The sequence below is a fragment of the Felis catus genome, chromosome E1 (genome assembly GCF_018350175.1).
Source record: "Felis catus isolate Fca126 chromosome E1, F.catus_Fca126_mat1.0, whole genome shotgun sequence".
In the NCBI taxonomy this organism is placed as follows: Eukaryota; Metazoa; Chordata; class Mammalia; order Carnivora; family Felidae; genus Felis; species Felis catus.
In genome coordinates, this window is record NC_058381.1 from 51,432,322 (window position 1) to 51,504,410 (window position 72,089).

The 72,089-nt window shown below is 39.6% G+C and overlaps 1 long non-coding RNA gene across 1 annotated transcript; it reads left to right on the forward strand.

Moving 5' to 3' along the window:
* Positions 1 to 16,181: 16,181 nt before the first annotated feature.
* Positions 16,182 to 47,218, forward strand: LOC111557785. Its single transcript, XR_002738087.2, has 4 exons — positions 16,182 to 16,235; positions 16,344 to 16,472; positions 44,171 to 44,303; positions 46,743 to 47,218. It is a non-coding gene; the product is annotated as an uncharacterized LOC111557785 (long non-coding RNA).
* The last annotated feature ends 24,871 nt before the right edge of the window (positions 47,219 to 72,089 follow it).

Sequence of the window (72,089 nt, forward strand, 5' to 3'; positions counted from 1 at the left end):
AAAAAAAAAGAATATTTTAGGAACAGAGAAAGCACTGAAGAATATATAGAGCTTTACCATAATACGTATTATATATATGGTGATTGATAGATAAAGATAAATACAGAGATACACACACAGAATAATTGCATTTCAGCTACATTGGCTTAATCTAGAAAAGGCTGAACATCGCTTCTAATCTGACAGTTGTTCCTATGCAGCTTTTATAATAGCGTTGAGTTAATTAAGAAGCATAGGGCATCTGAGACAATCGTAATTATTGCTAGCATCTCTCTTTAGAAGATGAAGGAACAAACTACTGTGATTTTCCAGGAGTCCTCTAAGAAGCCCTAAAGAGAGTTTTAGGTGTGAAAGATGTCTTGACTTTGTTCCCTACTTTTAGGGTCTGATCTTGGGGAGACAAAATTAAACGTATTAACTCAAGAAAGTTTGGCACTTAATTGCAATAGGCTTATCGGGGCCTGAGAAAAAAAATAATTGGTTATTTATTTACAATAAAATTACATTAAGCTATTCTAAAAATAATATGGCAAAGAAACATGATTATAAAGAACTTTATCACAAGGAAGGATGTTATAAAAGATAATTAAAGGAAAGATGAAGTGGAGACAAATCACATAATTATTATAAGATATGGAATCTCTGCTATCTGGGCAGATTACACAGACAATAAAAAAATTATCAAAATACGAACTCGAATTGAATTAAAGACTTAAATGTAAGACCTGCCAACATAAAACTCCTAGACGAAAACATAGGTACAAACTTATGTGGTGATGTAGGTCAATTATATCTGAATAAAACTAGAAAAGTAAAGCCAACTTATAACACCTGCTTGTTAAGAGCTCTAAGAACAATTTATCATTTAAACTGAGTAAAACAGTTTGAATATTGCTTTAATATAATTGTTTGACAATAAAGAGTTCACCAGTTTTTTTTCCCTCCTCTTAAATAAACCCATTAACCAGAACCAATTTTGGAAAGTTCTAACACATTTTTAGTATTTCTTTTCAGACTCAGTATTTGCAGGTCTTATAAACCAAAGCAAATAAAAATGCCCTTTCTGCAAACTTTTTCCGGCTTCTTATATCCATTTGTGCTTTGTCCCTCACTATCATTTCTCATGTTCTGGAACAACCAGGCACTTAAAGGGAAAACTTACTCTTTTTACCTTGATGAACTTACACTCATTCAATGACCTAGCTTATGTATTCACACTTCTGTGCTACCACTGGCCCAGTGTAATTTCATGTTCTGAAATATATTAGTTGTAACTTTAAACCAAGCAAATAACTTCTATTTCACAGAGAAAGCTGAGAGGTAGATAATTACTAGTCTATGGGGGTGTTTGATGGTATGCGATAATGAAATATTTCCAGCAACAGGAACACTACAAATGATGTGCCTGAGGTAGGAACGTGTTTGATGTCTTTAGGGAATGCCAAGAAACATGTTGTACATAATGCATCATACAGGCATGAGGGATATTTGAAAGCAGGCATAAAATTCAGGGGAGAAGGATCACTGATGCCAGGAAGCTCTTTCACAAACCTGCTAGAAATCTATAGACTCAAGGGGAAGAACATGGGTTCTATTCTACTTCTAGAAGTTCTGTATATCTGCATCCAATAGGCAGGGGGGTCCCACTAAAGTCGTTTTTGCTTGTTTTGTTTTTGTTTTTTTTAAAGAAAAGAACTGATGGGAGTGTCTGAGTGGCTCAGTCCTTTGAGCATCTGACTTCTGCTCAGCTCATGATCTCAGGATTAGTGAGTTTGAGCCCCACGTCCGGCTCTGTGCTGACAGCTCAGAGCCTGGAGACTGCTTCAGATTCTGTCTCCTTCTCTTTCTGCCCCTCCCCCCCCCCCCCCCCCCCAACCATGCTCTGTCTCTCTCTGTCTCTCTCAAAAACAAATAAATGTTAAAAAAAAAATAAAAAAAAAAGAAAAGAACTGAAATGTTTTATTGTATCTTAGGAAGATAAACATGGCAAAAGTCTGCTGGTTGGATCAGAGTGGATAAAATGAAGAACCAGAGATGTTAGTTATGTGGAAAGAGAATCAGATGGGGAACGCAGAGACACAAATTTAAACCTCAAACACGCAATTTGCTAGCTGTGTGATCTTAAGCAAACACTTGATCTAAAGTTTTTCATACTGTGGAATGCAACCTATCAATTTAGTTGGTTGTGATCAGCATTTTAAAAGTGGAATAGAATGGCATAATATGGAATAGATATAAAATAGGAGAGTGCTTTGTAAGGGAAAGTACTGTCTCATGAAATTTTATTTCAGATATACTATACAATATATAGCTATATATGTGCTTAGCATCTTACAAAGCAACATGTATTTCTTACCCTGGGTTGTCTTTTTACAAGTTGCCTTTCATTGTGTATATTTTCATTAGTAAAAGAGAAGGTAAAAGGTCTGCTTTTATTGTTCCGCCATGTGGTGTTGGAAAGAAAAGGATAACTAAAATGGATATGCACAAAAACATCATATAAATAGCATGATACAAATGAACAACGGGTGATTGATATTATTATGATTTCTTCTACTACTGTTACTATTTCTACTACTGCTGTTATTTCACCTAGGATGAAATGAACTTTGAAATTTCCATGCTCATGCTTCGGTGGGGGGGGGGGGAAGAAAAAGGAATGCATGAATGTGAGACCTTAATTTCTTGCTGTTTGTTTTCTTATCTTCTCCCTAAATCCCAAACAAGATTCTATTATAATCTAGTGCAGAATATTTAAAAAAGTAAAGATGATTCTAGGGGTGCCTGGGCAGCTCAGTCAGTTGAGTGTCCAACTCTTGATCTTGTCTCCGGTCTTGATCTTAAGGTTTGTGGGTTCAAGCCCTGCATCAGGCTCCATACTCATAGCACAGAGCCTGCTTGGGATTCTCTCTCTCTCTCTCTCTCTCTCTCTCTGCGCCTTCCCCACCCATGCTCTCTCTCTCTCTGTCTTTCTCTCTCTCAAAAAATAAATAAATAAGCTTAAAAAAAAAAGAGGATTCTTGTGTTAGGGATATGGGTGACACACACACAAATCATTGAAGAAGGGATTTATTTTAGAGGTAATTATTTACATGCTTTAAAATGTCTTTATTCTAAATTGTAATTGTATGATCACACCTCTGCTTTGCCCCCTCAACTGTGAACCTCTTAATTCATCTTTGCATTCCAAGAAGCTAAGACAATGTCTCACATAGAGTAGATACTCAATTCATACAGTATTTACAGTGAGCTTTTAAATATTTGATCGTTTCCATCCTTGCCTGAAAATACTGCAAATGTTCTCCAATGGGAATCAGAATAAAACCTTGAATTACAAGGTCCCACCATTGTGACCTAGTGCCTGCCTACTCTCTGACCCCATGTTTTGTGAATTTTCACATTGGCCACCATGATCAGCCACACTGGCCTTCTCTCTTGCTCTCAAACTTAACACACCTGTTCCCTTCTTGAGCCATTGCAGTACTTGCTCCATTGCTATGGATTGCCCTTTTGCTCAACAACTCCCACAACTCAACAACTGTCTCTCTGCTCCTCCCCCATTCATTCTCTCTCTCTCTCTCTCTCCCTCTCTCCCTCTCTCTCAAAAATAAATAAATGTTAAAAAAATTAACAGTCTTATTTTCTTATTTTCTGCTCTGGCACCTAGAATATTTAACAGATGTGATCGCTTCAACGGCTTTACTCACTATTCACTCATTAGCAAAAGAATAAATTATATGTAGAAATTGCCTGTGGTTGAGTCATTTATAAACTGTCACATGCTTTACAGCCTTCTTCTGCAAAATCACCTTAAATAAACCAAAGGGAATGTTTGCAAGAAGATATTTTACAACTTTTACATGTGATTTGTTTTTGCTTCCTACTTTCTCTTAGACTTGGTCTTATGCCTATAATCTTATTCCTTATCTGTACTTTTATCTATAATATTCTGACCTAATGCTTGTCTTGGGATAACCTTGCACAGTAATTCCTCTTCATCTTGGATAGCCAGAATAATAGAATGGTAAGGTGCTTTGGAATCCTAGAACTTGTGAATTTCTGGTAGTCACAGACATTGACATGCCCAATAATTTCAGCAGTTTGCTGTTAGAAATCCATGCATAAACCCAGTGGAAATCCATCAGTCAAACACCACAAAATTTTGGTTAATTCCAACAGCTTGGGTATATGAAGGAATAGAATGAATCCCATGGAAACAAAGACTATGCCCAAAGGCAGACAACAAAGGTATCTGATTCCTAAATCTTCAGAGTCTCCATCACACAAAGCTACTTTGTAACCAGGTTGCCATTGGTCTAGAATCAAATCTGGTATTCCTTTGTGCCAAATGAGAATTCCATTATGGATACATCTATGAGAAATAGTTTATTAATCAGTATATTGCTATATTGACGTATACCAGGATATATATCAGGGTATCAATATATCAGGATTAATTCCTGATACATTGTTTCTGATAAGAGCAGAATTATTTTATATTTTAATTATCTATAAAATCTCCAGTGTCACTGAAGCTTCTTAAGATCTGTAAACTATTTCCCCATGTTCCTTGAAGACTACCCACTTATTTTACCTGAGCTATTTATGATATTGTAACCAAAAATCATTTGAATTTATGCAGAAATTTTCCTTTAAAAAGCCTATTCAAGTTGGTCATAGTTTGGATGTTTTGGCAATCAGGCTTCCTACGAAAAAGTTTTGAGTAAACGTGGCTTGGGAGGTGTTGCTAGCAAACTCTAGTAGGGGAAAGAGTAAGGCAGGAAAAGAAAAACCAATCAAGGGTACATGATTAAGCTTGTTCTCACTATAAGCAGGTGAGTCCAGTCCTGCTGATGAACTCTAGGAGACTGGTTTAGAATACCTCTGAACTGGCCACCCAATAACTTCTGTCATTGTTTGAAGTCTCATTCTGGGGACCTTCATTTCTCTGACACTTCTAGCTTGCCTTGTGCCCAAGCTAAATATAACCTTTGAGTAGAAAATCTCAGGTGTTTATAGTGTCAAGAAAAGCTGAGATTATACAGCTATGCTACTGACAATGCCTGCTCTATCTTATGTCTGATAACCAAGTGATATATGTCGTGATCACCAATATTTATGTGACCTGTACAAACAAAGCTGCTCCGTTGCACAGATTTCATACAACAATACATCAGTCACCTCCAAACACAAGATAATTAGAAATCCATTTAAATCTCTACTAAGTTTCTGGTTCCCGGTAAGATGGAGTAAGTACACAACACTCTGTTTCTTTTTGTTTGTTTGTTTGTCTCTTATATTTACTATAGATGCAAACCTTGAACAGATCATATGCAGCAGCTATCTGAAAACTACGCAAAGTCAGTAGAAGGTAAATTGGGGTGGTGTGGAGAACAAGAGTTCAATATACCATTGAACTTATTGTGAATTTACAAACAGTCTTCTTACAGTCCTCCAACCTGAATGAAATTGGGCATAGACACCAGAGTGGGCTTTGGCACAGACAGAAAAGCTAGAGAAGATGCCCTCCAGGTTTGCCTCCAGGAAAGAGAACTGACCGTGAGAAAGTACAGAAATCGCTCTCTGGTTTTATTTCACCTTTTCTTCATACTTGTACATTTCAGCCCTGAAACAATTCAGTATCTTCAGTAATGGTGAGGCCAGCAAGAACCAAAATTCTAGGAGAAGGGAATTTTCTCTTTGATTAGTACACTGTGATCCCAAGAGGGTGGAGGCAATCAAGAAAGTACATGAAGGGATAGAGATATTAAAGCTCCAGCTTTTCTGGTTGGAGGAATAAAAAGGTGAGCCTCAGAGGAAAGCAAAAACAAAACAAACAAAGAAACAAAAAACAAAAACAAAGTAGAAAGGATGAGAGTAGAGACGGTGGATAGGTTAAAGTTCAGGAAAGTGACTCCATTAAACTGTGAACTGTTTGGGATAACCATGGCTTGTTTTCGTAGATCTTATGCTAGTCCTAGGGCACTCTGGGAACTGAACCAACAGCAAGCCATGGCACACATGGGACAGGTCCAAATGGCACTTTAAAGACTTTGAAAAACAAATTCACTTTGGAACCACAGCCTATAGAAGGTGGGTTAGAATTTTCAGCTTGTCGGGCACCTGGGTGGCTCATTCAGTTAAGCATCCAACTCTTCATTTTGTCTCAGGTCATGATCCCACAGTTCATGGGATTGAGCCCTGTGTCAGGCTCTGTGCTGACAGCGTGGAGCCTGCCTGGTATTCTCTCTCTCCCTTTCTCTCTGTCCTTCCCTCTCTTGCACTCCCTTTCTCTAAATCAATCAATCAATCAATCAATCATTTAAAAAAAGAATTTCTAGCTTGAAGCTAACAAGGTTAATTTCTTACAAAAACAAAAATATCTACATTTTCCGTAGAATTAGAAAAAGACACAGAATCTCATTATATACTATTCAAAATCTATAGCACATAATTCAAAATAACTCAGCATATTCCAATTAGGAAAATCTCAACTCACAATAGGAACAGATAACTGACAGGTGCAGATAATTAACATAGCACTGATACTGGAATTATGTGAAAGATATTTTAAGCCAATTGTACAATGCTCTAATAAGCAATTGTAAACACTCTGAAACAAATAAGTCAGGCTAAAACTTTCCCAATTTGGCAAAAATAAGCCCACAGTTTCCAGAAGGTGATTTGACTCTCCAAAGGATGAGTGTAAAGAAAGAAACTCAGGCCCACATCCATCATAATTAAGCTACTTAAAACTAAAGCAAAAACAAAATCTTGAAAGAATTCAGAGCAAAAGTGTACATTATCTATGAGGAACAATGATTCTATTCCTGCAGATTTCTCATCAGACACCATAAAGACCAGAAAGAAAGAGCAAAATGTTTTTTTTAAATGATGACAGAAAAAAAATAATTTTCAACCCTGAATCTTTATTCAGCAAAGATGTCCTTAATAATGAAGGTGAAATAAAGGCATTCTCAGATGAAGGAAAACTAAGAGATGTGTTGTCTATTCTAAAATAATTGCTAAATTAAGTTATTTAGACTACAGGGAACTGATACCAGAGGGAACTTTGGAACATCAAGAATATGAAGGAACAGCAACAGAAATGGTAAATGTCTGGGTAAAAATAATAAGAATTTTTCTCTTTGATTAGTACACTGTGATCCCAAGGGAGTGGAGGCAATCAAGAAAGTACATGATCTTCTTGAGTTCTTTAAAATAGGTTTAAAAGTTGAAAACAAAATCATAACAATGTCCAATGGGGTTTTTGAAGTATGTGCAGGTAACATATAACAACTATATCAAAAAACCTTTTGGATAATAAGGTTTCCATGTTCAACTTAAAGTAGTAGAATTTTGATTATAAGTACACGGACACAAGTCAAGTCTGTAACTGTAATCCCTAGAATTATCGTTAAAATAACCATACAAAAGGTATAATCAAAATCTCAGCAGATACATTAAAATGGAATACAAAAAATGGGGAGGATTCAAATAACCTAATAGAAAGTAAGAAAGGGAAAGCAGGGAGAGAGGAGAAAAGAGGGCAGAAACAGAAAAATGTAAAACTAACGTTAGACTTACTCGAATATCAACAACTGTGTATCTACAATTGCATTAAATGTAAATGTCTAAATATAGCACTTAAAAGACAGAAACTGTTAGAATGGATTTGCAAATATGACACAATTTTGTGCTGTCTATAAGAAACTTTCCTCAAATGCCAATAAAATGTTATTATGATCACACTCCTATCAAAACTAAATTACACAAGGCCTCATAATGAATTCTCCTTATCTCTTCCTTCCATACATATTTCTCACGGCTCCACATTCAACTTCCTGAAATATTATTTTTGTTACACAGTTTTCTGTTGCATATCTTGGGGCCAGGAACATAATAAGTTCTCAGTACATTCCCATTAAATGGAAAAATTAATCTTAAACTTCATTGACTTCAAAATGCCTGCACAGCATTTGCTAATTTTCTTAAGTCAAAGAGGCTTAATTCAGGTAGAACTCTAGGTCAGAATAGGTTCCAAACATCTCATACTTTTCCAAAATGGTCTATCCTGTTATGAAAATTTTAAAATGAAATTTATAATAACTAATAAATATAATAAAATACAAATTATATATATATATACATATATCACTATACTATTTAATAAAATAGAGTACTGCATTTTCAATAATTCTCATCAAGAATGCCTAACAAAGGAAATATTAGATTTAAGATTCCTCATTAAGTGGTAAATGAACTAAAACTGACCAATCATTTACACATATCTTGCTTCCTAATTGAGGTTTGGGCTACCATGTCAATATTAATCTCATGTAACATTGCTGACTTTTTCGATGTGACAGATACATGATATATGCTTTTCACTCATTTCCTCATTGAATGTACTAAATCTACAGGGTTCAGTGTGGAGGAATAGAAAATGGATACACTTCCAGATCAGAATTCCTGAATTTGGTGTTTAAGTACTTTATTTGCAAATCTCTTAAGTTCTTTGAGTCTTTGTCTCGTTAGCTGAAAAATGGCAGTGGCTAAGACCAGCCCCACTTATGACTCAAGGTGAATTCCAAAGATCAGACTACACTCACGTGTAGCACTTTGTGACCTTCATAAGTTTGAAGCCATTTCACATGTATTGCCTGCTTCCAGTTTAATGCTTTTTCTACTGTATTAAATAGTCCTCTTCACTGAAGAGAAAGGGCTTTTAAGTAATGCGATTTAAGCCTATCAACGTAGGCAGTAAAACAATGGTTCTTTTACGTCCAAATTGTTCTTATTTTCATCAATATAATCTCCTCAAAGAAAATTGTCCTCTAGACCTCCTGTGATGTTTTCTTATACCCATAGAGGAGTCAGTACACAGTCCTGGTGCCGGGATAAATACAGAGAGTCAAGGGAAACCATGTGAGTTAACATATCAAATCACTTGCACAAATAAACCATGCCATAGAAAAGAAAAGCCACGTGCCACATCAGCTGATATCTAACTTGAATTCCACCCAGAAAGAGTAATTTTGCCTGAAGAGGGTGACTTCACTAGAAGAGAAACTCCCTGTATTAGTTTGCTGGTGTTTCCGTAACAAATTATTACAGACTGGGTGACTTAAAGAACAGAAATTCATTTTCCCACAGTTCTGGGGACTGGAAGTCCAAGATCAAGGTGTTGGAGAATTGGTTTCCTCCAAGACCTGTCTCATTGGCTTGTAGATGGCCATCTTCTCTCTGTGTCCTCACATGGTCATCCCTTGGTCTGTGTTTTCTGTGTCCTAATCTCTTCTTCTTATAAGTACAGGAGTCATGTTGGATTAGGGCTCACTTCAGTGATCTCATTTAACCTTAATTACTTCTTTAAAGACCCTGTATCCAAATACAGTCACATTCAGACATACTGAAGGTAGGCCTCAACATATGAATTTGGGGTAGGGGGGTACATAATTCAGCCCATAGCAGCCATCCCTGAGGGGCTTTACCCATTTTCATGATTCAATAACTTAAAATTCCTTCCTGCTCAACAGTATGAGGAGGTTCCTGACTCACTCAAACATGTGCTATTGAACATGAGATGATACTTTGGATGATAAATCCAGCTCGAGTTGTGCAGATGCAAAGCAAAGACATATGTAGCTGAACAGTCATCTCAGGAAACCAAAGTGAACAGCACAGGCTCCTTTCAGGATTTATCAGTTTGAAAACAAGTGGAAATTATGTTTGATGAGAACTTGGAGCAAACTCATTCTGTGCTGAACTGAAGCCCATTCTTGGCGATGCCCAGAGAGAAGGAGAGGCTGGATGTATTACGGGGCCGTTCACCCAACAAACATTCATGTCAATTACACTCAATGGGATTGAAACCACATCTGAAGCATCTCCACAGAGGGTAAACCACAGTGTGGTGGCCAGGCATGGTGACCCTGGTCACTGCGTTTTCCACTTAAAAGCAACAGTGCCTCTCGACACCTTCCTCTGCCATTTACGGTCACCAAGAGGAGCATATTCACTTTCACAGATTATCCTGTTGGGTTCTCTTTTCTGCCTCACTGATGTTTTATTGGGGGGAAAAACAAATCAAGCTTCCAGAGTTTCTTCTCTAAGGCCATCCAAAGCAACAATTTCTATCATTTTCCGAACAGCAGCAGAGCAGAGAATCTTTTCTCTATACCCTGAGGAACAGAACATGTTTCACTGTGTCTGACTGAATTTTTTCTTTTTCTTTTCTCTCTCTCTCTCTCTCTCTCTCTCTCTCTCTCTCTCTCTTTCCTTTTATTTTGAAGAAATAATGGAGGCAAAGAGAAGATCAGCCTTTAGGCCACGCAAAAACCGTTTAGCATAGTAAATAAATCAGACTGAATCCTAATAAACCTCTTTTTGGCTACAACTAAACAAGTTTGCAAACTGATGGTTGTGTCCCTGCATTTGCTGAGAAATTGCATAACACATCAGGTAGGCCAAAAAAGCACCAATAAATCAATCTTTACTAAACAGAAATGAGACTTGGCAAAGTTGAAGAAGAAAAGGAAGAAGCTGAAACGTGTGCACGAAATTTCCACATTAAAAACTCATCGCTCTTGCCTGGGTCCTGATGCAATTTGAAAGGAAACAGACAATTCTATAATTTTAGCAAAAATATTTATGGTACGGTATACAAGTTCACCAAAACATTCCTCCCAAGTTCTTTAAAAAAAAAAAAAAAAAACAGCATTCCTTATCCCAGCAAAGGGGCTGCCTAAATAAATTTATTTTTAGGACATTTCAGAACATTCTGGATTCTGACTAAAAAAAAAAAAAATAAATAAAAAGTAAAAAAAAGTATGTCCACCCTTCCCACCCTCCACCTCCATCAAAGAACTCTCTGGCCTGATGCCCTGTGGCCCTGCATGCTGCTTCATACCACACTTTAGGGGAGCACATGTGCTTTGGCATACATTGTCCTTAGAATCAAGGTCAGTTGGTCAACATTTCAAAGACAAGGTCAAGAATCATGTTGCAGCTCTAAGAGGAAAAATGAGGAATTTAAATTAAAAACACTGGTTTTAAATTCTGGCCTTGAGAAACCTATGGATGCTCTATGTTTTAAGTATGCAATGTTTGGGGAAAAAGACATATCAATTTACATGAAGAATATATGAAATAAATATATGAAGAAATTACTATTTGTATCATACCAGGTTATTGTAAGAGTTGAATCAAAGGGGAAAAGTCATGTGAAGTTTGAATCATTGATTCGTTCATGCATTTACACACTCAGGAAGCCCTTACTGAGAGTCTATTTTGTACCACGTAGCACTGCAGTGATCAAGCAGAAGTCTCTGACCTTAAGGGAGTCCGACTATGGTGAGAGAGCCTGAAGGGCTGCTGTTTGTCAGTCAGCATTAGTATGGGAGAGAGGGATGCCCAGTGGTGGGCAGAGAAAACTAAGGAGGTCAAATTCAGGTCAGCCAGGCAAGCTTCAACAATATAAGAGAAGGGTTTTTTTTGTTTGGTTGGTTTTTGGTTTTTGTTTTTTTTTAATCATTAAACATTGAAAAAAAAAGTTACCAAAGTGAACACGAAGATGCATAGATCTCTTTGGGCCCTTTCTCTCATAAGTCTCCCATGTGCATACCTCTCTTTGAAGACATTCCTGGTCAGTCTGTAGAAACAAGACTATAATGGTTTTTCATGGACCATGGCTGAGATGGCCCCCAGTTGCTCCAGTTCCCAGTATCTATACCCTGTGTACCCCTCTCCCTTGAAATATGGGCAAAAGCTGTCACTGCATGAACTAACAGAACGTGGGAAGGATGATGAAATGTCACTCCCATAATTACATTACAGGAGAAAACATGTCTAGTTGGAAGACCCTCCCCACCGCTAGCTTGAGAAAGCAGATTGCTGTGTTGTCAGCTTCTGTACAGAAAGGACCACATAACCAGGAAGTGATTGTAGTTTCTCTAAGAAATGGATCACGTAACCAGGAAGTGATTGTAGCTTCTCTAAGAAATGGACCACATAACCAGGAAGTGATTGTAGCTTCTCTAAGAAATGGACCACGTAACAAGGAAGTGATTGTAACTTCTGGCCAGTAGTCTATAAGAAATTGAGGCCCCCAGGCTAATGGGTCCCAAGGAATTTAATTTGGCCAACAATCACATGTGCAAAGAAGCCAATCCTTCCCCACCCAAACCTTGAGATAAGACTGCAGCCCCGGCCAGCGCTTTGATGTTGGCTTCTGAGACCCTGAAGCAGATGACCCAACTAAGCTCTGCAGGAACCCCCGATCCACAGAAACGGTGACATAATAAATGTGTGTTGTTTCAAGTTGCTAAGTTTATGATGATCTGTAAAGCAACATGAAATAACTAATACTGTATATAATATGAAAAAAAATAGAGAGAAACCAAATACATCAATTGTTCCTTGTGTGGAAGTGATTCAACTCACTGTTAATGATTTTAAGTACAAGTTTTTCAGGGGAATGCATATACTGTAAGGGGACATATGTGTGTTCGTACCTTTAGGGCCTTCAACTGAGGAAGACTTCACTCAGATTTTTCAGAGCAAACACATTCTGACTACAGAATATTCATATTATTGATTTTCTATTGGATTCCTTGTCATCTAAAGGTGGTAATATATGTTCTTAAAATTAAAAAACAATTAAGTTTATTTATTTATTTTGATAGAGAGAGAGAGAGAGAGCAGGGGAGGAGCAGACAGAGAGAGAGAGAGAGAGAGAGAGAGAGAGAGAGAAAGAATCCCAAGCAGGCTCCACACCAGCAGCACAGAGCCCAATGCAGGGCTGGAACCCATGAAGCACAAGATTATGACCTGAGCTGAAGCCAAGAGTTGAATGCTCAAACGACTGAGCCATCAAGGTGTCCCTATGTTCTTAAGTCCTATATCTCCTTTGGCACAATACATTTCTTTTTAAAACTTTTTTTTAAACATTTATTCACTTTTTGAGAGACAAAGCACAAGTAGGGGAGAGGAATGAAGAGAGGGAGACACAGATTCCAAAGCAGGCTCCAGGCTGTGAGCTGTCAGCACAGAGCCCAATGCGGGGCTCGAACTCACAAACTGCAAGATCATGCCTGAGTCAAAGTCAGAGGCTTAACTGACTGAGCCACCCAGGAGCCCCAAAATACATTTCTGAAGGCAAAACTCCACTTTTCTCTAGAGGTATCTGAAAAATATAAAAAAAATCTTGCAGTTGAAGCAAGTTATGATGTTAAATTCTATGAATCCTACAGTTCTTGGACTCCCTTGATTTTGAGAGATATTAATGATAGATGGTTAAATAAAGGTGAAACTCTAGACCAGTCGCTGGCACACCTGTTCTGTAAAAGGCAAGACAGTAAACATTTCAGACATCATGGGCCATTTGGTCCCCATTGCTGCTACTCAAATCTACTGTTGCAGCAGATAAGCAGCCTCAGAAAATCCATAAACAAACGAACAGACACTGCGCTGATAAACAATGTATTTATACACGTTGGTATTCGAAGTTCACATAATTTTTGCAGATTAAGAAATAGTCTCATTCTTTTGATTAAAAAAATTATTTTAAAAAGTTAAAACATTCTGGGGCGCCTGGATGGCTCAGTTGGTTAAGCGTCCGATGTCGGCTCAGGTCATGATCTTGGGGTTTGTGGGTTCGAGCCCCACATCGGGCTCTGTGCTGACAGCTCAGAGCCTGGAGCCTGCTTTAGATTCTGTGTCTCCCTCTCTCTCTGGACCTTCCCTTCTCGAGCTCTGTCTCTCTCTCTCTCTCAAAAATAAAATAAACATTAAAAATTTTTTTTAAAAAGTTAAAACATTCTTCATTCATGAGACATATAACAACAGCAGATGGACCGGAGTTGGTCCGTGAGTTGTAGTTTCTGAACTTGCTCAAAATCATTAACTCCCATGTGTGGTGTGTGGCGATCCCAGTGACTTCTATGCTTAATATTTTCAAAATTCAATGAATTTAATTCACATTTATTAAAAAATCTACGTGTAAGAAGTAAGAGGTGCTGCGAGATTCAGAGAGATGATAAGGGAATTCAGAAGGGAGGGACCAAAGAGTCCACGGCATCCTGTAACAGGCACTCATGGGAACTCCTGCTCTAAAAAAAATGCATAGACCTACTTACCACTTTACTTTGTCATTCTTGAACCTGAACGGAAACAGATTTCATGTCAAATCTGTGTCATTATGGTAAGGTTGCCAGGGTGGGGACTGACTGACTTCCATTTACTGTATTTGTTCCCAGAAGTACAGAGCAGTTCTCCCAGTTCCCTTAAGGATTAAGGTGGGGTTTGGGAATTAAGTGATAGACACACCTATGAGCAAGTCCCAGGGACTAACTATTCTCCTTGTGCTCCACAATTCAGGCTCTCAGTCATACTTTACTCCCACCCAGTGTGTTCCACTCTGTTGGCCAGTTAATCAGACAAAGCAGGAGACAAGTATGGGCTGGTATGAGATGTCACAGCCTTGAAAGGGCAGTGCCATTCTAATACTCAAAAGCTGCAGCCTTTTAGAAACATGAAACTTGTTCTAATATGTGTGAAAAGACCTGTTAACCTTGGGAAAATATCACCAGCCACTCAGCAAACATTGTCTTTATAGAGCATATGCTTTCATGTCTCTTTCCAAGTCTCTTAACTCATCTTTAGCTTTAAGTTTTTTTTTTTTTTCATTTTTTTTTTCAACGTTTATTTATTTTTGGGACAGAGAGAGACAGAGCATGAACGGGGGAGGGGCAGAGAGAGAGGGAGACACAGAATCGGAAACAGGCTCCAGGCTCTGAGCCATCAGCCCAGAGCCCGACGTGGGGCTCGAACTCACAGACCGCGAGATCGTGACCTGGCTGAAGTCAGACGCTTAACCGACTGCGCCACCCAGGCGCCCTTAGCTTTAAGTTTTATAAGCAAAAGGAAGCGGGAGGGCTGCTAAAGAAGGGGACAGCCCTGGGGCGCCTGGGTGGCTCATTTGGTTAAGCAACCGACCTTGGCTCAGGTCATGATCTCGCAGTTCATGGGCTCGAGTCCTGCACCAGGCTCTGTGCTGACAGCTCAGAGCCTGAAGCCTGTTTCATATTCTGTGTGTCTCTCTCTGTCCCTCTCCAGCTCACACTCTGTCTCTCTCTTTCTCAAAAATGAATAAAAATTTAAAAAAAATTAGGGGTGCCTGGGTGGCTCAGTCGGTTAAATGTCCGACTTCGGCTCAGGTCATGATCTTATGTTCATGAGTTCAAGCCCCGCGTTGGGCTCTGTGCTGACAGCTCAGAGCCTGGAGCCTGTTTTGGATTCTGTGTCTCCCTCTGTTTCTCTGACCCTCCCCCGTTCATGCTCTGTCTCTCTCTGTCTCAAAAATAAATAAACGTTAAAAAAAAATTAAAAAAAAAAAGAAGGGGACAGCCCTTAATCAATGACCTTGGATAAAGGAATCATCTTGTTTCACGTGTCCTTCCAACTCCCATTTTTAACCCTCGTAAGGCTCACTCGATGCTTTCCGAACGTTCATCAATAGGTATATTCCTCAATCTTTTGTGAAGAATAATCTATATGGTCCTTTACTTTGGGCGCCCACCCAGTAAGAAGCAGATCTCGAACTCCCTCCTCCCCCGACCATGAGTGAAATATTTAAAATAGCTGTCAAACAAACTTAGATGCCTCCATCCCAGAGCACACCATACATTCGCAGAGTCTTCCTTTAGAGCAATTATATTTAAGTGAAAATAAAGCAATGTTTTTATTTTAATGGAAAGGGGAAAAAAATAAAGAAGAAATAGTAGAGGAACATGAGTTACAGAGATGGAAGAAGTCTCTGGAAGCCATCACTTCCTTTATTTGGTTATGTGCAGACTTAGGCTCAAGCCATATCTGAAAAGACAGTGAACACATCTCAAGGAGCCCAGACCCTCACCCAGAAGTATGCAGGGAGCCACCCACAAGGTTTGTCTTAAATCCCTCGCACCGTAATTTTTGACAGTGAATATTTATTGAGACATCAGCAAGTGACACTTAACCTCAAATAGGAAGATCCCTTGTCTTTCCTGAGATGAGGGCTGCACGTGGCATGTTCTCTACAAAAATTATTTTTGTCCTTACCCATGAGCTAAAGTCCTGGCTTAGAAGCAGGATACTGGGATACAATTACAGATTCTTAAATAGACCTGGAAGGAACTTAAGAGAGCTTAACGGGAGGATCACTCATCTTGGAAACAACAATCTAGAATGTCCTGGTGAGTTGAGTTTGCTTAGCTGGTCAGTGGATGTGCTAATTGGATCAAAGACAAATGGCTTTTTTTGTTTGTTTGTTTTTTGATTTTTTAAAAAAAATTTTTTTTCAGGTTCTGAAAGTGGATCAGTTAGGTTTCTTTCATGCTACATGAATGGGCTTTTATGCAGAGACAACAGATTTCCAGTACACAAGACAGGATTCATGCTGCTTCCTTTTTTCCACTGTCCCAGGAAAAGAGGTGAGTCCTGAGTGGGGAGGGAGTGGGGCTTCTTAGCTTGGACTCTTTTCTTTTCAAGTTTGTTTATTTTGAGAGAGAGAGAGAGAGGGAGAGAGAGAGAGAGAGAGAGAGAGAATGAGTGGGGGAAGGGCAGAAAGAGAAGGAGAGAGAGAATCCTAAGCAGGCTCTGCACTGTCAGCATAGACGCTGAGCTGGATCTCAATATGGCCATAACCAAGATGAGCCAAAACCAAGAGTCAGATGCTTAACCAACTGAACCACCCAGGCATCTCTTGCCTGGACTCTAAGCCAGATAGGCATATGATGGTAGTGGGGAGGGAAGGCAGACATTGTTCTGCAAGCCCCAGGGTCTCCTACAAACTGGATCTTGACTTGTCCTTTTAAGAGGGGAATAGTGATTCCAAGGGCAGGTCTCTTCACGTGCCACACCACTGGCAAGAAAGAGAATGGGTCCTGTCATCTTAGGCTGCTCCAGGGAGAGGGTCAGATGGTAAGGCTATAGTCCTAGCCTCCACAGAGGGAAGCAGGCCATTGGATCTGGGCTGCTGAGGTCCCAATGGACCACACATATTTAAAAAAAAACATAGTCAAATATAACTCCTCTTCAAACACAGCATTTTCCCCCAAATTTAACTGTTTCATTATAATGTATTGGCAAGGACCAGTTTTATACTTTTGTTCCATAGGTTAGGACCAATTTGAAAGGCAGTTTGTTGAACGAAGGAAGGGATTCTCTGAACAACTAGGCAGTTGGAAGGAGAAAACACTGGAAATGGGAAACCCCTAACTTTAAATTAGGGAAGATGTGAGGCACCTAGGTGCTCAGTTGGTTAAGTATTTGACTTCAGCTCAGGTCATAATCTCGTGGTTCATGAGTTTGAGCCCCCCATCGGTCTCTGCACTGACAGTGGGAAGCCTGCTTAGGATTCTTTCTCTCTCTCTTTCTCTCTCTCTCTCTCTCTCTCTCTCTCTCTCTCTCTCTGCCCCTCCCCTACTTCTCTGTCTCTCAAAATAGATAAATCAACTCAACAAAATAGGGTAGCCAAGACAGGCAGTGCTGTCTATGACTCCCAATTTAGAGGTCTCTCCAGGACACCAAGAGTGAAGTGCCTTCTGACCAAACTGTCTTAGGAAGTTTACAAAACTATGCATAATAAAAAAGAAAAACAACTTCTAGGGCAAATCAGGTGAAAAAGTCAAGTATGATGCTCAGGCCAAGGGTAACATTAACTCAGATGAGAATGGACACCAAAAGGTTTTATAATTCTAGACATGACCATAGATTTGGTTCAAGTTTTTTAGTAGCTCTTGGATAATCAACACATAATGGCTATGTGAATGTGTATCATTGTGTGTGAGTGTGTGTGTGAGTATGCATGAATATAAGTGAGTATGTGTGTGAGTATGCATGAGGGTGTGTACACATGTGTGTGCATGTGTGTGGGATTTGTGTGAGTGGGTGTGAGTGTGTGTTCCAAAGAAATGACTTTCCTTGCTACTGTTGCGAAGGCATATGGTAACTGGTAGTCTTTGAATGAGTTCAGCAAAGATTTGAGACTCTGATATTGGCCTATATAGATTTCTCAGTGACATGAAAGCTTGTCCGTGAAATACAAAACAGTAAATACATTAATAGTTAAAATTTTGCTTTAAAATAATTTAAATTTTGAATAACTAAAATTTGTCTTATTTTTTTTTGCCATCAGATCTTGCCTTTCCTTATTGAAATATGACTTATTCTAGGTAAAATTAACATGAGCTTTAGGAATGAACATGATTTCTTTGAGCTCATACCAGCCAGGACTTCGTGGCTTTGAGAAATATGATATAGACATTTCATAAACAGCCAAGCATAGCTATTCATAATGTAGCATTTCATGCAGATCGCTCAGTGGTGTTTAGAATACAGTGGGTCATTTTGGCTGCATGAGAGTTGAAAGATTAAAGACATCAAGATCACTATTTATTTTTTCTACAGCCTCAATTTGCTCATCCCCAAAATGGAAGAGTTGGTATCTACCTTACTTTGTAACTTGACCTCTGAATTCTTTGTCTCTTTTTTTACTGAGAAGTTATGTTGGCAATGGGATATCAACCTGTATTGTTGTATTTGTTGTTTTTAGCACAATAACACTAGTACCAGACACGGTTATTGAGTATGACCATGAACCCTGCATTGTGCTAGATAGACTCTATGCCAAGAATAATTTCAATTAATCCTCACGTTAACTTGAAAAAAATAGCTAGATCATGCTGTTGCAAATGAAGAAATAGATTCTACAACTTGACAAGATCACCCAGTTCGTGTATAATTTAAATTCAAGGTTAAAATCAAGAACTATAAGGGGGGGCCTGGGTGGCTTAGTCAGTTAAGCGTCCGACTCTTGATTTTGGCTCAGGTTATGATTTCACAGTTCGTGGTATCGAGCCCCGTGTTGGGCTCAGCACTAATGGCATGGAGTGTACTGAGGATTCTCTCTCTCTCTCTCTCTCTCTCTGCCCTTCCCCTGCTCATGTTCTCTCTCTCTCTCTCTCTCAAAATAAATAAATAGACACTTTTTAAAAATCAAGAACTATAACAACTGGGAGTTTTTAAACCCTGTATTCATCTGAGACAATTTTGGACCACATATTGTCAGCAGAAGGTAGCACTATGTCAAAGATGGCTCAGCCTGCATGAGACTGAGGCTGTTGGGGGGATATGGGTTAGCTCTCCTCTCCTAGAAAGGACCATGAAACAGCTTATGAAAGCAGAAGACATGAGTCACTTCCAAACGATAGTTTCCACCACACTGGGCAGAGATACAGAGAATGAAAAGTTGGATATGTGACATTCTGCGCTGTGTAAGAGAAGGCAAAGTGTACAATGTGCTGGGGACACCAGAGCATCCATTCAGATTTCTATTTTATGTACTTCTGTTTTCGCTTCGATTAAATAATTCAATTCTTTATGTCCACTCTTGCAAAGGGGAGAGGGGTAGAGATGGGAGCTGAACAAGAGGTAATATAAGTGACCCGTTATAAATGGTACCATAAAAGCAAGCTAAAATTTACGGCTGAAAATTATTGTAAGTAAATAGTGATGTGGGCACAGGAATGCATTGGAAATTTGGAAGTGCTGTTTTCCCCTGTGTGAGAAAGATAGCAAGTTTGCCTAAAGCCTCAGTTCGTATGCGTTTATTTCCACTGGCTTTTCTTAACCTCAACAAGCACTGTGTATCCCAACTCTGTGCTGTGTGTTTGCATCAACATACAAACACATAGCAATAGACTTTCTGGAGTCTCCAGAAGTCCTAGCTGCAAGATGGTTAAAATGTTTGCTCCACTGTGCCAACTTGCTGTTCTTGTCCACAATCTCTCTGGGAATATTTATCTTTTATGAGTTTCAAAAAAGATTCCTGGCCTTAGAGGAAAGACAGATGAACAAATTAACCCCTATGGGATTGCACTGGCTGCTTCTGGTCATGCCACCTACTTAGACTAATCTTTTCTTCCTCATATCCCCATATATGGGGTGTAGTTTAATGAGGAAAATCATCATTAGTGGAATATTTATTGAGGAATCCAGAGGTCAATGCCACCCACCCTTTCCCCTTATTACTGGATTACAATAAAGATTGGGAAGCCTAATTATGTGGTGTTTGGTACTTTTTACTGTGTGTGTTAAAATGCTCATCTGTGTTTGTTGGCATTGTTTCTATTTATTGTCTTTATGTATCAGTTTGAGGGTTTTTTTTATACATTTCAAATTACAATTGTAATATTTTAAGCTTTACAGAGTGAATTCTTACAGGCTACATAGATGGCAGTGATATATGACACTATTATGGTGAAGTTTAGGATTCCTAAGATTAGGATCCATATAATGACTATTCTTTTAGGCCTGCTGATAATGAAAAGGAGAATGAAATGAGGATATAAAAACCCACTTTTTAAAAAACAACCTCTCTGGCTTTAATTCAGCACCTGATGGAAATTCAAACTTATAAATACCTTACTGAGCGCATAAAATAATGTTTACAGACGTGAAAGGGACCTGGAGAGAGAACATGATACAGGTGTCTGCCTGACCATCTGAGGTTGGATGGTTATATATGGGACTTGTATTCCAATGACAACAGTTGGTTTGGCATGGGGGCCAACTGACCAGAATGGGCAGCCATTGCTCTGAAGAAGGATTCTGGAGGGCCAATGTTGTTCTCCATCCTACGACCATGTTTTGCTGGGTAATGGGGAGGGAGTTGGGGATAAGCCACGGCATTGTGAGCTAGTTGGGGGGCCTGGACAGTAGCTATGCAGGAAACAATTTGGACTTGGACATAGGTCAATATTTTAACAAGGAATATGAGTCTACTAGATAAAACCACACACATATTAGCCCTACATATGCTTTCTTAGAATGAGCCTTCTTCTCTTTATAGAGCATTTTTCATCTAATACAAAGATTCTCAGTACATTCATCTGCAATCTCCCCAGTTGAACCATCCATGCTATGGACCTCTTATAAGAACTCTTCATTTATTTGAAAAAAGTCATTATTTTCCAGTTTTCTTCTCTTTTCCAAAGGAGTGAGGGAGTGGCTAAGAAGCATTTGAGCTTTGGGGTGAGGCAGATTTGGGGTTTGAATCAAAGTTATCAGTGTTACATCATAGTACACCGTTTCATAACTCAGAGCATTTGTCTGTCTCATTAGCTATGACGATGGCCACTCACGGGAATTAAGTGAGGTGAGTCTGTGGACAGTGTTTGGCACAAGTTGGGGGGGCCATATATGTTTCATACCATTTGTTCCTTTTTGTCTGTATAACCCCTGTATCATACTATAAGTATTAGTCCCGGGTCTCATCTCCCTTATTCCATAACAGGCAGCATCTCAGAAGGAGTGTGTTTCAAAAATTTCATCTTTGGGGCACCTGGGTGGCTCAGTCGGTTAAGCATCCAACTTCAGCTCAGGTCATGATCTCACGGTTCGTGGGTTCGAGCCCTGTGTCGGGCTCTGTGCTGACCGCTCAGAGCCTGAAGCCTGCTTCCGACTCTGTGTCTCCCTCTCTCTCTGCCCCTCCCCCACTCGTGCTCTGTCTCTTTCTCAAAGAAAATAAATAAACATTTTTTTTTTGGAAATTACAAAACAAAACAAAATTTTCATCTTGATTTTCACCACTGCACAGAGGGCAGGACCATGGACCCAGCTAGTAATTACTATCTATTGAACAGTTCTCTCCAGCTTTTATTCCGAGGACTTCACTTTCTATCACTTCAGGCACTTTTTTCCTTTCTCCTGGATGCATTCTGGATCCTCAATATCCTTTGAATGTAACATTGGTAAAGTACCTTCCAGGGACACATGTGTAAAGAATAAAGCTGTGTCATTGGAGTCCGTGTGAATATTTTTAAAACTTTTATTTCCTTAGCTACTCCCTATAAATCTCCTTCATCTGGGCTGACAGAGCCTTTGTGTCCCCTTCTAATTTACAGTTCTTATACACTTCACACGTCACCACATAAATCCCACACACCCTCACCCCATCCAAAAATAACTATAGACCCTGAAATTACCCAAGAACTTTTACAAACTCCTTTAGTAATTCCTTATAGAGTCACGTTGGGAGGCCATGCGGCATAATGGTTAAAAATATAGGCTACAGGAATATATATGGGTTCAAATCTCTTCTTTCATTTGCTGGTTTTATGGCTTTTAGCAATGTAATTAATTCCTCTATGCCTCAGTCTCCCTATATGTAAAACAAGGCTAACAATAGTAGCTACATTAAAGGGTCATTTTAGAGGTCATGTAGTTAATGCATGTAAGGAACTTAAGTAGTAGCTGATAAACGGTACTTAGCAAAAGTTGGCAATAATTATTACCTGTAACCACTCTTCCCTCCCCTTCAGTTTAAACTAATAATGCATACGTTATACGGTTGTATTTGAATAGTCAGCTTATCTGGGAATTTCTGACAGAAAGAAGCATTCTAGGAAAGCACTAGGGTACTTAACTGCAGCATTGTGAGCATAGTCGCAAAAATTAGCCACAATCTAAATGTCTGTTATTAGAAGAATAGTAAAATGAACCAGAGTGTACCCATTACTGTAGATTATCCTACAACCATTCAAAATAATTAAAGGTGGCACTTGGGTGGCTCAGCCGGTTAAGCGTCCGACTCTCAGTTTCAGCTCAGGTCATGATCTCACGTTCGGTGAGTTCGAGCCCCACATTGGGCTCTGTGCCGAGTCCGACAGAGTCTGCTCAGGATTCTTTTCTCTCTCTTTCTCTCTCTTATTCTGCCACTCTCCTCCTCGCCCTCTGGCTCTCTCTCTCAAAATAAATGAACTTAAAAAAAAAATAAAATAATTTCATGTTTCTAAGGTATGTTGTTAAGAATATGAAAGCAAGTTATAGAATAATATATTATGTCACATAGGTAAAGATAAGAAAAATATAAACCATGTACCGTACTTCTAAATAGATACATAGAAAGCAGTTTTAAAAGATCCACACCAAATTAAAAGCTGTGATAACCTCAGCAGAAGGTGGTGGAATGGGGCATAGTAAACTGTTTTTGTTTGGTTTTCTTTATTTCTGTATTTTAGATATTATAATACAAATGTATTTCTTGTGCCATGAAAAATCAAAATAAGAATAAACAAAGTTCAAAACAGAAAGCTAAAGTGAATACTTTGCTTCAGTGGCATTGAAAGCTATTGACTTTTTTTTTTTTAACACTGAACTCTGTTTCTTCCTAGGATTGAGAGAAACATCATGAGAGAAAGTCAGTTTATTGATCAATAATGAGTCAACAGGGCTAATGAGCTCAACTGGTTTGAATCAATGGCATCCTTTCTTAAAGCACGTGTATATAAACAAGTCAATTATGCATTTTCAGATCAATATTAGGAGGACTAAGATTTACTGTTGGGCTTCTTTATGTGCTTTTATAAGAAGGCACCTGTATTTTGTGGGATAAACGAATCCAGAATGAAATAAATCTAAGAACATCCTCCCTACAGCTTCTGTGTCTCTGGAGGAGACCACATTCCTTTCTGCATTTCGTGTGTTTTACTGCATTTAGAATCCATTCTTTCCTTTAGTGTCTAGGACCTTATTTCTCAATGGGGAACTTTTCCAGATCGAAAACAAAAATATCACTACGATTCTGAGTTCGGGAAATTGTGACATTATGACTTTACTGATTTTTTTTTTCCTGAATTTTATTTTTGGAAGGAGCTGCATAAACATAGCCTGTTGTCGGTCACAAGTGTTCTAAAGGCCAACAAGTGTTTATGAACAAGGACTGAGCTTGTGTGTACCAGCTGCATTGTCCTTCTCCCACTGATAGATTGTAATCTATTCTGTGGACAGGAACTCTGGCCTTTGTTGGGTTGAAAATTCTCATGAACTCAGACAAGGAAAGGCAAGCAAAAGCAATATGCAAGCATCCTCCAGTGAAAACACCAGGTTTCCCGGGATCTGGCTGAGGTCTGAGTGAAGCATGGCCCCACAGGGTCAGGAGAGAGCAAGAATATTGATCACGCCTCATGTTCCCTGTCCACAGTCTGCGGGACTGGGGGGGGGGGGGGCGGGGGTGGAGGTATCCAACAACGGAAACTTTGCTGAAGACAGGGTACAATTAGTGTCACCATTTTGGAAATTAATTTCATGATAAAGTTGAAAATGTGCACATCCTTCCTAGGTATTCACCAAAAATATGAAACGTATATACAAGCAAACCTGTTTGTATGTTTCTACAATATAATCTTGTACATATGATAAAGTGAACAGAGGTACATGTAATAACACGGACCACAAACACAATGCTAATAAAAATCTCACACGCATAGATTCTACTCTCAGCTTTACCATTCACCGTGTGTATAATCTGGACATATTTTTTAACCTCTCTGATTTTTAGATGTCTTATCTATAAAAGAGAACTAAGAATAACTTCCTCATGGTTATTGTACAATTTTAAGATAGTATGTGTCAGAAGGACCTGGAATATATAGAGATTTTTTTTTTCATTTGTAAAATGGTAACAATAGAAGCGTGGTGAAATTTAGGAAGTGTAGCCAGTGTGACAGTGTCTTGATATGTTAATGCTACTGCGCATATGATATTTAGCACGGGCAGTTGTGATATTATGCTCCAATACCCCACAGATCTCCTTACTGAACATCTGAGAGCAAACTGCTCTTATTGGAATATTGTTTGTACCTCCAATTTATTGTGTCATCACTGCATTTTTTTCAAATGTTACCACTCATATATCTAAATCCATCCCAGAAGTAGATAGATCTTGTTACACAGGCTTTATTTGATCCATCCCCTAAATCGGGTATCGGGCACTTAATGAAAGCCTGGCAGGTTGCTGGAATCTGGGGAGTAAGGGAAAAATACGATGTGCTATTGGACACCTGGTAGCTCACAATCCAGTATCGAGGTAGAAAATAAGGGAACAAAAAAATCGCAATGGAATAAGTGCTCAAATTTACAAAAAGCTTTGGGAAAAGGCAGTTAAGAGCAACTGATTTATCATTTGATTACCTTACCCCACTTGATTTAAATTGAGAATAAAATTATTTGGCTAAAGATACAAGAATCCTGAATTCTTCTCTCACTCTGGCTAGCTCATCATACTTTCCACCTTTAGCCGATCCGTACGCTCTCCTTTGTCTTTGTAAAAGTTGTTAAACACATCTGTCTTCTTTATGATAATAGCAGCAATCCTAGTAAATTACTGAAAGAAATAAACTTAATTCTTGCATCAATTCAAAATGTATTTGTCCTAGTAGAATAAAGTCTTATCTCCACAATCTCTACTTGGCATCTAGGTCAAAAAACAACTTAGTTTCATGCTTTATGGCTCCCCAAATATTTTAGGGTTTTTTTTTCTTCATTTAAGAAATTCCATTTTATAGTAGTTGGAACTCTTATTAGAAGTTCATTCTAGGGGCGCCTGCGTGGCTCGGTCGGTTAAGCGTCCGACTTTGGCTCTGGTCATGATCTCACGGTCCATGAGTTCTAGCCCCACATCGGGCTCTGTGCTGACCGCTCAGAGCCTGGAACCTGTTTCAGATTCTGTGTCTCCCTCTCTCTCTGCCCCTCCCCTGTTCATGCTCTGTCTCTCTCTGTCTCAAAAATAAATAAATGTTAAAAAAAAATTAAAAAAAAAGAAGTTCATTCTAAAAAATGCTAGTTTTTTAGACCCATAAGAGTGGGTCTACCCACTCTACCATCACCCCGAATACCACAGTGCTAAACCCAATGTCAGAAAATATATGATTGGATTTGCTTCTTTGGTCATTAGAGCTTGCCGGGTTACTGACAGACACTGAAAAAGGAAGAAAAAAGAAGAAAAAAAAACAAACAAAAAAAGAGGCTGAAGTGGTTGCTTCAGGTGAACTATACTGGGTGTCCAACAATAGATCTAAGCAGATTTCTTTAAGTTTTCTGCTTATTAACCCTCTTTGTCTGTCTCTGTCAGCCTGTGGAGTTATTCTCTTGCAATTGCTCACTGTCGTGTGGGAGAACCGCCGACTGTATTGAGCATGAATCAGCTACTAAAATAAGTGTCGGGGGAACTGGGGTATGTCATTTGACCTTCAAATTAATTTTCCCTCGTCCCTGTTTCATTTCTCCTTTCCTGCAACCCCTGCCTCTCTCTTTTCAGCAGACCTCTGCCAGACAAATCAAAAAGCAAACTGCACCACCGCAAGTGTCCTGAACAAGCCCATCCCTCTTTGATTTCTAGGAACACTCATTTGCGAAAAGCACAATAATGTATTCATTCTTGTAGCAGCATCAAGAAATCTACAACATAAACGCACTTTGTATTTTTCCCCCTCTGATTTAGGCAGCATCTCTGTCTGTCACCGTTCTTGTCACAATGGTGCTCTGATTTCAGTTAACATGGAGATCGGAGAACAGTACATAAGTTTTATTTGGTCTCTTTGTAATGAGTTAAAACACATACACTTTCAAATTCTATAAACTGCTTGACCTGGGCAAAGCAGGCAACACGTGCTTTGAGGGACCACTGCATCCTTTATCGTCAAGTCATTCGAAATTCTACTGGGGAATAGGCAGAGCGAAAATACTCCAAATCTTCTTTTGTGAACGTGTGCAAGGACAGAGATGTCACTTATGTAAAAGTTGGCTTCTGAGTCTACTCAGCCCTACATGGAAGAGTCTCCCTTGTGCCTCTCTCAGCTTTCTGTGACTGTAACTTGATAAATGGAAGTTTGGAGTGAGGACACCAATCTGAGTAAAGGCTTTGCTGCTGCTGCTCTGCCACTGAGGGGCGAGAACAGCAGACAGAGCTTAGAGTGACATATTATGGGATGTGATGAGAGGGAGCACTCACCCAGAGCAAACACAGAGCAGGCACCTGTGAGTCTAATGCCACTTAATGTGCAGATTCAACCCCAGTCGTAACAATACTGCAGGAATCACTGCATTGAGTAACAAAGGAAGAAGATGAAAGGAAGGAAGAAAGGAGAGTAGGAAGGAAGGAAGAAAGGAGAGAAGGAAGGAATGAATGAAGCAAGGAGTGAAGGAACAAAGGAAGGAAGGAGAGAAGGAAGGAAGGAAAGAAAGAAGGAAGAAGAGAGGGAGGGAAGGAAGCAAGGGGAGAAGGAAGCAAGGGGAGAAGGAAGGAAAGAAGGAAGGAAGAAAGGAAGGGAAGAAGGAAGGAAGGAGAGAGGGAGGGAAGGAAGGAAAGGATGAAGGAAGGAAGGGGAGAAGGAAGGAAGAAAGGAGAGAAGGAAGGAAGGAGAGAAGGAACAAAGGAAGAAAGGAGTGAAGGAAGGAAGGAAGCAAGGAAAGAAGGAAGAAAGGAGTGAAGGAAGGAAGGAAGGAAGGAAGGAAGGAAGGAAGGAAGGGGAGAAGGAAGGAAGGGGAGAAGGAAGGAAGGGGAGAAGGAAGGAAGGAAGGAAGGAAGGAAGGAAGGAAGGAAAGAAGGAAGAAAGGAAGGAAGGGGAGAAGGAAGGAAGGGGAGAAGGAAGGAAGGAAGGAAGGAAGGAAGGAAGGAAGGAAGGAGATAGGGAAGAAAGGAAGGAAAGGGTGAAGGAAGGAAGGGGAGAAGGAAGGAAGGGGAGAAGGAAGAAAGGAAGGAAGAAAGGAAGGGAAGAAGGAAGGAGAGATGGAGGGAAGGAAGGAAAGGGTGAAGGAAGGAAGGGAGAAGGAAGGAAGGGGAGAAGGAAGAAAGGAAGGAAAGGGTGAAGGAAGGAAGGGGAGAAGGAAGGAAGGGGAGAAGGAAGAAAGGAAGGAAGAAAGGAAGGGAAGAAGGAAGGAGAGATGGAGGGAAGGAAGGAAAGGGTGAAGGAAGGAAGGGAGAAGGAAGGAAGAAAGAAGGAAGAAAGGAGAGAAGGAACAAAGGAAGGAAGGAGAGAAGGAAGGAAGGAAGGAGCAAGGGAAGGAAGGAGGGAAGGAACAAAGGAAGGAAGGAGATCAGGAAGGAAGGAAGGGGAGAAGGAAGGTAGACAGGGAAGGAGGGAAGGAAGGAATAGAATGACTCTCAGTCTAGTGTAAAAATGCTCAGTACCTAGGAAAGCATACCAGGTTGTATTCTTTCATCCATAAACTATGAGTCCCTTTGGAGACACCTATTTCTAAAGTTTAAGACAGATGAATTTGACAACCAGGGCACAAGGATATTTCTAATTGAGTTTCTCCCTAATCGTAATCTGATGAATTAAAAGGCAAAGACTAGCATTTATCAAACATAGGCAAGGAAAGAAAGTATTCTTTATAGTTTACTTTTTTTTTTGCTTAAATAAATGAAAGATTGGTGAGGGCCTCTCATGCAGATGTGGAGAAAATGAATGTACCAGAGAGGGCAGAATCCAGAAGACTATTAGGTTGACTTCATCCTGAGAGGCTGGGGATATAGTTAAAACAAACCACAGCAAAGTCCCCCCATTGATATGACCAGGATATTCCTCTGGAAGTTGTAATCATTTCTCTAATTACTATATGACCCTCATATGTTTGGCCAATGCTGTCAGTTTGCCAAAAAGTTGGTCGGGGGCTGTAATCCAATAAGTTTTATTTTCAATTGCACATTCGCAAATTAAACCACAGCTGCAACCCAGATCAACCCGATCTGTGCAGAGAGGCATAGGAAAAGTCAATTAGTTTTTCCACTCTCTAGGGCCAAATGGACAATTAGACTAGACAAAATGGGGGTGGGGCATGCGTGTGTGTGTGTGTGTGTGTGTGTGTGTGTGTGTGTGTGACCATTTCGTGGACAAAGTAAGACTTTGAAGACTGAAGTATCGAGTTCACATAAATCAACCCACCTAAAGCATGTCGCTTTCAAAAGGACATTTTTCTGCTATTAGCCTATAAAATTCCAGAAGGTAGGATTTATAGAATGATCATCATCTATTCACCCGCGTCTCACAAAACACATATTGTATAGAAGGCTCTTAAATATTTGCCGAATGAATGTCTGAATGATTGGTGGAAACATGATCCTCTGTGAAAACATGCATTCAGGTAATCACATTCATTTTACCACTTGTTCCTTTCCCAGTCCCCATGTAGAGTTGTCAGACCACGCTGTCCTATATTTGGAATAACAGAGAACTGTCAATGTAGCAGGTGTCTGGGTTAGCGGTCCAATTGCCTCATTCTTTTGTGGATGTTGCCATCAAACAGTGGGTGAGTTCAAAATTAGATGAATCATCACCTCTCTTGTCACTTGGTATGCCCACCTGCCGACAGGGAGTAATTCCCCCTTAATGGGAATCATCCCCAGTGAAGATAACACACCTCCACATCATTAGAAGCAAGCAGTTCAAGGTTGACCTGGGACAGGGTGTAAGGAATTTAGTGTTTATGATATCATGATTTGCTACAAACAAAGGTAAACTGTGTTGGGAAATAATGTGTGGCAATGGAAATTTAGCTGTGCCCTTGGAAATATTTTTATCAGTGAATATCGTAGCAACCACAAAATTGCTATGGACTTTTTTTAAAGCTTATTTATTTTTTTTTTCAGAGAGACAGAGACAGAGAGAGAGAGAGAGAGCACAAGCAGGGGAAGGGCAGAGACAGAAGAGGACAGAGGATTTGAAGCAGGCTCTGTGCTGACAACAGAGAGCCCATCACAGGACTCGAACCCACGAACTGTGAGATCATGACCTGAGTCAAATAGATGCTTAACCAACTGAGCCACCCAGGTGCCCTGCTATGGACTTTTGTTAACAGGGAATCATCTCCTTGCTGTTTTGCAAAACTTTTAAGAAGAGATCATTAATTATAAAATAACATCCTAACTCAGCATGCCATTGGGGAGTCTATGGCATTGCTTGGCCAGCAATCTCAATAAACTTTTCTAATTCAGCCTCAATAGGCATGCTATGTTTTCTCACCTATGACCTCCGTTTCCTATGTCAATAGTGCATTTTCCCCACCCATGTCCGCCTTTCTACTGATTCATCAACCCTTAGCTCTGATCATCTGATTCACAAGTATTTCTCTGGTCTCCCTGGCCACTACTAAATTCTGTCTCTCCTGAGTTGCAATACATTATTCTGAAATTTTATTTTATTATTACTTATCACTAATTATCCATTACTTATTGTATGAAGGAATGAGTGACGGATTTGCCTTCTGGCTTTGCTAACTGTGCAAGTGTTACCTTCCTCTGAGGACAAAGATCATGAATTTTGATTTTTCTTTGACTCAGCACTTTGCAGTACCCCTTCTACAAAGTAAGAAAGCGGGGCACCTGGGTGGCTCAGTCAGTTGAGCGTCCGACTCTTGGTTTCAGCTCAGGTCATCTCACAGTTCGTGGTTTCGAGCCCCACATCAGGCTCTGCACTGACAGTGTGGAGCCTGCTGGGGATTCTCTCTCCCTCTTTCTCTGCCCCTCCCCCACTTGTGTTCTCTCCCTTTCTCTCCCCCTGCCCAAAACAGATAAACATTAAAAAAAAAAAAACAAAGAAAGACTGCAATAACTGTTAGTTGAATTGAATTGTACTGAACTGGCCTCATGAGGCTTTTAGTCTAATTGGGAAAAAAGACAGATTAAGCAGCAGAAAAAAGAAAGGCAAAGCATCAGAATTATAACTGCAAAATAATATGGGATAAAGCGAATATGTTCATCTTGGAGAAATACACTGTAAGGAATTATTGTAGTTGAGTAAGAGGTAATCAGAAAAGATGTTTAGACATACCTCTTGCGCTAAATCTTAAAGGATATTGTTATTTTTTTTGCTCCAGTGACTAACACATTCAACAGTTCATTAAGAAAGTGGAATATTTCAAATGCCAGAGGTTAAAGTGAGAAAGACAGACAATGTCATATACATTCTATAGAAACATAAATTGGCATAAACTTTCTGAAAAGTACTTTGGTTTTATCAGGAAACTTTTGGGAAGTCCATGACTTCACTCCAATTATTTCATTTCAAGCAATCTATTCTATTTTTTTTTAATATATGAAATTTATTGTCAAATTGGTTTCCATACAACACCCAGTGCTCATCCCAAAAGGTACCCTCCTCAATACCCATCACCCACCCTCCCCACCCTCCCACCCCCCATCGACCCTCAGTTTGTTCTCAGTTTTTAACAGTCTCTTATGCTTTGGCTGTGTCCCACTCTAACTTCTTTTTTTTTTCCTTCCCCTCCCCCATGGGTTCCTGTTAAGTTTCTCAGGATCCACATAAGAGTGAAAACATATGGTATCTGTCTTTCTCTGTATGGCTTATTTCACTTAGCATCACACTCTCCAGTTCCATCCACGTTGCTACAAAGGGCCATATTTCGTTCTTTCTCATTCAAGCAATCTATTCTAAATACATAAATAAACATTGGAGCAATGGTTTATATAGGATGATACTAGTCTCTCCTCTTTTATCTATACCATGGGTCAACCTTCAATTCATCACATTCAGTACACTCTAGGCTGCCTCAGGACCTTTGCTCTTGCTTTTTCCTTTGCCTGAAGTATTCTGCCGCAAACTTTTTCTTCTCTCAGCTAGATCCTATATATCTTCACCTCTTACTAAGTTTAAATATCCCTCTTCCAGGACTACTTTCCTTCTATTCCCACAGAAGAACATAAGTTTGGTTTACTCCAAAACTCCCTCCCCCCACCAATATGCTTACATATCACTCATAGGTCCTCACTCTCCTCCAAACATTTACAGACATGTTTTGAGAGTCTGTCCTTTCTATATATTCTAACTTCCATGAGAACAGGAACAGCTCTATCTTTCTTATTTCCGTATCTAAATGCCAAGCACAGTGTTGGCAGAGCAGGGCACACACCCGGCCAGTATTTGTTAAATAAACATACCAATAATTTCAATAGCAACAGATTAAAAAGAAGCTAAAAATTCAAGAGCCGACTACTTGTTTATAAGTGGTGATATAGTTGTAAGATGGTATATGAGAACCATTAAAACAATGTTCGCATTTGACACTCCCATAAAAATGCTTGCAACTGTTAAGTGCAAACAAAAAGGTATAAGGCAACAAAAATATAACGATCATCACTCTATGAAAGGTGGAGAAATGTATGCAGGAAGTAATTAATGCACTAGCAGACCGTTGACACTGATTATTGAGGCCTGGAGGGCTTGTGGGTGTGCCTCGTTCAAGTTGCAGGCTTGGGCCCTGGCTGTCAGTAATAAGTAAGACGATGAGAACTTTGATCTTATGGAATTTACTTGTTCGTGGTAGAGACAGATGATTAACAAGGTATAATTAAATATGTAGAAAGCCAATTCCAAGTTAGAAGCTCTTCTGGGGACCATGCAACAAGGTAGAGTGACAGAGTATATCAGTGCGAAGAGTCCTCTTGGGGTCTGGTTGACAGGGAGGGTTTTTTCCAACCAAGACCTCAGGGGTGAGAATGAGCCAAGCTTAGGAACAGTGTCCCTGAGGTGGGAGAGAACTTGTGACTTCAGTGTTCTTTCTTATGCTTTTCTGTATTTTTATTTCTCTATAATGAACATGAAACAGTTCTAGTTAGAAACAAATTAACTCCATAAAAAGCATATACATTGTCATAAAATTTGCACAGAATAGTGTGAACCACATAAAAAGGAAGAAAGAAAGAAGGAAAGAAGGAAGGGACATGTATACCATTCATTGAACTCAGCTACCTGGTGTCTACATAATGTCAAGACCTCCCACACTGCTCATCCTGACCCCATATGTATTGAGGATCTCAGCTGGAGTCTAAGTTGGGATTTCAACGTGGGAAATTAAATAATATAGTACACATAAATTACTTAAAACAGTGCCGGTACTTAGATGGTGGGGTGACCTATTTGCCTCAGTTTACCCAGGACTGGTCCCAGTTTTAATGTTTATTTATTTTGAGAGAGAGACAGAGGGACAGAGGGACAGAGCATGAGTGAGGGAGGGGCAGAGAGATAGGGAGACATAGAATCTGAATCTGAAGCAAGCTCCAAGCTCCCAGCTGTCAGCACAGAGCCTGACGAGGGGCTCAAACCCAGGAACCATGAGATCATGACTTGAGCCGAAGTTGGGCGCTCAACCAGCTGGACCACCCAGGCGCTCCTGTACTGGTCCCAGTTTTAAAACCTGGCACCTTCACCCACCTGCCCACAGTCCTAACATACAAAGAGGGTTGGCCACTCTGTTAGCAGGTACTTTTAATGATAAACTAGTGAATGGCACTCCCATTTTTGAGTGAGTGTTTTTATCCGGAGAGGAAGAGAGTTTTCATCACTAGCAGCTGATTGCCACCATCCATGTGTATCTCTTAGACATCAGTTCCCTGTGCTGAGTTACGTCAGACCCTTACAAGAGGGGCTGTAGACAGAAACCGAATAGGTGATTTTCACAAAAGCCTCATGAAATAAGCATTGTTCTGATGGCTGGGTGAGTTGGGAAGGGAAAATATTCCTAACTTCCGTAGGGAATATTGCACAGCATTGGTGAATAGAAAAGAGAAGGTAAGTCAGGGCTACAGTCAACTGAATATTTAGGTTTGTATCTTTTGAAGCCACTAAAATCTTTGAAATTTAGGACATAATTTCACCTTAGTGTAGTTTTATTACTTTGTTCATTTATTTTAAACACATGATATATTATAGCAATATTAATGAAATTGAAGGAAGTTAATAACACACAACCACATGATTCTAATATAATAGATGTTATATATTGTCCCAATATTTTTTAATATGCATTTTAAACAGTTATAAGTATAAGATGCTGCAAGTTAGGTATATATATGTTATATATAAAAAATCTTTATCTTTTTAAAGCACTTTTAGATTCACAGAAAAACTGAACAAAAGGTTCAAAGGTTTCCAATACGCTCCTTGCTCCCATACATGCATAACCTCACTTATTATGAGCATCCCCCACCAGAGTGGTATATATGTTGCAATTTTTTTGAGTTTATTTATTTATTTTGAGAGAGAGAGAGAGCAAGCAGGGGAAGGGCAGAGAGAGAGAGGGAGAGACAGAATGCCAAGCAGCCTCCATGCTCTCAACACAGAGCCTGACACGGGGCTGGAGCTCACAAATTATGAGCTCATACCTGAGCTGAAATCGAGTTGGTCAGGACTGAGCCATCTAGAAGCCTCACAACTGTGGAGTCTACACTGATATACCATAATCACCCAAAGTCCATAGTTCACACCAAGATTCACTCTTGGTGCTGCATTTTCTACGGGTTTAGAAAAATGTATGACATATATCCATCATTATAGAATCAATCATACTGAATAGTTTCACTGCCCTAAAAATTCTCTGTGCTGCACTTTTTGAGTCCTTCCACACCAGATCTTTTTACTGTCTCCACAGTTTTGCCTTTTCTAGAATCTCATGTGGTTGGAATAAGTATGTCGCCTTCCCAGTCTGGCTTCTTTCATTTAGGAGTATGCATTTAGGATCTCCCTTGCCAACTCTTTTTGTGGCTTCATTGATCACTTTTTTGGGGGGGTGCTGAATAATATTCCTATCCTGGTTATATGGTATGGATGTGCCATAGTTTCATTATCCATTCACCTATTAAAGAACTTCCAGATTGTGGCAATTATGAATGAAGCTACTATCAGCTCTTGTGTGCAGGGGTTTGGGTGGACATAAAGTTAATACTGGAGAGTGTGATTGCTGGATTGCATGGTAAAAGTATGTCTATTTTTTTAAGAAACTGCCATACTGTTTTTCAAAGCAGCTGCGCCATTTGCATTCCCACCAGCAAGGAATGAGAATTCCTGTGGCTCCACGTCGACACCAGCATTTGGTGTTAGTTAGTATGTTAGATTTTGGCCATTGTGACAGGCATGTAGAACTATCTCATTTTTTAATTTTTTAAAAAAATTTTGTTTAATGTTTATTTATTTTTGAGGGAGAGAGGGTGGGAGGGGTAAAGAGAGAGGGAGACACAGAATCCGAAGCAGGCTCCAGGCTCTGATCTGTCAGCACAGAGCTTGACATGGGGCTCAAACTCATGAACTGTGAGATCATGACCTGAGCCAAAGTCGGGCGCTCAATCACGGAGCCACCCTGGCACCCCTAATTTTTTTTCACATTTATGTATTTATTTTGAGAGAGAGAAAGGGAGGAAGTGCATGCTAGCGGGGGAGGGGCAGAGAGAGAGGGAGAGACAGAACCCAAGCAAGCTCTGCACTGTCAGCACAGAGCCCAATGCAGGGTTTGATCTCAGGAACCGTGAAATCATGACCTGGGCCAAAATCAGGAGTCCAACGCTTAATGGACTGATTGGCCCCGGAGTCCCTAAGTCATTTTTTTTTAATTTGACTTTCCTGATGATATAGCATCTTTTCAAATGTTTATTTGCCATATCTGTATCTTCTTTGGTGAGGTTTCTTAAGATCTTTAATCATTTTTAATTGGGTTGTTTTCTTACTGTTGAGTTTTAATTGTTCTTTGGATATTTTTGGTAACAGACCTTAATCAGATATGTCTTTTGCCAATATTTCCTCCCCGTCTGTGGCTTGTCTTTTAAATTTCTTGACAATGTCTTTTGCAGAGCAGAAGACTGTAATTTTAATGAATTCTACTATTAATTCCTTCTCTCATGGATTGTGTTTTTTGGTGCTGTATGAAAAATGCACTGCCAAACCCAAGATCTCCTAGATTTTTTCCTATGTCTTGTTCTAAGTGTTTCATAATTTTGAGTTTTAGATTTATGACCTAACTGTAGGTCTATGACTCATTTGGAGTTAATCGTTTATGAAGAGTAGAAAGTTTATGTCTAGATTCATTTTTTTTTTTGCATGTGGATATTTATTTGTTCCAGCATTCTATATTTTTATTTAATATATCATGCACATTGTTTCCAGTTCTCACATATCCTTTACCACCATCATTCTAAAGGCTGTGTAACATTTCATCACCAACATTGTGCCATAAGGCATATTTACAGAACTGTAATTATGCCCTCAAATGCAAGAACACACTAATGTCTTTGACTGCCTTTGCTACTTACTTGAAAATGCCTGTTAGTAATTTCAAGCACCAACAGTAGGTTATGACATCTATAGACAAAAAAAAAAAAAAAAAAAAAAAAAAAGTCTGGTGTTTTATTTTGCTTGTATTCATATTGAACATTTTTATCAAGTTTGCTTACTAGTTGTATGTCTTCTCTTGTACATTTCTTTTCCTATTTTTTCCCATTTATCTATCAGTGATTTGCTCTCCTTGACAAATATTCTTCTATTTTTACTAAGGTCTCTTGCTCTTTTCTCATCTTATTTTGTAAGAATAGTGTCTACTCTGCTGTTTACCTTTGCGTTTTGTTATATTTTTAACCTGCATAAAGTTTAAATTTTTACATAGAAATCTATTGAAAATTTTTTTTCTTTTTGTGACTTTTTTTCACTTGTCCATTTAGAAACCTATTTCCCTTCCATGACTTTAATAAATATTCAATTCTATTTTCATTGTAAAATGCACACTCTAGTTTTATATAGACATATATCTATATCTATATCTATATATCTCAATTTAATTTACTCTATGGAGAGATTTAAGACACTGTACTTTTTTATTTTCCAATTTGTTGCCACTTACTCTACTATGTACTTCAATGTGAACTCAATGGCATTTTAAAATAACATAATTGGAGTTCACATTTATGCCTTCTTTACTACTGTTGAACTATGTTTTAAGCTAAATTAATAAAGCAATGGCTATGTTGATAAAAAGCCATTTTTATAAATATCATTTGAATATTTTTTTACACATTTGACTTACATACATAACAAAAGTTTGGAAAGAAATAATATCTGTCCCAAACCTGATGAAGATTTGCAAATAATCATTTTGAGGTTTTAGATTGCTTTATCTCATTTCTACTGCTCCTTGTTATATTTTATGACTCACTGATTAAAAAGAGATGCTATTTTAATCTATTTTGCAAACTTCTCGGTAAATAAATGAACAAGTAAATGAACAAATAAATGAACAAAAACCATATATTATTCCATGCTCAGGTTGAGGGGGTGTAATTAATGACAAGACATAAGATTCTGCTCATATGAATAGGATAGAAAAAATATACAACTTAAAAAAATAGATCAAGATGGGGCGCCTGGGTGGCTCAGTCGGTTAAGCGGCCGACTTCGGCTCAGGTCATGATCTCACAGTTCGTGAGTTTGAGCCCCGCGTTGGGCTCTGTGCTGACAGCTCAGAGCCTGGAGCCTGTTTCAGATTCTGTGTCTCCCTCTCTCTGACCCTCCCCCGTTCATGCTCTCTCTCTGTCTCAAAAATAAATAAACGTTAAAAAAAATTAAAAAAAAATAGATCAAGAGATCATGACATAAAAAAACAAAGATTATGAGAGCTGGCTAGAAAGAGCCTTAGAAGACATCTGGTTCAACTAGTTCATCAGATTTGTAATAAAAATAATAGCAGTGAATGTTAACTTGACATGACAACACAGAGACTATACTGAGTGTATTATCTCATTTATTGATCAGAATTACCTTCTACGTACTTCCAGTTTACAAATGAGGAACTTTAGGTGTGATGCCATTGTTTCGGCATGATCATGAAGCCACTGGCCTCCAATGAAGAAAAGTGACTTTCAAAAATTACAGAGTTGAGTCAAGACTATCAGACACCCTGAGATATGCTGATATGATGTGGCTGGTGTAAGACAGCACACACACACACACACACACACACACACACACAGTCACACACATCCAGATTTTCTGATGAAGCCATTTCATTTTTTTAATTTTATTGTTGAAAAAAAAATTTAATGTTTATTTTTGAGAGAGAGAGACTGAGCACGAGCAGGGGAGGGGCAGAGAAAGACACACACACACACACACACACACACACATACACACATACATCCAGATTTTCTGATGAAGTCGTTTCATTTTTTTATTTTATTGTTGAAAAAAAATTTAATGTTTATTTTTGAGAGACAGAGACTGAGCACGAGCAGGGGAGGGGCAGAGAAAGACACACACACACACACACACACACACACACACACACACACAGAATCCGGAGCAGGCTCCAGGCTCTGAGCTGTCAGCACAGAGCCCGATGTGGGGCTCGAACCCACAGATTGTGAGATCATGACCTGAGCCGAAGTCAGAAGCTCAACCGACTGAGCCACTCAGGTGCCCCTCATTTTTTAAATAGAATCATTTCTAAGTACCCAAAATATACAATGTACAAATATAGAATATTATTAATACATTTATACTCCTTTAAAGATCCGCTATTGTAAAGATATTTGTGCCTCTCACAGTTGTGACAGATAGAAGTAAAATAATTAATCGTAATTAACTGTTATGCTCAGGCTTTCTTGCCAAATCCGTTTAATGTAATTAGATGTGCTCCTTGCACTCCATTTTGCTGTGATGGGCTCAAATTCTGGCTGGGTTTCATGTGGTGTCATCACATCCTGTAGTCATCATTGTAATTTTCTCCATTAGGGTAGCTCCCTGACGGAGTGCCCTATGCCAGGCATATCATTCTATATTTTCTATTCTGTTAACGATGTCAAGGAATGCATCACTACCACCTTTTCTCCTCACACCAAAATACCATGAATTGCCAACATATGATTTAAATGGGAGGCGGGGATCTTAGGCTACAGGGCAGAGCTCTGGCGTATAGAAGCCTGTAGTTAATCTTTTGTCTCTCTTGTAAACTAGCGGATCACTTTTGGGTCAAGTTACTTAATCTTTCTAATTCTCATTTTACCTGTCTGTAAAATGGGGGTAAGGATTCACAGAGTCTCGGGGATTTTATAGAGATTTACATTTACAGCATGTAATTGATTCTCAAGAAATATTAAGTTTCCTTTCCAAAGACAGGTTTCTTTCCGTAGAAATGGGGCAGTCCTTGAGATCTTGTTTGCATAGTTATCACGGATAAGTTTTAACCCGAGTACTTCTGTTACCCTAATTCGGCCTTGAATATTAACATGGCATTCCTAATTAGGTCTTAATCTCGTTGGGAGAGTTAACAGTAAGTACTAAGGACTCACATAACACAATCTAAGCTTGCGTATTAGTCCAGAGAAGGACAGCTATAATTTTCCATTCTTCTCTGGTTGATTTTCCCCTATTAACATTATTTGCTGAAGATGGAATTTCATAGTAGGAACAGAAGGGGAGGGAAAAGAAGGATTTCAGCTTATGATGATCACAGAGCCATCTCTGAAGGGCTTGGTCTTATACATGCTGGGTGCCAAACTTTGGTCTTCATTCTGAACTTCCTCACACATTCTCTTGGATACACGAAGCGAAAAGCCGAAGCCACTGCAGCGGATAGATTTTTACAATGGCGAAATATGACGGAAAAGACTCTGGGCTCATCATTCAGAGAAACCATCTGTGCCGGAGTAACTGTCTGTAGAGGGAAAAAATAAATCATTTTCAAAAATCCCATTGCTCCAAAATCTGGTCCAGTGCCACCGTCCTGAGTGCCAACTATTCCATCTGGCAAAAGCAAGTCATGGAAAAGCACAAAAGCAATTTACCCAATTGGCCTGGGCAGAAAGTTTATTCTTCAATTATTTTTTTGTGAGTCTTCCCTCCGAGTGTGGCTCAGATAGTTCTGCACTAGGATCCCCAGCTGGGCAGGGTTCAACTAGGCAAAAACACAACTTGGGGTGAGTAGCAGTGAAATTTGCAGTTAGTCTCCCTCATTTAGAATCCTCCCTCCTGTTTAGAATCCCTCTTTCTGAATGGGTTAACCCTATTGAGTGGTTTTTAAAGAGGAGCTTCCTGATAGGATCATACAGGGAGATACAGAGTGAGTTGGTATTCAAATTTACTATTACAAACTATCAGGGATCTTTGAAAATTTATAATCTGACAGCCTCGCTTCTTAGATGGGCTGCTGTGGTGAATGCAATTAATTGGGGACTTCCTCATCTCTATTCTTTTCTATTATTTTTAGGCAAAGGCTTCATTTTAAAAGTAGTCTACTTTCCCTTCAGTATCCTTGGAAACCAACCAATCCAATGGTTTTGCTGCATTGGCGAGGCCATCTATTTCTTGGGAGATTGCCATTTAGAGGATTAAAATTATAAGGCCCCAAAGAAGGAATTTTTCCAACAGCAGATCAATCTGTGTACCTTTCAGAGAGTTTTCTAGAAATTTGCTTCAGAACAGCTGAATAGATGTAATGTCATTTCAGGACTAGGACACTCAGCTCCGATAGAGGTTCTAACCAGCAAACGTTGAGAGCTATCACCAGCTGGTTATTTGCAGTCCGTGGAATACATGTTCTGTACTCCAGAGACATGAATCACTTGTTCAATTAAAAATAGTATTTCCCTAGCAATTATTTGATCAAGAACGGGAATAACTTGTGGGTGAAATGATGGCCAATTTGCATTCCCATCTTGGAAACAGGCCTGTCGTTTTGACAGCATATACACATATCGATTTGCTTTTCTCTCTGAAACAACCAGCTCCAGAATTAATGACTGTAGATTCTTCTAGGATTTCCTTAAAATTAGGTCAAGGCTTTCCATTGTGGGAGTTAAATGCATGCTTCTCACTGTGGAATTCAGGGGGGAAATGAGTTGCCAAGAGAAAGGCATATTAAGGACCTAGTCATACACAATTCTTTACCAAATTGTATCGGAGTCCTGTTTTGCCTACTCAAGACAAAGTGAATTACTCCATAGGATTATAGCATGGAATAGCTGACCAATGACAACCTCCAAGTGTCACAATCCAGTTTAAACAATCATTTTATCTGAATTATTAAATGCCTTTAATTTTTCAAAACTTTATTAGATACCTCCAATGTGTCAATTTCTCCATAGAAGCTGGGTATAATCCATTGTGGTCTAAAGCTTAAAAATGTTCACCACTGTTTGAGAAAGATTCATATAAATTAATACTTAGAAAATAAAGCATATAACATTGTGAAGGAAAAAGGATAGATCAGTTAATTATCCTATATAGATTTGATTTCTGCCTTTGGATTTGAAGCATGAAAAAGTAAAAAAACAAAAAAAAAAGTGGAAATAAGGGTAATTCTAAACAAAGGTAGGAAGATGCCGAAGCCATTGACTTGTGAAAGTTTGGGATAGTGTGGAAAGTACATAAATGGTTCAACATGACTGAGTGTGGAAATAAAGGAAGTAAAGGAAGTTAAAAGGGGCCTTCTGTGCTATGTAAAAGTGTTGTGACTTAATTGTCTAGGATATAGATATTTATGGAAGAACTTTAAGCAAAAAACTGCTAAGCTCCTGTGTGCATTTTAGAAGAATGAGGTACAACAAAGAGTTTTTAGAGGGGAAGCAGTGGAGACAGAATAACAAGTTAGACAGTAGGAGTGTCCCAAAGAATGAGGATTGGACCTAAAAGTAAAATTTGGGCAGATGGAACCAAGAAAACTGATGGTGAGGATGTGTGTCATTGCTGATGTCATTAACAGAAGGTAGAGAACAGAGGAGTCAAATGGATACTTGCTTTTCATTTACTCTTTGTGTTTTGGCTTGCTTCAACTATGTCATTATTTCCCTATTAATATTCATTTACTTATATAGATGGAAGTATTCTAGCATGAAATCAGGAGGAAGGACAACAAATGATAATATATGTTGTGGGTGGAGAAAGGCTACACTATTGTCTTGGATAACTGTAGTATTTCCTGGATTTCTGTTTGGGAAATCTGACTTAAATTCATTCCTACTATCCCTGATCTGTCCAGTGGCTATTTTCAAATCAGATTATTGGATTTTATATTTGATCTTTTAAATGTCACTGTTCCAGTCTGATGAGACTACTGAGAATTTTGATTCTGTTGTGTCTTATGTTCATTGTGTCTTTCACCTTTAGGTCATGAAAAGGTGAGGGGCAATATTTGTGCATATAGGATTTTCCCAAGTCACAAATACAACTTTTACTGAACAACACCAGGAACACTGTGCTGTTGAATAAAACTAAGTACTTCACTCCACTGAGATACCAAGAAACCAATCAGTCTTCCAGTGGAGTTATTCAGGAGTCATAAATCTACTGCAAAGTGCTGTAATTTAGACCAAGGCTATAAAGGGAAGCTACATCGAGTGTGTTTTGCTTAAATCAATAGCTTGTAATTTCCCATTATACCTACAAAAATCCGGGGCTGGTAGCTGTAAATGTACTTCACGTACCTCTTGATTGATTATAGCTTGATGTCCTTATGTAAAATTCAAAATGATATTTCTGCTTCCAATATTTGTCTTGGCATGGTAGAGTAACATCATTGCATTATTTTAAAAAAGTTAGGAATGAAGAATACTTTTGTTGTAAGCTTGATCCCACTATCATCTAATAATACTACGTTTTATTAATTAACTAAAAGGAGCTGTAATCAATTGAGTGCTTACTACATGGTAGTCATTAATCATCTAAATTGGTGATTTCAGCTAATTCTCCTAACAATGACATGATTTTAGCATCATAAGTAGTCCTGGAACATGGGTGGGGAAACTCATGCTTAGAAGAATATGGCACTTTCTCATGATATTTAGGTTACCCAGTATATATTTGAACCCACATTTGTGTACCTATCTACAAGAACCTGAACACTTCATTGGATAGTATGATGACATCTGTTAATAATCCATAGGAATAACAAATTTATTTTTCAAAGCTTCTGAACTCCAGAAACTTGAAAACTCAAAGCCTAAAGTTTGACAAACATAAGATGAATTCACATATGAGCAGAGAGTGGGATAAAACCAGCACTCTTACTGTGTTTAAAAAAAAAAAATGAACCAATGGAGTTCATTGGTTCAATGTCAAAGAAGGAGACACTGGGGGCACCTGGGTGGCTCAGTTGGTTAAGCATCCGACTTTGGCTCAGGTCATGATCTCGCGGTTTGTGAGTTCGAGCCCCGCATCAGGCTCTGTGCTGAGAGCTCAGAGCCTGGAGCCTGCTTCAGATTCTGTGTCTCCCTCTCTCTCTGCCCCTCCCCTACTTGTGCTCTGTCTCTCTCTGTCTATAAAAATAAATAAAATGTAAAAAAAAAAAAAAAGGAGACATTGGATTTTCTGTAGGCAAATGTGTTTCCAATTGTTGACAATATCTGAGGTAGTTGGCTAAATTGGACATTCTTTTGAGACCTTGTTCTTTATTTGGTCTAAATTTGATTCAGTGTGCATCTCAGCAGGGATTTGAAACTACAATACTTAACAGATTACTATTCTTGCTCCTGAATGCATCATATGTCTTTATTCCTACAGACTGAAATCTGTGAAGTGTTTCTCAGGTTATACCCTTTCCCTGTTGCAGAAAGGGGGTTGGTGTGCATGGTATGACAACTTTGTGGCTACTCATGGGCCACGTGTCTTCGCTATTTTATTTGAAGCTGTGTCCTATAGCACAAGGCCCATAAATATGCCGGTGCAAAAACAATGTCTAAAGTCAAAACTTACAGCTTTTTCTTTATCTCTCCTTTGGAGCAAACAACCAAGAACTTACTGGTGTTCTTTACTTTCAATAGGTATCTGGGAAATTGCAACACGTAGAAAGAAGACAACAGCTCAATACTCATCTCCCCGAGGACAAGTTTACTTCAGTTTAAAAAAAAAAAAACAAAACACCACAGGGTATTTTACTATTTGTAGTTTTTCTGGTAAAGGGAGAACTTGAAAGAAATGGTCTCCACCGCTGTGTACCAAAGAGGAAATGATGTTGAGAAATTGCAGACTTTTGAGGCATTAAGCAATGAGCTGTTCAGAAAAATAAATAAATAATTTCACAAGGAAAGAAAAAAAAAACCCAACCTCCTTGGGAATTGAAATATATTAGACAATGCATCAAAGAGGGTAAAAGAAAAAAGAAAGTCAGGTAGTTTACAATAAGATCGAGGGAGATAAAGTCCTGAATGTCCCACTTCTCATGATTAAAAAGCAAGGAGGCAACACAGGGCTGTGCATTCAAGGTAGTTCATAAGGACAAACGGAAAAGTGTAAGAAAGAAAACAAAACAAAACACTTCAGTCCCATGGCCTTATTTCCATCTGCTCACATTGCCCCCACCTGCTCCAGTTTATAAAGTGGCTCAGTGTCATGTGAAGGACATTCTTGTTGCGTTGGCTTGGCCTGCACAGAGCCATGTGACATGTTGGAGAAGTTTCAGCCTGTTCTTAGCTTCCCTGTGCGACTTTGGGGCTACATTCCTAACATTGAAGATAGACATTCTTCCCTCAAGTTTTCCCCGTAGATTTACACGTGTGCTCTTTTTCTTTTTAAAGCAGGAGTGACTCCAGCAGTTCCTTAGATCTGGGTTTTTCTCACACACCCAGAATTTGCTTTGGTGAAGGCAGCCAGGCAAGTCAGGAAGGAGACCACTCAACACGTAAAGAATGTCATGCTGCTTTCTTCCTATGGGTAGGTATTGTGTCTTGAAGAATCACAGAAATGGAGACTATTTGATCGTCACACTCAAAAAGAGGACAGAGTTTGTTCTGCAGAGATGGCAGGGAATAAACTGAAATTTATGACCGAGAGTCAGAAAGTCAGGCCTCCATTCACAGCTTTACCTCAAGTCGGGTGACCTGAATCAAGCTCTTACCTCTCCGAGCTTTAAATTCCTCATCAAAAAAAAAAAAAAAAAAAGTACATCAATATTTTTCAACTAGCTCCCTATTCCCCATCAGACTCATATATAGTTGTAGATATAAGGTACATGTACATCACATACATAGAGATACCTAGACATCAGGGATCAGGTTTTCTTCCCAAGATTCTAGATTTAAGTGGGCCGTAGGTGAAGTCCAGACACTAAAGAAATTAGTGTTGGGGTGCCTGGGTGGCTCAGTGGGTTAAGCGTTTGACTTCAGCTCAGCTCATGATCTCATGGTTCGTGAGTTCAAGCCCCACACTGGGCTCACTGCTGTCAGCATAGAGCCTGCTTTGGATCCTCTGTCTCCCTCTCTCTCTGCCCCACCCCTAGCTCACACTCTCCCTCTCGCTCTCAAAAATAAATAAACATTAAAAAGATTTTTAAAGAAATTAGTATTTATTAAAAGCTATCCAAGTGACACTAATGAGGTACCTTGGTTTAGAGCCACTTATATAGACAACATCTAAGTAACCCCCATTCTCTACCTATAGAAATCCTACTTAAAATAATTTTCAAGGAGTTTTTATGCACATGGCAATGAGGCAAAACAAAGGAGGAAGAAGAGGAGAAAGGGGGGAAGGAGGAGGATAAATGTAAATCATTATTCTTGGCCTTCAGATCCTCATAATCTCTCAGGGAGTACCCAATAATATCACTATCACAACAGCATAGGCTATGTTTAGTCAAAGGAGTTTATGGCCAAATCCTTAAAAAAATAGAAGTGAAATAATCCATTCATGAGAACTTATAGAAACAGGTGGAAATCAACAGGAATTAGAATTAGGGCATGGAAGAGATGTGTGGAAGGACAGATGACATGTGTTTATCAGGTGTGAGGGAATACGCTTTAGACACACAGGACTCTTCCTGGTCCGGATCCATCATGGGTGTCACGCCCCTGAGCCTTTGCACGTGTCACTCTCTCCGCTCACATCACTTCTTTATCAGTTGCTTTTATGTGTCATTTCCTATTTGTATATTTTCCTACCTTTAATAAAGATCTGATTACCCCTAGTTTTTGTTGCTGAAGGACCTCTTCATATTACCTTTTTATCACCTACTAGATTCCATGATAGTTGTTTTGAAATCTGTCTCTTTCTTTACAGCTTTTTAATTAAGTGCTTAAAGTTTCTCTTTTATGGTCAACATGTAACACAGTATCTTGCACAGAGAAAGTTACCTTTTTAAAAAAGTTTATTTATTTTGAGAAAGAAAGAGAGAGAGAGAGCACGCATGTGCAAGCAGGAGAGGGGCAGAGAGAGGGAGAGAGAAAGAATCCCAAGCAGGCTCCGCACTCAGCACAGAGCCCCGATGCGGGGCTCAAACTCACGAACTGTGAGTTCCTGACTTGAGTCTAAATCAAGAGTTGGAGGCTTGACTGACGAAGCCACCCAAGCACCCCTCACACAGAGAAAATATCCTTGAGTTGAAGTAAGTATGGGCAGAAGAACAATAGCAATAAAGGTTTTTGCTGAGAATGGTTAGGGAATAAATAAGGACACACGATGAGGACAGAATATAAAATTTGTGTGTTTTGAGTAGTGTCACATTTGGAGACACACAAATAAAGGGAAGTAATTTGAAGCTATTGCAACTGGAATTCTCTGAGCAGAAAAATAACAAGAGTTGGAGACTTGATTGGAAAGGGAAGAAAATGAAGGTGAGGAATGTTCAAGAAGGATCAATAAGAACTGAGAACTAGAGATGAATTAAGAGTGCTATTGTCCTTCAGATAAAAATGTACTCATATCTGAAGCACAAAAAGAGAGGACGGGGTATCCATATGAAGACTTTTTACAGACCCTGGAGGGGTGAAAATAGCGGCTGAATTTTGCAAAGGAAGCTGAGGCTGGAGGTGGGGCTCTGAGAGCTGTTGACACAGGGGTGATGACTAAAGATACAGAAACTAATAGAAAGAGAGAACATGAGAAAAATGAGCAGAAGGTTAAGCATCTTTGGGAAAGGGCTTGAGGAGGAAGAAAAATCACCATGTGAGCCAGGAATAGAGAAGTCAACAAGAAGAGAAACAGTTAAACTGAAAAACAAAACCAGAAACAAAAAACAAACTTGGGTTGGTTCAAATAAACTGAATACAAAAATAAATAAATAAAAATTAGTCCTAGATGAACCGAAATTCCACTCTAGAGAGAGAAAGCAAAATTATTAGAAGATAAAAATTAATTCCTGTCCATTTTTTTTTCCAGCTTCTTTCTAATCTGGAGATTCTCAAAGTGGGGAGAAATGAAAGAAAAAAAAAAGGAAGAGAAACTAAAAAATGTGGTATTAGAGTCTAAAAGGAACAGAGAGAGTTTCTAAAAGGAACTAGTGGCAAAGTGAAAAAAATTCCCAGATAGGGAAAATAGGTTTAGAAAGAATGCTGTTGTTAGTTTTAGCTAAAAGAAAGTTCCAGAAAACTCCTGAAAAAGCTTCAGTTTCTGTGCAGAAGCGAAGCTCACAGGGAGGAAGGATGTAAATTGACTGAGTAACAGAATAAAGGAGAGAGTTGAGATGAATGATCGAAGCAGAAGTGAATTATTTTTCAAAGAAATGGGATGGCATTTATCTGAAAATAACTAACAAAATAAGCATTTTGTTCCATCAGTCTGTATGTCTGTTACATTGTTAACATCACAGGGTCTAAATTATGGAACTCCATACATAGTAAAGCTTGAAATCTGTATGTGTGTCCTCCAACTTTGTTTTTATTCTCCCAATTGCTTTGATTATTGTAAGTCTTTTTCATTTTCATATACATTTTTGAATCAGTTTTTCAATTTCCACCAAAAAAATCTAGGTTTTTTTTAATTGGGATTGTTTTCTTTCTTTCTTTCTTTCTTTCTTTCTTTCTTTCTTTCTTTCTTTCTTTCTTTCTTTCTTTCTTCTTTCTTTCTTTCTTAGAAATGTTTATTTAGTTTTGGGGGAGAGAGCATGAGCAGGGGAGGGGCAGAGAGAGACGGGGACAGAGGATTCAAAGCAGGCTCTGCACTGACAGCAGAGAGCCCAATGTGGGGCTTGAACTCATGAACTGTGAGATCATGACCTGAGCCAAAGTCAGATGCTCAACTGACTTAGCCACAATCCAGGTGCCCCAGGATTGTTTTCAATGTATAGACTGATTCGGAGGAGATATGACAACTTTGATAATCTCAGGTCCTCCTGATCAATGAATGTATTTTTCCACTTATGTAATTTATTTTTAAAATTTGGCTTCTCACATTCAATGTTTTGTAGTCTTTTAGCATATAGATATTGCACATCTTCTTTCAAAGCTATTTCTAAAAGTTTCTTGATTTTGATGCTACTGTAACTTTTGATGCTATTTTTATTTCAATTTCTAATTGTTCATTGTTATGAAATTTTAATGTATTAGTGCTCATCCTCCTGCATTGCTAAGCTCACTTGTTAGTCCTGGTAGCTCTTTTGTAAATTCTCTGGGGTTTTCTGTGTAAATTATCATCCATTCTGTAAATAAAATTCTGTTTTATATCTTCTTTTCCAATGTACATGCCTCTATTTTCCTTGTTTTAAGTGGTAGAACCACTAGAACAATGTTAAGTGGACGATGTTTTCCTTGTCTTGGGAGGATCACGTTCAGTTCTTCACCATTAAGTATGATGCTCCCTGTTTTGTAGGTGTCATTTTTAAAGTTGAGGAATTTCTGTCTATTTCTAATTTGCTGAGAATTTTTATAGTGAGTTGACATTGAATTTTGTTGAGTGCTTTTTCTGCGTATACACACACACACACACACACACACACACACACTTTGCTTAAAAGTCTAGTACACTGCTTTTGTTAATATTGAGCCACCTTTGCATTCCTAAGATCAACTCTAATGTGTCTTGTTGTGTTATCTGTTTTGGGGGTTTTTGTTGTTGTTGTTGTTGTTGTTATTGATGCATTCAATTTATTAACATTTTGTAAAGGATTTATATCTCTAACTTAATAGAAGATGCTGCTTTATGCTTTTTTTGTTTTATTTTGTTTTTGTAACATCTTTGGTTTCGTTAATAGAGAGATTCTGGCTTCATAAAATGAGTTGGTAAGTGTTCTATCTTCTATTTTCTGCACAATTTGTATTACTATTACTACTGATTTTTACCGTTTGGTAAAATTTGCTGGTGCAGCCATCTGGGCCTCAAGTTGTCTAAGGGGAAATATTTTTAAATTATTAACTGAATTTCATTAATGGATATTAATCTATTTCTTCTTGAATGAGCTTTGTTAATAGTGTCTTTCAAAAAACTTGTCCGTTTCATATGTTATCAAATTTCTTAACGTAAGCTTTTTTTCATAATATTCTCTTAACATTTAAAATTTTTTTTAATGTTTATTTATTTTTGAGACCGAGAGAGACAGAGCATGAACAGGGGAGGGTCAGAGAGAGAGGGAGACACAGAATCTGAAACAGGCTCCAGGCTCTGAGCGGTCAGCACAGAGCCCGACGCGGGGCTCAAACTCACGGAGCGTGAGATCGTGACCTGAGCCGAAGTCGGCCGCTTAACCGACTGAGCCACCCAGGCGCCCCTTAACATTTTAAAGTCTATAGAGTATGTACTGATAAGCAATTTTTCAGCTGTAATATTGTTAGATTACACCTTCTTCTACATTTTTTGATCAGTATTTGCTTTGATCTCTTAAAACAGTTTTCGGTTCCATTAAGTTTTTGATTGCTTATCTGTTTTCCTTTCCTTACTTTGAATTTTGTTCTGTTTAAAAACTTTCTTTTATCTAGAAATTTCTTTTATTGAAGTATAATTAAAATACAGTGTTATATTAGTTTCAGATGTACAATATAATCAACAATTCTATATATTACTCAGTGCTCATCATGATAAGTGTACTCTTAATCCCCTCTATTCTTTAATCTATCTCTTATTTTTATTATTTTTTTCTCATGCTTACTTTGGGTTTAATTTGCTCTCTTTTTTGAGTTTCTAAGAGGGAAGCTAGACCATTGTTTTGAATCTTTATTATCTTCTATAAACATTTATTTCTACAAATAGCCTTCTAAAGTACTGCTTTAATTGCATCCCACAAATGTTGACATTTTGTATTTTTGTTTTCATTCAATTCAATTCAGTTTTCCAATTTTCCCTATGACTTCTTATTTGACTCATAGATAATTTATCTTTCTTCTCTCTTTATTTCTATTTTAATTCCTATGCAGTAAGAGGACATACTTTGTATTATTTCAATTCCTTTAAAGGTTAATTTTGTTAATGTTTATTTATTTATTTTGAGAGAGAGAGAGAGCAAGCAGGGGAGGGGCAGAGAGAAAGAGAATCCAAAACGGGCTCTGTGCTGACAGTGCAGAGCCTGACGTGGGGCTCGATACCACAAACTGTGAGATCCTGGCCTGAGAGGAAATCAAGAATAGGACGCTCAACTGACTGGCCAGCCACCCAGGCGCCCCTCTCTAGAACATGTTAAGATTTGTTTTGTTGCACAGAATGAGTTTTACCTTTGTGGATAATATATTTTTTATTTTTTAAAATTCATTAATTTTGAGAGAGAGACAGAGAGAGCAAGCGGGGGGTGGGCAGAGAGAGAGAAGGAGAGAGAGAATCCCAAGCGGCTCTGCTCTGATAGCACAAGCCGGACTCAGGGCTTGAGCCCACAAACCGTGATATCATGACCTGAGCCAAAACCAAGAGCCCAACCAACTGAGCCACCCAGTTGCCCCTGTGGATAATGTATTCTTTAAAAAAATTTTTTTTTCAACGTTTATTTATTTTTGGGACAGAGAGAGACAGAGCATGAACGGGGGAGGGGCAGAGAGAGAGGGAGACACAGAATCGGAAACAGGCTCCAGGCTCTGAGCCATCAGCCCAGAGCCCGATGCGGGGCTCGAACTCAGGGACCGCAAGATCGTGACCTGGCTGAAGTCGGACGCTTAACCGACTGCGCCACCCAGGCGCCCCAATGTATTCTTAAATTACAAGTTCATTCTGTTACTATTGGATGTAGTGTTCTCTAAATGGCTATTAGGTCAAGGTGGTTAATAGCATTATTCAGATCTTCTCTATTTTTATTTGTTTACTTTATGCTTTTTCTATCAATTTCTGAGAGGCATGCATTGGAGTCTCCAATTATATTTGTGGGTATGTCTATTTTTCTCTTTTTAGTTCTACCTGTTTTTGCTTCATGTATTTTGGAGCTCTGGAACTAGATACCCACATATTTAGGATTATTATCTCCTCTTGATTTATTTAACCATTTATTATTGTATACTGTTTTTATTGTTATTACTTTAATAGTCTTGGTTTTTTAGAATAGCTTTAAGTTTACAGCAAAAATGATCAGAAAGTACAGAGTATTCACATATACCCTTTGTCCCCATACATACATGGTCTCTCCCACCATCAAAATCCTGCACCAGAGTGGTTCATTTATTATGTATTGTCTTTTTTTTAAGCTGGTGATAGTTCTTATTTTTAAATCCACTTTTCTGATATCAATAGAGCACTCTAGCTTTCTTTTGATTAATGTTACATATTCTTTTTGCATCTTTTCATATTCAAGCAATTCATAAGACTTTCTCATAGACAACATAACGTTGAACCTTTGCTTTTATTTTACCTGACAATCTATTTTCTATTTGGGGTGTCTGGATATTTAATGTAATTATTGATAAAGTATTTGAGTGTATTATCCCGCTATTTGAATTCTATTTATCTTATCTTTTTTTCTTGCATTAATTTATCAAGTATAGTTTATAATTAGCTTTCATTGTTGTATTATTTGCCTTCTTGTGTGTTTGTGGTTACAATCTACATCTTGAACTTATCACAATTATTTGCTAATATCATGCCACTTATCATATATCATAAAAATCTTACACTTCCATTCCTCCTAATTCATTACACTGACATCATACTTCTACATACATTATCAACCACACAGTGGTTAAGCCTTTCTGATTTAGATAACCAATCATTTTTAAGAAGATGATAAACAGTAAAAAACACAAACAAAACATGATTTTTTTTCTTTTTAAAATAGTTTCTGGTGCTCTTCGCTTCTTTTCTTTTTAAATAATGTTTACTCAATTTTTTTAAAGTTTGTTTATTTATTTTGAGAAAAGGAGAGGCGGCACAAGTGGGGGAGGGACAGAGAGAGAGAGAGAGACAGAGAGAATCCCAAGCAGGCTCCTCACTGCCAGCACAGAGTCCGTTATGCGGCTCGAACTCATGAAACTGCCAGATCATGACCTGAGCTGAAACCAAGAGTTGGACGCCTAACTGACTGAGCCACCCAGGTGCCTTACTTTTCTCTTTTTTGTATGGGTCTAAATTTTATTTTGATTCTATAGTCTTTCTACTTTAACATTTCTTATGGCACAGGCATGCTAGCAATGATTCTCTCTGCTTTTGTATCTGAAAAAAACAAAGTTTTATAGATTCCTCAGTTTTAGAAGATATTTTTCCTCAGTTTAATATTTTCATTGACTCCCTCCCCCCAATTTTTTTTTTAATTTATGTTTATTTATTTTTGAGAGAGAGCGTGAGTGGGGGAGGGGCAGAAGGAGAGGGAGACACAGAATCCAAAGCAGGCTCCAGGCTCTGAGATGTCAGCACAGACCCTGACGTGGGGCACAAACTCATGAACCATGAGATCATGATCTGAGCCGAAGTCCGACGCTGAACCAACTGAGCCACCCAGGCAACCCTCCCCCCACCCCAAATTTAAAGACATTTCTCTATCTTTAAGCTGGCTTGTTTAGTTTCTGCAAGAAACTTGTTATTATTCTCATCTGTGCTTTTCTATATTTAATAATCCTTCATTCTTGTGCTGTCTTAAGGTGATATCTTCATAGTTTTGAGCAGTTTGGCTATGATATGTCTGTTATCTTTTTGTTTGTTCATTTCTAACCTACTTGGGGTTTACTAAGATTCTTCAATCCGTGGTTTGGTTTGTTTCCTTAAAAGTGGAAAATTCAGCCCATGTTATCTCTTCAAATATCTTCTCTTTCTGTTCTCTCTCTCTCTTCCTTCCTTCCTTCCCAATTGCACGGATGTTCCACTATTGCGTCTTTCCTACTGCTCTGGTGTACTATTTGATATTTTTTAAAACTGCTTGTGTTCCCCCTGTTTTGATCATATCCATGACTCACCTTCAAATTCATTGAATCCTTTATCTTTAGCATCACATCTGCCAATAAGCCCATGGAAGTTTTCATTTCCAATATTATGTTGTAAATCTCCCACCCTGTCCGTATTCCCATTTGCTTCTTTTTATACTTTTCCATCTGCCCAGACATGTCTTCTACCTTTTTCATTCAGTATTTCGCATATTAAACATAGTCTGAGGGGCACGTGGGTGGCTGAGCATCTGACTTCGGCTCAGGTCATAATCTCTGGGTCTGTGGGTTTGAGCCCCACATTGGGCTCTGTGCTGACAGCTCAGAGCCTGGAGCCTGCTTCAGATTCTGTGTCTCCCTCTCTCTCTGACCCTCCCCCACTCACACTCTGTCTGTCTGTCTGTCTGTCTCTCTCTCTTTCTCCCATAAATAAATAAATAAATAAATAAATAAATAAAACATAAAAAATGAAAAAATAAACATAGTTTGCAAAATTTCCTGTCTGGTAATCCTCACATGAGTCCAATCTCTGGATTTGGTAAGGTTGACTGACTTATCCTTTCTTTCATTCTTTCCTTCGTCCTTCCCTCTCTCCTTCTCTCTTTCCCTCCGTCTCTCCTTTTCCATCCTCCTCTCCTTTCTTACAATTCTTGTTTGAATAGTGGACACTGCTTATGTGTAAGAGTAAAAAGGGAGGTAACCAGCATGTATGGCCTGAAACAAGCACATTTGTTTTTCTTTCTGATCCTTAGCGTGGGCAGTTGAGTCAATCGGGTTGGTAATCAAGCAGATGTTGCTAGCATTCCTGCCCCTCTGCCATGCCGTCCAAAGTGTACCTTGTATCGGTGGAAGGGGAGGGTTCTTGGGTGGGAGGGATTTTTCTGTGTCTCCTCCCCAAGCAGAGGGGTTTTATTCTATTTCTTCCGCAGCCATACTGGGCCACTGCCTGAGACCACTGGGAGGAACGGTAGTGCCCTTCCTGCGGCTGTAGGCTATGCTATCCCCATCTCGGGGGCAGACCTCTTGCTTTGACCCCTCACTCAGCAGAAATGTACCTTGGCTTTGTCCTTCAGTAGCTGATGCCCCTTGTTTGTTTTTTCTCTCAGAGACGGTTAATCTGTGTCTGAACCTTTGGGACAGAAGGGTTGCCTGCCCCTACCCCGGTGACTTAGGGCATTTGCTTTGTATGAGAGAAGTTTCCAAGAAAGTGGGTGTGGCTTCATGCTGAGTGCTACTGAAGGGGGCTCTCTCGGGTCCCTTGCCCTGTCCCTAAGTGCTTCCCATGAACACCAGGAGAGGTCCATGAAAAAGAGGCTATAAGGGACTGTGGATTCTCCTCAGGTCTAGGGCTCCCAGGTATTTTAAGCTGTCCTGTTAGCCCATAAATTTGGCTTTTAGGAATTTGCTAAAATTTTGGCTGTTTTCTTCTTCCCTGCTGTTATGGTGGCTGGCCTTTCCTTCCATATTCTGCCCCAGGCGAAACTGGTCTTTCTTCTCTCCTTAGAGTGGCTGTTATCTTTTGGAATTCACTTCATTTGGCTGCAGTGTGACCTCTGTTCTCTGATAAGGTCAAGAAAGGAGATGATTTTATAAATTATCTGGCTTTCCCCCCTTCACTTTTAGGGTGGGATCAATATTCTTTTGTATATTCCTTTACCCTAAGCAGAGGCAGCACACAGGATTTTGGGACCCACTTCCAAAGTTTATATTTGGGAAAAAAATAAAGTTTATATTTGGTAAGATCTGTCAGACCAGTCAGAGTTTACCTTTATGACTTTGTTGTGTGTATTTTTTCAATTTTACATTTAACCTCTCTTCCACATTCTGAGAAAAAGAAAACATTATAGTTCTTTAAAATTTATTCATCACATTGTGTTCTTTAATGTAGCTGGATTCCTTCTTCTTAACGGTTAACCAAAGGCCTCAAAACAATTTATTAAATAGATCAGTTTCCCCAAGTATTTGGCTCATACAACTTAATATATACTAAATTCCCACATGTATTTCTTCCCCTCTGTGTTTACACAGATGTATGGCATGATAGGTGTGGTCAATTGTCTGCAAAGATGACTGCCAGTAATTCTTCTCATTCTTATATGTGGATGTTGCTCGCCTACCAAGAAATGGAGAGTATTTCCTCTTCCCTTGAGCATTCTCTGGCCTGAGAATTGCTTTGGTTATTAGAGGTTAGGAGTTAGCTACACCACTCCTGGGCTTTGGGTTTAAGAAGCTTGGCCGACTCTGCCTTTGCTTGCTTAGAGTTTCGACTTACCATAACTAAGTTTGGCTATCCCGCTAGAGAGATCAGATGGAGATCATGACCTTCTGAAGGGTAGAAGCCCACAGGGAAAGGAGGACCTAGAAGATGAAGGACCATGAGGAGAGTGAGCCTCAGTTTCCCAGCTGAGGCGCTAGGCATGTGAAGGAAGCCATTTTGGATCTTCCAGCCTGGACTGGGTTCAACCTGACCAAGCCCAGCTATCAACTCAGGGAGAAGAAGTAAGCTTTCCCCCCTGAGCCATGGCAAACCAGTTAGAAACATGAGCCAATTAAGTGGTGGTTGTTTTAAAACACTACATTTGGGGAATGGTTGTTATGTACAAATAGATTAACGAGGTCATGTCAGTTAGAAACAATCCAAGTCATGCCACACTTTTGTTTAAAGTGCGAGAAGATGAATCAATTCTAGGAAATAAAAGAGAATTGGATACATTTATTACTAATTGCGGGGAATTTGCCAGAGGAATTAAATGGAAGATAAACCCACCACTCAGCACTAACGAGACCTCAAGAAGATGGACAATATTTATGTGTAAAAGACTGATCAGTGCAAATTTTGGGGTACAGTTATGTTGAAATAACTGTTAATAACAAGTCTTAGGACATCTTGAAGCCAATGCATTTGCACTTGCTTTTTATGTCCTCTACTGTTAGGGATGTCCCTTTTCAATTTAGGATCCTGAGTAACACCCCACTTGTTCTTTAGGGAAGTGATTACAAGTGTGGGCATTTTTTTCAGATGAGACCCTATCCACTGACCACAGATGTCAGGCCTTATTCTCACAGTAATTGAGTTGGGTCCATTCACTTGCATTCAACCTGACCTTTTTACAAACCAACTATGTGTATATTTAGAATATCAGGCAAGATGGCCACCGGGGCAATTAAAGCTGTCTGAATCCCTGTTAGAGATGCAACAGCATTGAGGGATGGAGAGGCAAAGACCAGAGCTTCTGAAGGCAGGTTTAGGAACATTAGCCTCTCTCTCTCCCTGTTGTGTCTACTGTTGAAATTAGACAGCAGCCCTTGCAAGGTAAACCCCAGGCAGCAGCTGTCAGTATTGGACATCTGGCAGTTGAGCTGTGCTGTGCTTTGGCACTGATTCACCTCTCCACCCCCAGCCCAGCCCGGAACTTTCTGAGGCTGAGTATCACAGATGCTTGTACTCCATGTATCACTCTTATTGCAAAGCAGCCCCAGAGACATGAAGGGAAAAATGATGTTATGGGGGAAGGGTTGCGGCGAGATGTCTCATGAGACGTGTTCTGCACACAGAAGGTGTGATGGCTGTGATGTTTGACATCACTCAGGAGTTATTTCACATTTACAAGCCTGTGATCAGATCCTGTTCATTTATTCTACCTAAAATGACACCACAGGAACAGTGGCTTGTAATGGAAAAATTTCTACCTGGGTCTTTTTATGATTTCGGCGAAGATATAAACATCCTCATTTTTCACAAGAGAATAAAAACTGTTAAACTTACATCCAATGGGGCTTTGCAGCCTTTCAAGTGGAGCATTAGAAGCCAGTTTCTGCTTTGGAGTTTAAATCTTTTAAACCCGAAAGCTGCCACTCTGAGGTGATCCACTTTTCATGTTCGTGAAAGCCTGGGTGAATCTTTAAAAGTAATAAAACTTGAATCGTCCCACTGGGGACTAGGAGATGAGCTTTCAGAGCAGGTGGATTCATTCAATTGCAATCATGTGAAGCTAAAGACAGAGCAAGAGAGGGGAACAGACAAGAAGATGAAGAGAGATGGTGTGGCTGACTTGAGAGGAATGACCCGCTCTTCTCCCACGGGTCATACCCTTCGATATAGTTTCTCATGCACCTAGGAAGAGAAACACAAAAAGCCATGCCACTGGAAGGCAAGTTCAGTAAAACACAGCCACAGGAAAACTCTCTCAACGATCAGTGTGTGCATCTTCTATTTTTTTATACAAAACAAGGAGAGATTTGTGTCAGACCAAGACCTATTGCATTGTGCTTTCCTTTTTCTATTCTAATGTTTATTTCTTTCTTTCTGAAAGAGAGTGAGAGAGAACACAGAGGAAGGGCAGAGAAAGAAGAGGGAGACAGAGAATCTGTCAGCACTGAGCCTGACACTGGGCTCGAACCCGTGAACCATGAGATCATGACCTGAGCTGAAGTTGGTTGCTTAACAGACTGAGCCACCCAGGTGCCTCTCACATTGTACTTTTCTGAATAAATTATATGGATGGGGGGGGGGGAATAAAGCAAATTATGATGCTGCATAATTCTCTAAGAAAATAAAAACCCATAGTGGTCTGAAATTATAGTTCATACATTTTGAGGTTGGTTTTCGGTCATTTAGTAGCTACATACAATGATATTTGTGAATATATAATACTTTCCAGGGGAGGAGGGGGGACAATAAAATAAAGCAAATAGCCAAATACCTGGATGTGAACAGCTATACGTTTGCTGAAGCCCGGAGCTCAGATACAAGTTGTGGACAGGAGGGTTTAGTGTCACAGCCAGTAGACCACACAGCGAGGGACACCCCCAAGGCCTCTGGCTCCAGGCCTATTCCCTTTATGTGACCTTTTGCTGTAAGAGGACTGTGCTAGGGGAGAGTCAGAATATTATTTTGAGACCTGGGATTAGTACCCAAACCAGCAAGAGAGGACCTGGAAATATATTTCCTTAAGCCTAATTGGCTAAAGGAATCTTCCTTCCAAGAACTCTGAGTTGCCAATGGTTTTGAGTTCTTTCTACTCCAAGCTTTGTGCAAAACAGATACAAACATATCCCCAGTTGTTTTCCCCTCAGGCCTGTTTCCTGCTGGAGGCAAAGTGTGGATATTCAGAGACGTGAAGAAAACATAGAAAACTGGACTTCAATATCTCTCTGCTACCCCCTACTTCTTTCTTAGGAGAAATCTCTTCTTTTCCTTCCACAGACTTTCTGCCTTCCAGAAGAGTAATTTTACCATATAGAACACAGAATACACACAGTAACCTTAATATATGAATGCAGAACAATTCAGCCAATATGAAATCAAGACAGCTTTAGAAAGGGTCATTAATCTATATGGAGTATAAAATAAGTATCCACTCTTAAGCTGAGTTTTTCTTTATGGCTAGGATTTTCTTCCACTTTCAAATGTGCTCACTGGAGCATTTTCTATTATCCTCATTTTAAAGCAGAGGAAAACACGGGGCGCCTGGGTGGCTCAGTCGGTTGAGCGTCCGACTTCGGCTCAGGTCGTGAACTCGCAGTCCGTGAGTTCGAGCCCCACGTCGGGCTCTGTGCTGACAGCTCAGAGCCTGGAGCCTGTTTCAGATTCTGTGTCTCCCTCTCTTTCTGACCCTCCCCCATTCATGCTCTGTCTCTCTCTGTCTCAAAAATAAATAAAGGTTCAAGCAGAGGAAAACAAGACCAACAGGTAAAGACCATCAGATTTGAGAATTTAATCATTGCAGCACAGTGCATGTAACTAACACAGGTATAATTTGGTGTTTTTTTCTTCAGTAGAATCTTTTCCATTTCGGTACCATTAAACTTGGTAAAGGCAAAAGAGACCCCAAGGGTAACACCTGCTTTAGTCTTTTTCCTCTTCCACAGCAGACAACAACACTCTTGTCAAACAGAAGGAATCCATTCAGTGTTGAGCCAGCGCCCAGGAACTTGTTAGAGAGTTTGAGGTTGCCAGGGCAGAGCACTAATTTTTGCAGACCCACCGACTTCGTGGCTCCAGGTTGCTAGATATTTGCCTAATCTTCTCCTCAAAGAGGGCCTTGATTTACTTGCTGTAGTTTCAACCAAGTTTTCAACTTTGAGACCATAATCCTGTGATCAGAAATCTCTTCATTGGCATGCATCCCAAGAAAGATCCTATAACCCTGGAGTCATGTTTGCATTCTAAACAGAACATGTGTTTCATACAGTGTGAAAATGCCAACAGAAACTGCCTGCTTAATTTTATCAACTTTCTTTTTTAGAGGGTGCTGACAGCCTTGCAGAGGCAGGGCTAGAAGCTTGGACCGGTAAACCTGCATTCTGTGGCTTTTTCGTTAAGTGGTACATCAGGAGATTAATTCAGCCTGAGTTTTGCATTTGCATTTTGTACCAATGCCCAGAGGTCTTGGGAGCAAATGCATATTTGATACCTATTTATCTTTGTCAAGGGGTTGTCATGGGAGCCAAGGTGATATTGACTTTAGTGAGGTCCTTTGAGGAGAGGTGATGGGCAACCGGATATATCTGCTAGGTTCTATTTTCACATCTATCTACTGTTTGCCAAAAGGTTAAGTTTCTCCCACATCTCTGTCAGCACTTTCCAACCTTTTCCTTCCCATGGTACTTTTGCTAACACCAAGCTAACATCAAGCATCGCTGCTGGTAGTGATGATGACAAACGGGGTAGAGATGTGTGCTTATGCGTCTATTTGCTCCAGGTGAAAGTTATTTTTTTTGAGCCTTCTAAAATTTTATAGGTTGGTGGGTGGTAGTTTAGAAGGAGAAGCCTGGGTCTTTTAGAAGGATATACCTTACTCTCTCAAGTGTGAGAGAACAGACCAAGAAAGGTAATGCATGTCAAAGAAGTATGAAGCAAAAGAAGTATAATGGCATCCTAAAAGAAAAAAAAAATTATAGCCCGGAACAATCTATTAGAGCAAAAGCTAGAACCATAGGAAAGCCATCATTTATTGACCTATCACTTAGATTCTAAGTCTGTTGTCATTTGAAACCTCTGTTATGGTTTCATCCATTACTTTAATACACTGCTTGGGGGGGGGGGGGGGACTGAGAAATGAATTTAAATCAAGTGTTAAGTCTCCAGTTCTGAATTTGTAAATGAGCTTTCCAATGTTATATCTCCTAAGCTTACAAATAAAGACCATTTTCTGAAAGCAATGCCTAAAATAATTAGAAAGACATTTTTCCGCCCAAAACACTCCGGGCTGAAAACACATGTGCTCTCTCTCTCTCTCTCTCTCTCTCTCTCTCTCTCTGTCTCTCTCACACACACACACACACACACACACACACACACACACACATCACACATAATTGCTGTGTTTCTGGCCAGTTTTTCTTTCCTGTTTCTAAAGCTTGAGTTTCTAATATGTGTCAAGCACTGTGCTAAGCATGTTAGCTGGATTGTGTCAGTAATCTTCAGGTTTACACAGTCTTTATACCCATTTTACAGGTGAGGCAACCAAGGCATAGAGTCCTGACACAAGTACAAGTTGAGACCCAACTAAAAGCTGAGATCTGTTCCCTGAGCCTCTGCTTTAACCCCCATCCAACTGTACTTCCCAGCTAACGAGACTAAACAATGATACATACTCTATTAGCTGCATTTGTTTTTATTCACAGCCACATTTTTTAATCTACTTAAATTGTTTTTAAATGTTTTCCTTCTGTCTACCTGTGGAAAACTAGGTTTTTAGCCATTTTCCAGTGATGACATTTTTACAGTAATAAACTGTGTGTATGGTTAGGTGTATATATGCGTAGACTTTTAGACATATAGCTCTGTTAAAGGATACAAAAGAAACTGTGATTGCTTCCAAAATAAGACAAACAAAAAAGATTAAGTAACATGGTTGAGGGTAAGAGGGTCAGATGTTGAAATTTCTTTCATGTTTGTTTACTTTTGAGAGAGAGCACGTGAGCAGGAGGGGTACAGAGAGACAGGGAGACGCAGAATCTGAAGTAGGCTCCAGGCTCTGAGCTATCAGCACAGAGCCTGATGCAGGGCTGGAACCCACAAACTGCGAGAGCCATGACCTGAGCCAAAGTTGGACGCTTAACTGACTGAGTTGCCCAGGCATCCCTGTTGAAACTTCTTACATGTACTTCTATTACCTAACCAAAAGCCATTTTAAAATCAAATTGAATCAAACCAGAATAACTAAAACTTATTCCCCTGGAAGAATGTTGGCTTTCAAGTGGATAAGCAATCACCTGTGATAACTTTTATGCACCACCAATAAAACGTTATTAGCCACACCCTATTTTCTGCAAATTATTACCATTAAAAATTAGTTCAATTCCAGGGGCTCTGAGTGGTTCAGTCAGTAAGCATCCAACTCTTGATTTCGTCTCAGGTCATGATCTCACAGTTTGAGTTCAAGCCCCGCATCAGGCTCTGTGCTGACAGCGCGGAGCCAGCTTAGGATTCTCTTTCTCCCCCTCTCTCTGTGCCCCTCCCTGGCTTGTGTTCGCTCTCTCTCTCAAAATAAATAAAACTTAAAAAAATTAGTTCAGTTCTAATGATCTGTTAATTATATTTGATTCTTTTAGCATGTGTCGCAATTTCAGTCTTTACATAAAAATAGATGGGCTTAACTCAGGTACATTCATGCGTTCTACAAAGAATCCATGTTTTATCGGTTCTTACTCAAAAGTTAGAAGTTAAAAGTTCTAAATGTCAGCTTTATTTTGGATTTTGACAAAGCACCACCCGACAGGCTGTGTGTGGTAGCAGGATAGAAATTTATGACAGCTTCTTTGAGAATGTTAGCCAACATCAGGATGCTCTATTTCAGATCTGGGCATCACTATTCACTCACGCATTCATTCGTTATTCCTTGAATTGTGCACTATGTTAATTAGGTCCCTTTCAGATGTCTGCTTTCCCTCTGGTCCTGACAATATTTGGAGAATTACGGGAGCAAGGAAGGGATTTCAACAGAATAACACAAAAGCCACCCTAGTAACCTATTCAGTTGCTGGGGTCCCAGCTGCTCCTCATCACAGACAAAATTGTGGGCACGGCATGCTCTATGGTGGCATAAATACCAGGCATTCTTTCAGACTCAGATGCGACTTAGTTGAGGTTTGTATTTGGTCATTGAATCCTTTTTTTGTAGCCAGCTGGAGTGTTTGGCTATGATACCTGAACAATTTTCGGATGAATCATGCTGTGGTCATTACAGACCTCTCACCTAACTGAATAATTAGATTTGGTTTTCACTTTCCTTTTTAAAATGGTTGATTACACCTCCGTTAGCATGCATAATGTTGGTTGGGCCCATAGAGGCATAACCAAATATATATCAGTAAAATATTCTGCAGGCAGTTTAAACAAACTGCGTGTCTGGCTGTCAAAGGCAGCACTACTTAAAGTGGCTAAGACTCAGCTCTAGGGTTTTCTTGTCTGGATTTGAATGCTGGGTTTGCCCCTACTTAGCTCTGTGTTCTGGTGTAGGTTGATTAAATCTCCCTAAGCCTTAATATACTCATGAAAAAAAAAATTTGTTGTAAGGATCAAAGTAAAGAACATGAATAAAGCTCTTAGTACAGAGCATGGTCTTGGGTAATCACTAAGTGTTAATTTTTTATTTTTGTGTTAGAGTCCCTGGATGTTGCTGAAGAGATATGCAGGAGGGCAGGGGTAATGTTGGAACTCACGTAGCTGTTCTGTAAGGGTGGGTTGAAATAGGAATTTCCTCCGATAGCTCAAATTTCTCCTCTTGCATGCAGAGTCCTCAAGGATACATTCCTAATCCTGACTTTCCTCCTCCTTCCCAACACCAACTCTGTCAGTCAGACGCCTTTACTCACACCGCTCTCTGTGAACTTTCCCTTGGGGGGAATGCTCTGCCCTCTTAAACCCCATTCACATTCCTCCAGCCTACAAAACCAGTTTGAATTTCATAATAGCGAAGTTCCTCCAAAAAATATCCTTCCCTCTCCTTTCCCAAATGCCAGTAAGAGAATTAAATAATTTTTGCCACTTGTTTTGGTGGTACGTTAGTACTCTAAGCTGCCGTGACAAGTGGCCACAAGCTTTGTGGCTTCAAACAACACAACTATGTTATTTCACAGTTTTGTTGGCCAGGAGTCTGACATGCGGGCTTGTGTGGCTAAGGGCAAGGTGTCAGCAGGACTTTTATTCCTTTACATAGGAATCCCCTTCTCTTGCTCATTCAGGTGTGGGCGGGATTCATTTCGGTGCAGTTGTAGGACAGAGGTCCCTTCCCTTCCTGGCATTGGCTGGAGGCAGCCCTGAGTTCCTGGAGGGCACGCTCGGGTCCCTTACACATGGCCTCCACTTCAGCTCTTCTCATGATGTCATCTGTAGACTCAACCTTCTGCCTTCCTCTTCCAATTTTAAGGACTCGTGATTAGATTGGGCCCACCGGCCCCAAATAGCGAAAGTAATTTTGAAGAAGAAGACCAAAGCAGGAGGCATCACAATCCCAGACTTTAGCCTCTACTACAAAGCTGTAATCATCAAGACAGCATGGTATTGGCACAAAAACAGACACATAGACCAATGGAATAGAATAGAAACCCCAGAACTAGACCCACAAACGTATGGCCAGCTAATCTTTGACAAAGCAGGAAAGAACATCCAATGGAAAAAAGAGAGTTTCTTTAACAAATGGTGCTGGGAGAACTGGACAGCAACACGCAGAAGATTGAAACTAGACCACTTTCTCACACCATTCACAAAAATAAACTCAAAATGGATAAAGGACCTGAATGTGAGACAGGAAACCATCAAAACTCTAGAGGAGAAAGCAGGAAAAGACCTCTCTGACCTCAGCCGTAGCAATTTCTTACTTGACACATTCCCAAAGGCAAGGGAATTAAAAGCAAAAATGAACTACTGGGACCTCATGAAGATAAAAAGCTTCTGCACAGCAAAGGAAACAACCAACAAAACTAAAAGGCAACCAACGGAATGGGAAAAGATATTTGCAAATGACATATCGGACAAAGGGCTAGTATCCAAAATCTATAAAGAGCTCACCAAACTCCACACCCGAAAAACAAATAACCCAGTGAAGAAATGGGCAGAAAACATGAATAGACACTTCTCTAAAGAAGACATCCGGATGGCCAACAGGCACATGAAAAGATGCTCAACGTCACCCTCATCAGGGAAATACAAATCAAAACCACACTCAGATATCACCTCACGCCAGTCAGAGTGGCCAAAATGAACAAATCAGGAGACGATAGATGCTGGTTAGGATGTGGAGAAACGGGAACCCTCTTGCACTGTTGGTGGGAATGCAAACTGGTGCAGCCACTCTGGAAAACAGTGTGGAGGTTCCTCAAAAAATTAAAAATAGACCTACCCTATGACCCAGCAATAGCACTGCTAGGAATTTACCCAAGGGATACAGGAGTGCTGATGCATAGGGGCACTTGTACCCCAATGTTTATAGCAGCACTCTCAACAATAGCCTAATTATGGAAAAAGCCTAAATGTCCATCAACTGATGAACGGATAAAGAAATTGTGGTTTATATACACAATGGAGTACTACATGGCAATGAGAAAGAATGAAATATGGCCCTTTGTAGCAACGTGGATGGAACTGGAGAGTGTTATGCTAAGTGAAGTAAGCCATACAGAGAAAGACAGATACGATATGTTTTCACTCTTATGTGGATCCTGAGAAACTTAACAGAAGACCATGGGGGAGGGGAAGGAAAAAAAAAAGAGGTTAGAGTGGGAGACAGCCAAAGTATAAGAGACTCTTAAAAACTGAGAACAAACTGAGGGCTGATGGGGGGTGGGAGGGAGGGGAGGGTGGGTGATGGGTATTGAGGAGGGCACCTGTTGGGATGAACACTGGGTGTTGTATGGAAACCAATTTGACAATAAATTTCATATATTGAAAAAAAAAAAAAGATTGGGCCCACAGGGACAACCTGGGATAACCTCCCTATCTTGAGACCGGTCACCTAAGTCACATTTGAGAAGTCTCTTCTTGCCATGTTTAGGATGTGGACATTTTTCAGGAGTCATTATTCTGCCTACCCAGGTCATTTGCTAAAATCCGTTTAGGATTATAATGATACATATGCATGTATGAACCACGTGCATTTTTTTTTTTTTTCAATAGTTTCTGTGTCTTGCCTCCCTGTCAAGATTCTGGAAGTTAGGGAGGGACCAGAAGCGTGTGTCTTATCTTATTTCCAGCCCTTGCCTGAGCCGCCCCAGGGTTTTTTTCGGTGAGACAGGTGATTGACAAGGCAGTTGGCAGATTGCCAAGTCATTGGTTCAGTATCTTCATATTCCTAATCTTATATCTTAAATAGTCAGATTTATAAAGGACTTATTTTTTATTGGGAGACTGATCTAAGAGATTCCCTCTGATACAGACTCTTCCTTAGGCAAATGCCATAAACTTGACTGACCATGCTTGGAATGATTTAAGTAACAGGTGTCATGCTCTTGAAGCTGAACTTCAAGATTGAGTTTACTGGCATAGAAGAAAAGTTTATCCTAATAGCATTTTGTGAAAGCATGAATTCTAGCAATGGCAAAAAAGATAAAGTGTCCTATACATGACAGACATTTTTTTTTTCTCCAGATAACGGTGTTTGAATGTCCTTCATGTTTACATAATTTTATGAGTGGGCCCATTCTTTTTATCCTGGGTAATCTATTAAAATATTAGAACCTCCCTTCTGAGCTTTTTCTTGTAATATTCCCTCCTAATTCTTCCCACTTCTATTCTGTGATTCTAAATATAGAAAAACAAATCTTTAAAAGAAGCCATGCCTAACCTTTGCACAAGTTTTTTTTTTTTTTCCTTCTCACCGACATAAAACATGAAGCATGTCGGTTATTTTGTATCCCTGGTAATTAGTGCCATATTTGACACCATAAACTTAAAATATGTGTGCATCAGTTGACTAATAATAGCAATCATTGAAAACATGAAATGACAACGTGACATCTCTGGACTTTTCCCACAGAATATAATCTTAATTGCTGTTTCCTCCTACCCACCCCACCCCCAACCCCAGCACAGCAGTATTTGCTTTTGCTTGTTTGCTCCCTGTTTACAACTGACTCTTTAGATTATGGGATCTGATTAACAACGTCAGCCTGAAAGAAACCTTTCTTCTGTTGCAGAGCCCATAAAGACATTGTCCTGGAACTCTTTCTTGTGGTACAGAGCAATGTTTGACTTCCCAAGGAAACAGTAGAGTGGAACTCCTTAGCTCAAAGCTGGTAAGGACTTCTGATGTTCAGCTGACTGTATCTGTAACTCGAAGCATCTCCAGGACACCGCATCCGACCTACCACATTATGTGGAATTGGCCGGCATCATTATAATAGTCTTTATCGCTCCAGGAGCACTGGAAGACCATGTTTCACCGTGATATTATCCACCTCTGATTTTAGTTTAAATCGTAAAACGTGGCTTCAATGTCCCTTTGCGTCCTCCAAATGCAAAACAGATCCACTGTTTGCCTTTACGATGATTTTTAAAATTCCCTCATTAAGTATTAGTAAACTTACATAAACATGGGGAGGTGGGATGGGGTAAGGGGCCGCCGTATAAAAATGCATTTACATATTTATTCACCTATTAGTCTCTGTAGAACATTCTGTCCCGAGGCAAATCCTCAATATAATAAAATCATTTAGGAAAAAAACAACTACCACTAGCCTGCTCTTGGCAACTAATCATGGATCTCAAAATTGTATCCTCCCGGAAACCAAGAGAAAAGAAAAATGATCTCAGAAAGACCTGTTGTTTTGGCAAGCAGCGAAATGCAATCGCATTTCTACATATTGAGTAGCAGTTGGAATTTTATAAATGGTTGATGCTGGGATGATTCCAGGAGGCGTTAGAAATATTAGAGCCTGTGGCGCATTACAGCTCAGCGATTTTGCACAGCACTAAGGGCTGAGCAGCATCCATAGAGAGTATTTCTGACGTAGCCAGGCACTTGAGAATATGTCTCTGGAAGCAAAATGAGATGAGGAGGAGGGAAATTGTGAAACGGATGGTGCCAAGATAGGTAGAAAGGAAAATTATTCACCGGGCAAAACAAGTTCATTTGAGCATGGAAGGCATTTCTAACAATCTCTCCACCTATAGAAAGTGGACCCTGTTGAGAGTTGAAAAAAAAAGGGGTATTAGCAAAGGCCATAAAGGGCAAGAGTCTAGCTGATATTTGGTCATGCTTTTCTTTGAACTCCTCACATTGGAACCTGGGTACACATGTACACACACACATCACATAGCTACGTACATACATACGTACGTGTAGGTCATTGTGTAATTCAGACTATTGAATCTTTTTAATGATGATCCATTTTCTTTCTTTTTTAATTTTAACTTCCTGTTGAATTGCTGCTTCTATAATCCCCCAAATACAGAGACACACTGAGCTGCACACCTTGCCCCATTATTCCTTTGACTGGCTCGGAAGATCAATGGCTTTCGTGCTTCCACTGTCTAGCGTCGCGGTACCAGATGGCTTCACATTTCTTTGCTCTGGGACCCGAACTCCTTGCACTGCTTTCATTCTCTACATTCAATTGCACATTTGCTGTCTCCAGGATAGACTCTCACAGTAGATTCCTATCCTCTTTCTTCCACACGGAGATTCCTATGTTAGACTTCCCCCATTTGGCCTCTTTCTCCCAGACACCCAGGCTCAAAATCCTCAAGCTTTTAATCACTTCCTTTGTCTCACGAAGGACACCTGTGTAGTCTCCAGAATCGGAATGAGCCCATATTCTCCCTCACGTCTGCCCAGTCTCTTTTGTTGCCGCAGCCCTAACCTATCATTTCAGAGCTCAACTAGAGTGGCAGCAATATGGTCATCGGTCTATCTGGCTTTATTCTTTCCCCACTCACTTTATCCTAGGCACTACTACCAAAAAAATAGACCATTGCATGGGACACAACCCTCATGTGAAACCATCTTCAGTGTTTCGACTTTGTTTTCAGGATAAATCCAGACTTTGCCTATCCTTCATCAAATCTACACGTTGAACTCTACCTTTATTCAACATTTTGGGGGAGGGGCTACAAAATTCTGTGCTTCGGGTCACATGATTCATCTTTCCTGAAATGTTCTCCCTTCCCCACATCTTTATCATAGTCCTACCCTTTTCCATCATATGCAGTTCCAATCTGATCGTGTTTGAGGGAGACCAAAAAATTCTATCCAGCTTAAGTTGAAATATTTTTTTAAAGTCCTTATTCATCAGACCTGTCATGTAGGAAGCTTTTTCATCCAATGAAAGCAAACTGTGGGAGACGCAGGGCAGTTGTCTGCATCCCGATGTGGGAGGTGAGTAACTCGCATGGCATTTCCTGAATGGTGGGCGGCTGATGACCAGTGGTGGCTGGTCTTGAGACCGAAGTCTAGATCTTTGGATCCCAGGCAACATCCCTAGCACACAATGTGAGTGGAGGCACGGTGGCATGCTCCTTATGTGCAAATGCATAGCTATCAGGTGGCCTGGGATTCCAACCTGGCTCTAGGAACGTAAAGTTGGACAAATCGCTTAATATATCTGCTCCATTTCCTAATCTGTGAAATGGGCCTGGGATTTGTGTGAGGTCAAAACAAGGTAATGCAGATAAAGTGTTTTGTACAATGCCTGCAACGAAGAAAGCCTTCAATAATTCAGGCAGCTGCTACTGCAATGCCATGACAGGATAAAGTGGACTTCCTGGAAGAATCACCTCCCCAAATGCCAGTGGTCTAAAGGTGAAGTTATTTTCAACCTTACAACTCTGATTATGTCTATACATGAACTAAGATCCAAGGTGCTTTCCCCTCCTATTCTAGACAAGATAATTTGATTATATCACTACAATCAAATAAGATTACACAGGCTCATCAATTCATTTGATACTTGGCCTTTTTTTCCTTGGGCAAGCATAATTTCATAACAGTATTTTCATAATTCATAACAGTATTTTCTTGGTGGTTATCAGTGTTTTACTCCTAAAACTGAAATTATTTCTTTGCTCCCTATGTCTCTCACCAGGCCAGGAAAATTAAAGCTTCAGGTCACACACACTTCCAGAAAACACTAGTTCATACCATAGATCATTACTTGGCCTGGAAAACCCACAATTTAATTTTTGGATTAACCACACTAATCATCTCCTTGAGAACCAGATGCCCCATTGCCAGATCATACCAACAGAAAGAAGCAACGTTCAGCTCTTCGAGAAATTCTAAATAATTCCAAGCAGGTAGCAGGAAGCAGTGTATGCAGTAGCTAAACGCTTTGTCTGGACTCCACTGTCTGAGTTGAAATCTTGCCTATTACAGCTGTTGGATCTTGAGCAGTACCTTTCCAAACTGGTTTCTATTTTATTATTTTTATCTTGTAAGATTGCTGTAATATATACATAAAATAATGCATATAAAACATTCAGCACAGTTTCTGTAATCTAAGCACATAAAACCTAAATGTTTTATTATCAGTGTTAGTGTTATTATTATGATTGATCCAAAGATGGGCTATCACTGATAGCAGCTTCTGAATTCCCTGTTCTCTGTGCTGTGGACTTATGGGTTTCTCCCTTTTCTCAGTCTTTTCCTCAACTAAACTGAAAACAATTTGGCAAAGTTCCAAGTAGGTAAACCCCAGTGTATCAGAGGGCAGTGGTGGGGAGGGTGTATAACAGTGGGTTGGAGGTCTTACTCAAAATGCCCACGATTGGGGATATTTGTTCTGGCACTAAGTGACTTCCAAAAATCTGAGTTAGCACATATAATACCAAGTTGCCATAGTTGCCAGGGATGGCATTTGATACCATCTACTGATAAATGACTAGAATGTTCTTTGCCTTTCCATAAAGGGAATCTTGTTAAGTGAATTGGATAACTCTTGAGAGTGTAATAAGACTTGGCAAATCAATGCCCTTCTGGAGAACATAATCATGCTTTCTGGAGCCATACCACAGTAGAGTACTCAATTATTTAGAGAGACTCTCGGGCACCCAGCCCATCAACTCTTGGATAGTGCTTCAGAAGTCACGAGTGTTGCCTATCTGAGCTGCTGAAAAGCGGAATGTCCTACATCACCCTTTGAAATGGGTAACAGGTAATGCCCTGAAGTTTCTCCAATCATCCTCTGATCTAGCCCTTGCCTTAATTCTGTGGAGACACATAGATAAGGAGATGCTTGTGTACAGAATTGCAGAATTGTGTGCTTTCTATTATATGAAATTTCCCCTAAGTTACAGGTGCTCTAGTGAAATATATTTCTGTAGGACTATTATCTATTGTACTAAAACACAATGTATTTAGGAGAGTACAGGGAAAATAATCATTATTTATTGTGTATACTGTTGGTGGCCCACTAAATCCTTGCACATAGGGGTTCACTTAATTCTTATAATCATCTTGGGTATGTGCCAGGTCACTTGCCAAGACCACACAGCCAATAAATATCCAACCATGACTTGAATCCAGGGCTTCTGACTTCAAGCTCACTAGGCTTCTTAATACCTCATTCTACCTAAGCCATAGATTGTTCTCCATAGAATTGTAGGTTTAGTAAATAAATTGGTAACCAATTGTTTAGGATTTTTTAAATCATTTTTTTTCAGCATATATTATGTGCCAGTTTCAAATATCTCTCCTCCCCGATTCCCTGTTGTATACCTGTCCCATCCAATCCATGCCACTCTATTCATTTGGCCACACCTTTTCAGTGGCCTAACAGTCCTGAAACTTCATTGTATGGGAAAGAGCCCCTTGCAGTGTTTAATAAACTGCAGATTCTAGGACTCACTTCCCAAGAGACTGCAATCCAGGCAGTCCAGTACTACGTCCTGAGAAATGTGGCACTCAGCTCTTTTCCCATGAGTTCCCCTAGGCCTTTCCTCCATGTGGATTCCTGAGCCAGCCATTTGAATACCACCACCACCCAAATCCCTCTGCTCCTGACCTTCAACAACAGAGACCTGAATCCTCCTCTCCTTCTTCTTCCCACCCCCCATCCTTCTCTTTCTTCATTTCTAAAAAAAACACCTCCTGAGAAAGATAAATCCAGACTCCACCTATTCAAGCAACACTCTATCTGGTCAGTGTCCTAGATTATTAATTATAGTGCATTTACCTTTGGCTTCAGAGTACCTTCCCCCAGGAGCCGATCCTCTCTTCCCCTGGGCCTTCACCGTCTCCACCTTGGGGTAATAATATTTTAGGGCTTCTTTTTAAAAAGGTTCTGTTGGAAGGTCCATGGGATATGCAACCTTTATTGGGCATTACACCCTACTCAGAGATGCGTGAAACTCTCAGCCTTGCATCACCCTAATCCTGGTTACAGAGTGTCCCAAACTAGAGATCTTTCATGTAGGAGAAAGTATAAGGCATTAATTCTTTCAAAGGGTCCAAAGTGTCTTATTTTCCCTCCATGACTAGCCTTTAGTCATTCAGCTCAGATCACAGAGCCTCTGTGTGTTCTGCTGGATTGTTATTAAAAATCCAGACCAGGTATCTGACCACCTGGAACGACGGGGTCTCCATCTGCAGAAGATAGTTCTTGTAACTGCCAATCTGTGGTCCATCACAGTAATAGCTTCGTCTTACTGGCTGGAGGGAGTAACAAATCCAATTACCCTGAATCTGACCTTAGGACATCCAGACATGGGCTGTGGGCATCTTCATGCCTATTGCATCACAGCCAAGTCCTAATCTGGCATAGTAAATTGGTGATCTGACTGGATTCCTGCCTTTGTGTCCCAGCCAGGTATCCACTGGGGCTATTTTGGACCTTACTAATGACACTTGCTGACTAAGCTGTGAGGTGCTGTACTTCTAACTTTGGCTCTCATCTTCAAACTGCAATCTGGTTTTCAAAATCCCCCTAACCAGATAGGACTTCCTAGACCAACCTGTAGCAGACCCTAGGTATTCATCTTCCTCCTCTCGACACCCCTAACATTGGAGACTCTGGCGATCTTTGTGGAGTCATGCTTTAGAGCCAGGTTAGCCTCCTTGAATCCTTACCCTACCCAGATTTCTCTTCTTTCCAACCACCTAAAGTCTAAGAATTCTTCCCATCTAATTATACTGAATTTTGAGAGAAATCGTTCATCTCCCTCCTACATCACCAGTAGATGCCATCAAGTTTTGACTAAAGCCAGTCATGTAACTGAAGTCTGATCTCTTCCCTCTAGCAATGGTGGGCTGAGGGTTTGACCCAGCCTCATGTTCCTATAACCAGGATTGAGTACACGTGGTTGGCTGATCATGGCTAAGAAATATGGAGCAAAGGGCAAGTTAATTTATAGCCCAAGTGTGTGGGTGAACTGAAAGGCAGGGTAAGTCTAAATCCTCTAGGGAGGAGGAATAAGTGAAATGCCAGAAAGGCATCTGAAACACCCAGTTGGCTAAAACAAATTGAATTGCAACCTGAGGGTGAAAGGGTAGGTTTAGAATAGTGAAATTTGAAGGCAGAGCAGAAAGTT